Consider the following 72,089-nt stretch of genomic DNA (forward strand, 5'->3'; position numbering starts at 1 on the left):
ATAAATATAGACCAACCAAGGGCACCATGTAGTTAAACCTGGGCCTTTCCCTTAATCATTCAGATGTTGCCATGAACCAAGTTCTCAGTCGGTAGAAGACGTCTCTAGGTCCACATTAGCTGACAAATCAATTGTACTGATCTCCCAAACACTTCATTGTGTGTATGAGCTATACATGGCTTGGGCAATTGTAACCTGGTGTTTTCAGAAGTCATCAATGAGGCATAAAACTTGCTGCTTCACGGTCATTTTATTAAGAATTGATAGAACAACGAGAACAAGAATAGAACAGTGGCAGGAGGTCTTACAACTTAAAGAAGAGAGGATCTAAAGATGGTGCCTAGCATAAAATAGCTACATTTACACCCAAAAAAATAAGAAAATTCAATAGATAAGAGACAACCCATTAGAAAATATTTATTCAATACTGCAGTAAAATCAACCAGTGAGAAAATACTATCCACTTAGTGAAAGAACAAAAAAGCTTCAGAATTATATGGGCACTAGAACGGGGGTTCCCAACTTTTTTTATGCCATGGACCAATACCATTAAGCACAGTGTCCATGAACCCCATGTTGGGATCCCCTGCACTGAAGGCATATTAAACTGTTATGTATATAAAGGCTTCTTAAGGTACTAGCAGATAATTGATTGTTAAACTGTAATGAAAATGACAATTAAAATTAAACAGTCAGATCCAACAATCCCCCTTTTATTCTAAAGCACACATCTAGAATCATTATATCTGAAATTTCAGAGGCAGAAAGACTTGTGGTATCTATGTTATGTATAAAATAATCAAAAAAAGAAACATAAATGATGAAGTGTCCAAGAGTATATTTTCTTCAAAGCATTCATAAGATTATGTCATAGTTAGATTAGTAGACATACTTGTGCAGGTAGAACTACGCTGTTAATGATTACCTTCAGACAAGTAAAGATGTAAATTATCAACAGGAATTCTGCAGATGCTGGAAATTCAAGCAACACACATCAAAGTTGCTGGTGAACGCAGCAGGCCAGGCAGCATCTCCAGGAAGAGGTACAGTCGACGTTTCAGGCCGAGACCCTTCGTCAGGACTAACTGAAGGAAGAGTTAGCAAGAGATTTGAAAGTGGGAGGGGGAGGGGGAGATCTGAAATGATAGGAGAAGACAGGAGGGGGAGGGATGGAGCCAAGAGCTGGACAGGTGATTGGCAAAGGAGATATGAGAGGATCATGGGACAGGAGGTCCGGGAAGAAAGACAAGGGGGGGGGGAAACCCAGAGGATGGGCAAGGGGTGTAGTCAGAGGGACAGAGGGAGAAAAAGGAGAGTGAGAGAAAGAATGTGTGTATAAAAATAAATAACGGATGGGGTACGAGGGGGAGGTGGGGCATTAGTGGAAGTATATTTTCAAAATTTTAATAGTTTGCAGCCCGAATTTTTAACAGAATACCCTGCAAAACTAAACATTGATGGAAGGGACCAACAACAGCTTCAAAATTTATATTGGAATCAAACAGTGGCAGTAAAAATTGATGATAATATAAGCAGTTCGACTAAAATTCAAAGAGGAGATGGGATGTTATACTGAAGTTGTATAAAACACTGGAGAAGCCTATTGTGTGTACTTTTGGTCACCTACCTACAGGAAAGATATAAATAAGGTTGAAAGAGTACAGAGAAAATTTACAAGGATGCTGCTGGGTCTGGAGCACTTGAGTTATAAGGAGAGATTGAAAAAGTTAGGGCTTTTTCCTCGGAATGTAGAAGATTGTTGGGAGGTCTTATAGAGTTATGTAAAACTCTAAGGTGTACAGATAGGGTAAATGCAAGTATGCTTGTTTTGACTGAGATTGCATGAGACTACAACTAGAGGTCTTGGCTTACGAGGGAAAGGTGAAAAGTTTAAGGGGAATAGTGTATAAGAGTAAGGAGGTGTTGATGAGGCTCTATGGGGCATTAGTGAGACCTCATTTGGAATACTGTGTGCAGTTTTGGGCCCCCTATCTTAGAAAGGATGTACTGATGTTGGAGAGAGTTCAGAGAAGATTTACGAGGATGATTCCTGGAATGCAGGGGCTAACATATGAGGAGCGTTTGTCGGCTCTTGGACTGTATTCATTAGGGTATAGAAGAATGAGAGGGGATCTCATAGAAACATTTCAAATGTTGGACAGAGTAGATGTGGAAAGGTTGTTTCCCTTGGTGGGTGAGTCCAGGACAAGAGGCCATAGTCTTAGAATTAGAGGATACCCAGTTAAAACAGAGATGAGGAGAAATTTTTTTAGCCAGAGGGTCGTGGATTTGTGGAATTTGTTGCCACATACAGCTGTGGAGGTCCGATCATTGAGGGTGTTTAAGGAGGAGATTGACAGGTATCTAATTAGTCAGGGTATCAAGGGATGTGGGGAAAAAGCCAGAAATTGGAACTAGATAGGTGAATAGTTTAGCTCATGGGGGAGCTGTGGAGCAGACTCGATGGGCCGAATGGCCTACTTCTGCTCCTTTGTCTTGTGAACATGAGGGTAAGCAGTGGTGGCGGCGTCAGAGATTTTTTCTTGCTGGTGCTGCAGTGGGGCTGAATTATTCAGTGATGGTGTTGAGTGATGTATCCTATGGTAATATGTATTTGCAAGGCCAGACACGTGGTGTTCAAAAGTCAGTTTCAAGCATTATGTGCCTACTATAAATGCCTCTGTTGATTCACAAGCAACAGCAATTGATAATATAGAAGTGAACTGTGACAGTGTCAACAGCATCGGAGACAACCCAGGCTACACAGAGCATAAACAAACAAACCAACAGAGCATCCAACCCACAGCGTACAACGTGAATCACACACCGATCCCACAATTAGTGTCAAATGCGTGCTTTTCAACTGAAAAACACAACACTAACCCACAATGTCCACTGCTATTCACATTACATAGACAGACAATGCCAAAAGATATACCGTTATTAAAGTCAAATAAGGCAAACAACAAATGCAAGGCTTTACCAGGAGTTGGACAAATCGTACTCTGACCCAATACCTCAATTAATTCGGCTACTAAATTTAAAACAAAAATCAACAGAATCACCTCTTGGAAGTCTAAGCAAAACCAGTAGGCTTAATAGCAGTAAATGTAATAGTTTAGAATTTGCAGGAAACATAAGGACTATGGGGTATCCACCACAAAATAATGATAATAATCACCATTAGTCTTGGCCCAAATTCTAAAAAATCAACCGCACCCACCATTGATATTTTCAGAAAAGCACATTCTGTCTGTTGTTGTGATTGGTGGTGAAAGCATGAATAATTTTCCGGATGTCAAGTGCCTTGGTCCTCCGGCTGTTTATGGCCAACAGGGCCAAGTTGCTGTTCCGAGCATCACCGCTGCTATTCCTTTGGTAGTTTTTGAGGTGTCTGAGGCAAGACAAACTCTGTTTGCATGAGGCAGATGTCACAGGTAGAGTCACTGATATGCAGATTAGTTTGTATAAATCTATAAATGCATCGCGGTAGGGTCTCATTGGAGCTAGAAATTCCACTGTGTCATTCACTGTCTGTCCTTGCCAGAGACTCAACCACAGCTCTCATATACTCATGACGCTCTTGGACAATCTTTGCATGTCCTTTGTCAAGCATATTTCCCAATCTTGAACCGTCTTGTTTTAACAATCTGAATTCGGCCCATGCCTCCATAGCAAACTTATGAGCTGCACTTACACGGTGGGCTTTGAAAGCTGTTGTAGCTTTCCACCAGTTGCGGTAACCGGTGACAGTGAAGGTAGACTCAGAATGGAACCCATGTCCTCTACACAGGAAATGCCTGCATGCAAAGCAGAACGTAGTATCTTTCGTGATCGAATATTCCAGTCAGTCAAACCAGTTACGAATAAAACTCCTTTGTTGATTGCCAAACTTGTTGCAAGCTGCGAAGGGTACTTTTTCAATTCTGGCCGACGGGGTCCTTCCTCAGGCTGCTGGCTAACATTGCTAACAGTTTTCCCATTAGCACTAAGAGCAGCTTCATCCACGTTCTCTTCCAAATCCTGCTCCATTTCTTGTTCCTCTACTTCGCCCTCACACTCCTTCGATGAACTGCTGTCGTCCTCATCCCCACTTAATTCTTTCTGCATGTCACTTTCAATTAAGACAGGCTCAGGCTGAGACACCACAGATTCCTCTGGAAGAGATTGTTTTCTCACTAAAAATCTATCGATTCTTCGCGTCGGCCAAAATAATGTATGCGCCAGGCCCACACTAGCTTGTAAAAGCACAATGTATGTGTGTGGTATCCGTTAGTCTCGTGAGACCTTGGATCTGCGCCTGGATATAAACTATTAATCTCTCGCGTGAGTGAGAGTCAGTGACATCACCACCTTAAGTGGCCATAGATCAGTTTAGCTGATCTGAGGACAGCAACAGCAAGACATTGACAATGAACGAATAAGCAGAAGTGTAGAATGGATCTGACAGAGTTTATAACTTTATTGCTGCGTGGGTGCTATGGTAATTGGGGGTGCTGTTTCACTAGATCAACTGGAGAAACAAGCTGTATTCTAAACTATACAGAGAAAGCAAAGCAGCTGCAATTTGTATGTGAAATTTCAGTTAATTTCTTGGTGGTGCTACGCTGGTGCTATTGCAATTTCTGCTGGGGCTATAGCACCAGCTAGCACCACCTTAGCGCCGCCCCTGAGGGTAAGCTTCTTCAATCTGATGGTCCTGAGAGTGTGGAATGAGCTGCCAGCATAAGTGGTGCATGCGAGTTTGATTTCAATGTTTAGGAGAAGCTTAGATAGGTACACAGATGGCAGAGGTATGGAGGTTATGGTCAGGTGCAGGTCAATGGGACTAGGCATTTCAAATTGTTTCGGTATGGACTAGATGGGCTGAAGGGCTTGTTTCTGTGCTGTACTTTTCTATGACTCAGTGTTTTAGATAATCAGTGCATCTGTTTTCTGACTAAGTACAGAATTGCCTTATGGCACTAACATTCTTAATAACACCTTTAAAGGGCCGACAGAAAAACCAGGAAACCTAACAATGAGCAGGAACCTGCTGTTACCCTTGTCTTCCCTATATTTCCACGGTTTCTGAAAGGATCGCCAGGATCCTGAAAAAATACTGGATTAATACCATCCGCAGTCTGGTAAGGAAGCTCAAATCCTAGCTTATGCTGGTCAAAGATGACCTGAGTCTCAGGACGCTGGCACTTACAGGTTTCCATGTGAATGCAGATCAGCGTACAGCGACCATGATGGAAACCCGCATCAAGGAGCGCAGGAGGTGTATCCGTTGGTTTACTCAGAGAAATAGGTGGCAGCTGAACATTGCATTCACTATGGTCATAGGATTGACTTTGACGGCACAAAGCTACTGTGCAACGCTGCAGTCGTTGGGAGAGCAGCTAAGACCATCCAGTGTTGGGAGGACCGTCATCGAAACAGCCATTCCACCCAATCCTATTCATTCTGGTGTCATGCTGAAGGAGCAGATCTCCTGGGGAAAGAATCAGCGAGAGTTGAATGCCTTCATGGACTCTGGGACAGCTTGTAATTTCCTGGACTTGGGGACCACATGCTACTGAAGAAGTTGAGCCAGCCCATGCCCGCTACTGCCCTGGATGGTTGTCTGCTTCCTTCTAGACACATCCTGCAGCAGACATTAATTTTATGTATGAGGATAGAGGAACATGAGGAGGACATTTGTTTCTGTATTATCGATTCTCCTCAAATACCCCTGATCCTTGGGCACCATTGCCTGCCCCAGCATAACCTTTCCGCGAATTGGAAGGATGGGAGGATCATTGCATGGTCCAGATGTTACTAGAGGGAATATTTGTGGCTTGATGTTCCGACCCCAGACTCTCCCAAGACCAGCAGCCAAAGAGGAAGCAGACTTTTGTTCAGGGAAACCTAGAACCTTTGGGAAACCCAGACTGCCTCGAAGGTCCATCATGCCAGTTCCAGTTATAAACAACTTTCTCCTGGATGCTCTCCATAAGTGACCCTTCATCTACTTGGATGATATCCTAACCTTCTCGAAGTCTGTGAAGGAGCTCATTGCTCACATCAGAGATATCTTAAAGAGGCTTCTCGGTTATGGACTTAATGTCAAGCTGGAGAAATCCGAATTTCACCTAACCACCATTTCATTTTTGGGCTTTATCATTTCTAATGACAATCTGAAGATAGCCCCTACTAAGACACAGGCAATCGGAGATTGGCCACAGCTATCCAAGTCCAATGATTGCTGGGATTTGCCATCTTTTACAGAAACTTCATCAGAAACTTCAGCCCAGTGGCAGTTCCTCTAACAGCATGAACTAAGAGATCCACGGGCCCTTTTGTTTGGACTACTGAAACGGTAGAAGCTTTTGCAGAGCTCAAACAATGGTTCACGACAGCTCCTATTTTGGTTTCACCTAACCCAGATCTTCCCTTCATCATGGAGGTCATTGGACGCCGGAGTGGGTGCAGTGTTGTCTCAACGGACACCCTCAGACAATAAACAGCACCCATGTGTGTTCTTCTCCAGGCTGCTATCCCCGGCAGAGGTGCACTATGACATCGGAAGTAGAGATCTGCTCGTGGTCAAGTGGCCTTGGAGGAATGGGTCACTGGCTTGTGTGGGCCAAGAACCTTTTTACTGTGTGGGAAGACCACAAGAACCTGTCTTATATTCAGAAGACCAAAAGACTGAATTCCAAGCAGGCCATGTGGGCTCTTTTTTTGAACCGCTTCAATTTCATCATGACCTATTGACCAGGGTCAAAGAATCAGAATCAGATGTCTTGCTGTCAGTTTGATGAATGTGAAACAAAGATGCAACCTACAACCAATTTGTCACAATCAAAGGTGATAGTGGCAATTCATGGGGGAATCGACACAGTTGTTCGCAAGGCCCAGCTGTAAGGGCAGATTGCCCAGAACAGTCCTCCAGGTCATCTGTTCATCCCAAGTTCCTTCAGGTCTCAGGTACTTCAATGGTGACATGCATCAAGAAGGACCACTTACCCAGGAACCTCGAGTTCATCAAGAGATGACACTGGTGGCCTAGAATGGTGAGAGAGGTCCAACAATATGTGCAGGAATGTGAGGTATATGCCCAGAACAAGGAGTGTTGGACCCAGCCTCAGGGTCTCCTTCACCCTCCACCTGCTCTGGACAGACCAAGGATGCACATTTCCATGGATTTTGTCACGGCCTTCTACCTTCCAACTGAAAGACTGTCATCATGGTAATTGCAGATCATTTTTGAAGGCCTGCAAATTAATTGCCATGGACAGACCACCATCTGTGGCAGAGACAGTTGAAATTTTCCTGCACCAGATGTTCAAGATCCATAGATTTCAGGTGGACATTTTGTCTGATCGCTGTCCTCAAATCGCATCATATTTTTGGAGGGCATTCTGTACGCTGACTGGGGCAACAGTGAGTCTTTCCTCTGGGATTTTCCTGCAGTCCACCAGCCAGATGGAGCAGAGAGCCAGGATATGGACCAAATCCTAAGCTGCCCGGCCACAGCAAAAACAGACAAGTGACGAGACCATATGATGTGGGTAGAGGTCACCCACAAAACTTTACAGCATTCTGTGCATGGGATGTCCCTGTTCTATGCCAATTTGGCTATTCTCCACCACTCTTCCCTGAGCAGGAGGCTGAGGTTGGGGTTCCTGCGGCCAAAGATATCAGCCGACACTGCAAGGAGAAATGGACTAGGGCAAGGGAGATTTTGTTGGCCTTCATCCGGAATGCTGGGATAAAGGCTAACCGCAAGAGAAGACAGGGACCAACTTTGCAACCCGGGCAACAGGTCTGGCTGTCGACTCAGGATTTGCCTCTTCGGGCGAAGTCTCGGAAGTTGGCGCCCAAGTTCATTGGAGCCTTAAAGGTTCTCAAGTAAGTAAACATCGCTGCTCCCCAAGATCCTTAAGATCAATCCCACCTTCCAAATTTTCAAATTAAAACCTGTAAACACCAGTTCTTCAGTCCCACACGATCAGACCCACTGCCACCCATGTTTGTCAATGGGGAACAGTCTTTACCGTGAAAAGAATTCTGGATCCTGGATTCAGGGTGTTTGACAGTTCCTCATGGACTGGGAAGAATTTGGTGCTGGGTTCCTCAAAGGGACATCTTGGATCTAGCCCTCATTCAATACTGCCATCATCATCTCTCTAAGCAGCCCGGGCAGTCAGAAGTTGGCCATAGGGGAGGGGGTCCCATTCCAGCACACAGCTGACCGTGCCGGCCTCAGGTGGTTCAGGCACACTAACTCTCTGGAATATGGATTGCTGGCAAGGCCACCTTAAAGATTCAGACTTTTCTTGCTAATTAGAGGCCATGTTTTGGTGCCAGGATTTTAACATTTAAAGAATACCTGAACTGAGGTTCAACTTTGGATTCTCATCTAGCATCTAAGTCAGAAACATGCCTTCACTTCAGTCACATATCGTGCCTTGATTCTAGTTTCGGATACTCCAGCACTAACCATCTTCGCCTCGGTATCTCGTCACAACATGAGGATGACTAAAGTGAGGGTAGGAATAATCAGGAACAAAAGAAGAAACATGCCTGGAGTCAGAGGAGGTAGGGTGGTCCTAAGTGAATACTTTGCTTCAATATTCACCAGCAAAAAGACCTTGACATTTGTGAAGATAGTGTAAAACGGGCTGACATGTTGATATTAAGCAAGAGGATGTGCTGGAACTTTTGAAAAACATTGGGATAGATAAGTCACACACATCAAAGTTGCTGGTGAACGCAGCAGGCCAGGCAGCATCTCTAGGAAGAGGTACAGTCAATGTTTCGGGCAAAGACCCTTCATCAGGACTAACTGAAGGAAAAGCTAGTAAGAGATTTGAAAGTGGGAGGGGGAGGGGGAAATCCAAAATGATAGGAGAAGACAGGAGGGGGAGGGATGGAGCCAAGGGACAGAGGGAGAAAAAGGAGAGAGAGAAAATCCCTTTGACTATACCCATTGCCCTTCCTCTGGGTTCCCCTCCCCCTTCCCCTTTTCCTTCTCCCTGGGCCTCCTGTCCCATGATCCTCTCATATCCCTTTTGCCAATCACCTGTCCAGCTCTTGGCTCCTTCCTACCCCCTCCTGTCTTCTCTGAGGCTGTGTCCCCTGGTTTTATACTCCCTCACCATAGGAAACATCTTCTGTACATCCATCCTATTGAGACCTTTCAACATTCAATAGGTTTCAATAAGATCACCCCTCATTCTTCTGAATTCCAGTGAGTACAGACCCAGAGTCATCATACGCCTCTCATATGAGCCTTTCAATCCAGGAATCATTATTGTGGACCTCCTTTGAAATCTTCTTGAATGTCAGCACATTCTTTATTAGATAAGGGGCCCAAAACTGCTGACAATATCCCAACTGAGGCCTCACCAGTGCCTTATAAAGCCTCAACATCATTTCCTTGCTTTTATATTCTAATCCTCTCAAAACGTATGCTAACATTGCATTTGCATTCCTCACTCCAACTCAAGCTGCAAATTAACCTTTAGCGAATCTTGCACAAGGACTCCCAAGTTGCCTTTCACCTCAGATTTTTGAATTTTCTCTCCATTGAGAAAGTAGTCTATGCTTTCATTTCTTCTAGCAAAGTGTATTATACACTTCTCGGCATTGTATTCCATCTGCTACTTCTTTGCCCATTCTCCTAATATCTCTAAGTCCTTATGTAGCCTCTCTACTTCCTGAACACTACCTGCTCCTCTATCTTTCACATCATCCACAGCCTGGGCCTCAAAGCCATCAAAGCAGTCATTCAAATCACTGACCTATAATGAAAAAAGAAGCAGTCCCAACATAGACCAAGGTGGAACACTTCTAGTCACTGGCAGCCAAATGGAAAAGTCTCCCTTTATTCCCACTCCTTGCCTCCTGCCAATCAGCTAATACTCTATCCATGCAAGTATCTTTCCTGTAATACCATGGGCGCTTGATCTGCCTCATGTGTGACATCTTATCAAAGGCCTTCTGAAAACATAGCATCCACAAATTTTCCTTTGTCCTGCTTATTAATTTCTCAAAAAACTCCAACAAATTTGTCAGACAAGATTTTCCTTTGAGGAAACCATTCTGAAAACACAGCTTACTTAATCATGTGCTTCCAAGTACCCCGAAACCACATCCTTAAGCATCGACTCAAACATCTTCCCAACCACTGAGGTCAGACTAACTGGCCCATAATTTCTTCCTTCTTGAAGAGTGGAGTGACATTTTCAGCGGGAGGAAAAGATGGCGATGCAACGCAGCGCATGCAGACTCTCCGGTGAAAATGATATCGTCTTTGTTAAATAGGGTACCATGCACAATTCTGATTTGATGGAGACAGCTGTGAGAAGCACGGAGGAACATCTGGAGAAACTTCTGAAATGCCCAGTTCGCTGCCACTGCTACTGTGCGATCAAGAATCTCCGGAGGGAAGGCCCCAAAATCCTCGGCTTTGCCTGCTGCTGGCAGCCGGGGCTGGGATCGAAGCGCTCGGCAGAGATGGTGCTCGGTGCTCGGTGTCGGAGGGCTGGTCGGAGGCTGGAAGTTTTCGGACAACTCAGAGTCAGACTGTGGTCGGGCATGGCAGGGAGAGTTTTCTTCCTTCTCCCATCTACGTGAGGTGTGGGACTTTCGAGAGACTTTGAACCTTTTTTACCGTGCCCATGGCCTGTTCTTCATCAAGTTATGGTATTGCTTGCACTATTGTAACTATATGTTATAATTATGTGGTTTTTGTCAGTTTTTCAGTCTTGGTCTGTCCTGTGTTTCTGTGATATCACACCGGAGGAATGTTGTATCATTTCTTAATGCATGCATTACTGAAGGACAACAAAAGAGGACTGCGTGTCCTCATAATCTAATTTAATCTAATTTGCAATTTTTCAGTCCTCCGTAATCGTGCCAGAATACATTGATTCTTGAAAGATCATTACCAAAGCTTCCACAATCTCTTCAGCCATCTCTTTCAGAACCCCATCTGGTCCAGGTGTCTGATATAACTTTAGACCTTTCACTTTCCCAAGAACCTTCTCCCTAAGAATGGCAACTTCACAGACTTCTGCTCACTGACATTCTCTTTCAAACTTTGGCTCACTGCCAGGGTCTTCTACAGTAAAGATTGATACTTGTTTAATTTTTCTGCCATTTTGTAGTCCCCCATTACTATGTGTCCAGCATCAATTTCCAGTTGTCCAATATCTACTCTCACATCTTTTTTACACTTTGAGCTTTTACATTTGAAGAGCTTTTGATATTCTCTCAAATATTATTGTCTACCTTACCTTCCTATTCCATCTTTTTCTTCTATATGATTTTTGCTGGATGTTAAAGCTTGCCAGTCCTCTAACTTCCCACTAATTTTTGCTCTATTATATGAACTCATATGTTTCTTATGGCTTTTATGTTGTCTTTGACTCCTCTTGTCAGCCACAGTTGTGTCATCTGTGTTTGGAATACTTCTTCCTCTTTGGGAAATACCTATCCTGTTCCTTCTGAATTACTTCTAGAAAGTACAGCCATTGTTGCTCTGCCATGATCCCTGCTAGTGTTCCCTTTCGATCAACTTTGGACAGCTCCACCCTTATGTTCCTTCTTATTTCTATGATTTCAATGTGATTGATGTTTATTTTGTGGATGTGAGCAAACACATTGATAAAGGTAGAGCAGCGGATGTGTGTATCTGGATCTTAGTAAGGCATTTGATAAGTTTCTTAATGTAGGCTATTCAGAAAGTCAGGCAGCATTGGATCCAAGGAAACATGGCTGTATGGAGTCAAAACTGGATTGCCCATAGAAGGCAGAGGGTGTTTGTCGAAGGAGTGTATTCTGCTTGAAATCAGTGACCAGTGGTGTTCCATGGGGATCTATCCTGGGATACCTTCTCTGTGACATTTATAAACGACTTGGATGAAGAAGTGGAAAAGTGGCTTTGTAAGTTTGCAAATGGTAGTAAAGTTGGTGGTGTTGTGGAAGTTTGCTAAGTGATACAGTAGGTCATTGATAGCATACAGAGGTGGTATGAGAAGTGGCACATGGAGTTCAACTGGAAAAGTGTGAATTGATTCTCTTTCAAAGGCAGAACACAGGGTTAATGGCAGGACTCTTTGCAATGTTGTGGAACAGAGAGATTTTGGGCTCCATTTCCATAGTACCCTGAAAGTTGCCACACAAGTTGATAGGGTTGTTGAAAAGGCATATAGTGTGTTGATCTTCATTAGTCAGGGAACTAAGATCAGGAGCCATTAGATAAGATTTCTGTATTCTAAAACCCTGGGTAGATCACACTTGCAATATTGTGTTTAGGGCTGGTCATGAAGGCATCGAGTCATAGAAAAGTACGTCACAGAAACAGGCTGTTCAGCCCATCTAGTTCATGTCTACACCCATTGACCTGCTCCAGAACCATAGCCCTCCACACTCCAACTATCTAAACTTTTCTTAAATGTTGAAATTGAGCTTGCATGCACCACTTGTGCTGGCAGCTTGTTCCACACTGTTGCAATCCTCTGAGTGAAGAATTTTCCCCTCATGTTTCCCTTAAACTTTTTATCTTTCACCCATAACCCATGACCTCTGGTTGCAGTCCCACTCAACCACAGCGGAAAAAGCCAGCTTACATTTATCCTATCAATGCCCTCATAATTTTGTATACCTCTATCAAAACACCTCTCAATCTTTTATACTCCAAGAAATAAAGTCCTAACCCATTCAAATTTTCCTGAAAACTCAGGTCCTCCAGACTCGGCAACATCCTTGTAAATTTTCTCTGTACTTTTTCAAACTTATTTACATCTTTCCTATAAGTAGCTGACCAAAACTGCACACAATACTCCAAATTAGGTTTCACCAATGTTTTATACAACTTCAACATTATATCCCATCTCCTGTACTTAATACTTTGATTTATGGAGGCCAATGTGCCAAGAGCTTTCTTAATGACCCTATTACCTGTGACTCAGCTAAACCTCCAATCTTGGTGTCATCTGCAAATTTGCTGATCCAGTTATCCAATTATCATCCAGATCATTGATATAGATAACAAATGAGAATGGACACAGCACCAGTCCCCGGCCTCCAGTAAGAGATGCAACCATCTATGACCACTCTCTGGCTTCTCCCACAAAGCCAATGTCTAATCCAATTTATTATCTCATCTTGAATGCCAAGCAACTGAACCTTCTTGATTAACCTCCCATGTGGAACCTTGTCAAATGCCTTACTAAAGCCCATGTAGACAGCATCCACTGCCTTGCCTTCATCCACTTTCCTGGTAACTTCCTTGAAAAACTCCATAAGTTTTGTTAAACGTGACCTACCATTCAGTAAGTCATGCTGACTATCCTTCATCAATCCACTACTATCCAAATACTTATCTATCCGGTCCTTCAGAATACCTTCTAATAACTTTACACTCCTGATATCAGGCTCACTGGCCTGTAGATTCCTGTACTTGCCTCTGAGGGAACAGCTTGCCAGGCCATGTGGATTTACCCACCCTAATTTGACTCAGAATAGCAAACACCTCCTCCGTATAGGGTTCATTAAGTTGATATGCTTTACCTCACTTCTATAGACTCAGTGTCAGTCTCCTGAGTAAATACAGGAACAAAACATTTATTGAAGATCTTCCCCAGCTCCATGTATTTCCAATCTGATCTTCCAGTAGACGAATTTTGTCCCTTGCAATCCTTTTGCTCTTAACCTATCTGTAGAATACCTTCGGATTTTCCTTCACCTTGTCTGCTAGGGCAAATTCATGCTTTCTATTAGTCTTCCTGATTTCTTTCTTAAGTGTTCTCTTGTATTTCATTTACTCTATAAGTACCCCATTTGTTCCTACCTGCCTCTACCTGCTCTGCAACCCCTTCTTTTCTTAACCAGGGCCTCAATATCTCTTGAAAACCAAGGTTTCTTCCACTGTTTATCTTTACCTTTTATTCTGACAGGCACATACAAGCTTTGCACTCTCAAAATTTCACTTTTGAAGGCCTCCTACTTACCAAGTACACTTTATCCATAAAACAACCTGTCCCAATGCACATTTGCCAGATCCTTTCTGATATTATCAGAACTGGCCTTTCTCCAGTTTAAAATCTCAACCCACGGACCAGACATATCTATTTGCATATTTACTTTGAAACTAATGGCATTTTTATCACTAGATGTAAAGTGTTCCCCGACACAAACTCGTCATCTGCCCTGTCTCATTCCCTGATAACAGATCAAGTACCGCACTCTCTTGTTGGGACTTCTATGTACGTACCGATTAAGGAAATTTTCCTGAACACATGTGACAAATTCATCCTTCTGATAATGTGGTCACCACATTATAGGATGGTTGTGGAAGCTTTACAAAGATTGCAGAGGAGATTTACCATAGACGTAGCATTATTGGACAGTACAGCACAGAAACCAGCCCTTTGGCCATTTAGTCCATGCCAAACCATTAATTTCCCTAGTCCCAACAACCTGCATACTGACAATACCCCTCAACACCCCCCCCCCATCCCTGTACCTGTCCAAATTTCTTTTAAATGTTGAAATTGACCCCACATCCACCACTTACACTGGCGGCTCATTCCACACTATCACTGTATGACTCCACAATCGTCGTGGTTATCCCTCGAGGTCGAGGATGATGGTCTTCGTTCTGTTTATCAACTTATGGGCTCTCAAGTGGCTTATGAGTCCAACCTTGGCTTTGAAAGTTCTTCCGCATTCAGGACAGGTAGTTCCAGATGGCAGATCGGGCTTTGGTTGTTGCTGCCTCTCTTTTCTTCTAATTCTGCACATCTGTTGGCTTCGAAAGTTGCTGTTCCTTCTCGTACGATGGCTTGCCAGAGTTTCTTGTCCTTGGTATTGGTTTCCCAATTGTTGATGTCGATGTTACATTTCTTCATGTTGGCTTTTAAGACGTCTTTGAATCTCTTCTGTTGTCCGCCTCTTTTACGTTTGCCTTCCTTAAGCTGGGAGTAGTAGATTTGTTTCAACAGATGTTCGGCTTTCATCCGAACAACATGACCGCTCCATCTTAGTTGGTTCTTGATGATGTAGGCTTCAATGCTTGTTGTTTCTGCTTCATTTAGCACGCTGACGTTGGTTCTTCTATCTTCCCAGCTGATCTTAGGACCACACAAGCCTCCCCACCGCAACAAGGTGACAATCTACAGAGAAGGACTCCACAATAAGATGTATATGTATATAAATTTAAAATGAGAGGAAAAGAAATACCAAGGTTGTGTTCATGGGTTCATTGGCCATTTAGAAATCTGATGGCAGAGTGGAAGAGCTGTTCTTGAAACATTGAGTGTGAATCCTCAGGCTCCTGTACCTCTTCCTTGATGGTAGTAATGAGAAGAGGGCATGACTTCACTGATGGATGTCCATAACGATGGGAGCCGCCTTTTTGACAACCACTATTTGAAGGTGTCCTGGATAATGGGCCTGCTAGAGCCTGTGATGGACGTGACTGAGTTTACAATTTTCTACAGCTTTTTCCAATGCTGTGCAGTGACCCCCTCCATAGCAGAGAGTGATACTACCAGTTCCAAGGATCACCACAGTACATCTGTCTGGAAGAAGATTAAGCCTGAGAATTAAGGCTTAACAAAATCATGAGGATATCCGAGAAGCAGGGTCTGTCTGTCTACTTGTGCTAATTAGCAATAAGTCCTGTTAGAAATGAAGAATTGATAACACACAAATGTAGTAAGTCCTGTTAGTAATGAAAAACGAATAAGCACGGATGTTCTGTGTAAGAAGAAACCATTAGCCTTCAAGACTACAGGACTAACGGCTTGGTTTCTTGTAATTAATGGGGAACTGATTGTATGTGGGGACTCGATGTCTAATTTTGTGTAAGGTATGGAAGCATCCTGAACTTGTCGACAAGGTCTAAGCAAGAACTCTTGACCGCTGAAAACTGATGAACTGCGTGTATTTTAAGGTATAAAAGACCATGCTTGTCCTTGTTTTAATAAAGTAATTAAACTGAAAACAGGGTCTGTATCTTTGTTTAAGTCTAACAGTGATAACAAATTTCTCTGACAATCTGTAGTAATTTGTGAGTGGCTTTGGTGTCATACCAATTCTCCTCAACTCCTCATGGGATGTTGACAGTGTTGTGCCTTCTTTGTAAGTTTATCAATATATTGGACCCAGGGTAGATCCTCAGAGATGCTGACACCCAGGAGCTAGAAACTACTTACCCTTTCCACTTCTCATCCCTCGGTGAGGACTGGTGTGTATTCCTTCGACTTTCCCCTTCCTGAAGTCCACAATCAATTCCTTGGTCCGACTGACATTCAGTGCAAGGCTGTTGCTGCAGCACTACTCAAACAGCTGATCTATCTCTCTCCTGCATCCCTCCTCATCACCATCTGAAATTCTGGCAGCAATAGTTGTATCGTCGGCAAATTTATAAATGGTGTTTGATCTGTGCCTACCTACATAACCGTGGGGGTTGAGAGAGTAGAGCAATAGGTAAGCACGCATCCTTGAGGTGTGCCAGTGTTGACTGTCGGCGAGAGGAGATGTTACTTCTGATCCAAACAGACTGTGATCCGCTGGTGTGTAAGTCAAGCATCCAGTTACAGAAGGAGGTACAAAGGCCCAGGATTTGGAGTTTGTTGATTAAAACTGAGGGTATAATTGTGTTAAACACCGAGCTCTAGTCACAAACAGCAGTCTAACACAGGTATTACTATTGTGCAGGTGATTTAACGTCAAGTGGAGAGCCAATAAGATTGCATCCAGTATAGACCTATTTTGGTGAAAGGAAAATTGCAGTGGGTCCAGGTCTTTGCTTGGGCAGGAGTTTGAGAGACCAACCTCTCAAAACACTTCATCACAGTAGATGTGGGTGCCACTGGGTGTCTGCTGCTGAGGCAGCTCACCCTGCTCGTTATAGGTACTCGTATGATTATCACCTTTTTGAAGCAGGTAGGAACCTTGGACTTTAGCAGTTAGAGATTGAAGATGTCCTTGAATACTCCCACCAGTTGGTTGGCACAGGTTTTCAAGCCTTACCAGGTACATAACCAAGGGCTGACATCTTGCTAAGGTTCATACTCTTGAAAGTTGTTCTGACGTTGGCTTCCAAGACAGAGATCTCAAGATCACTGGATGCTGCAGGGATTTGCACTGGTGTTGTTTTACTCTCCCTTTGAAAGTGTGAATAAGAGGCTTTGAGCTCACCTGGGAGTGAAGCATCACAGACATTCATGATCTTAGGTTTCACCTTGTAGGAAATACTCCTCCAGCTCCTGCCTGACATTGGCCTGAGGTGGAATGCACACTACTACCAGGATGATGGTGGTAAACTCCCTCAGCAGATAAATTGGATGACATTTAACCACTCGGTGTTCCAGTTCAGGTGAGCAGGACTGAGACAGAACCACCATGTTTGTGACCAACGATGAGTTAATCATAAAGCATGCTCCACCTCCTCTGCCTTTAAAAGGCTGAGCTGTCCTATCTTTGCAGAGAATGTTGAAACCATCAGGCTGAAGAGCTTTGTTTGAAATTGCCTGCGTGCGCCATGCTTCTGTAAAGCAGAGTACACAGCAGTCCCTGATGTTCCTCTAGTACTGCAGTCTTGCTCTGAGTTCTTCAGCTATATCTTCGAGGTACTGTACATTTGCTAACAGGAGAATCAGGAACAGAAGTCTAAAGCTTCCGCTTTTCAATCATGCCTTTTCCGCGTCTGTTTTCTTAAAGGGGAACAGCACTCACTACCCGAGTCTGCCTTCTGAGGTTTGCCAATCTTGAGTATCAAAAGATTTTTTTAACATCTTCAAACAATGTAGCTTACTGAAGTACCTGTGGTTGTGACTATGGATTTTAAGTGTAGTAGTCCCAAATAGGAATATTTGAAGATTCCCATCGGAGTTGTACATAAAAAGTCATCACCTAATAGCACTATCTTAATGGAAACGAGTGAGCTAGGGTTTTTCTCTTTGGAGAGAATGAGGATTAGAGGTGACTTTATAGAGTTGTGCAAGATGATAAGAGGCTTAGAATGAACTGACATCTGGAGACTTACTTCTCAGGGCAGAAATGGCTAAAACACAGAGGCATAATGGTAATGTGATTGGAAGAAAGTATAGGGGGATGTTGTTTACACAAAGAGTGGTGGACGCATGGAATGTGTTGCCTGTTTATCTGGTAGAGGCAGATACATTAGTGACTTTTAAGATAGGCACATTGATGATAAAAAAATGGAAGGCTATGTGAGAGGAGAGAGGGAAGGGTTAGATTGATCTTTGTCAACAACAGAAAGGAGATAGTTATCAACTTCAAGAGAACTCGTACCTCTTCACCCCTCTTTACATTAGTGACACAGCAGCAGAAACTGTGAGCAGTTTCAAACTCCTGGGAGTGAATATCTTGCACAACCCTCACATCATCCTAGAACACATCCTGCACAATCAAGAAAGCTCACCAATGTCTCTTCTTTCTGAAAAGGCAGAAGAGAGCAGGACTGTGCGAATCAATATTCATGACCTTCTACAGATGTGTCACAGAGAGCATCCTAACAGGCTGCAGAAACTGCACTGCAGCGGACAGGAAGGCTTTACAACTACCCAGCAATTCATCAGCATAAGCCTATCTGCCATCAGGGACATATATACAGAAAGGAGCGAGAGAAAAGGCTAGCAGTATCATGAAGAATCCACCCTTTCTGCTCATACACTGTTTGCCCCACTCCTCTCAGAGAGGGGGTTATGTTGCATCCGTGCCAGGACGACCAGTCTCAACAACAATTATTCTCCTCAGATAGTGAGGCTGATCAATTTCTTCTTTATCTACTTTAAGATTTCCTGTCAGAGTCACCTTTTGTACAGACACTCTTATAGCCAGTGTCACTCAATGTACATATAATCTATATATATATAAACTATAAATATAATGTGTACTTATATTTATTGACGCAAACACGAGGGATTCTGCAGATGCTGGAAATTCAAGCAACACACATCGAAGTTGCTGGTGAACTCAGCAGGTCAGGCAGCATCTCTAGGAAGAGGTACAGTCGACGTTTCAGGCAGAGACCCTTCGTCAGGTCCTGTGTTACCATGTGTTTTATCTTGGTGTGTTTATATATGCTGCATCGGGTCCGGAGTAACAATTATTTCATTCTCCGTTACACTTGTGTACTGGAAATGACATTAAACAATCTTGAATCTGAAGTAGGTTGAAAGGTCAGCACAACATTGTGGGCTGAAGGGCCCGCACTGTGCTGTAATATTCTATCTTCTACTGTACGTTCTCAAATCTGTCCTGGAGTGAAACAAAGGTGCAGAAAAATTTAAAGGAATTACAAGTAGAGTTTGTGCAATTTGTTTTAAGAAAATACTTTGCTGGGGAAAAAAAAACATTGCTTTGCCTTAAATTCGTTGTCAAATCAAATGTGGGACTGAGTGAAGACACCAAGAAAATGTTAAATTATTTAAGAAGGCAATAAGGAAGTAGGTATGCAGATGTTCATTTTGGGGACAACATGATCAGCTGTCTAGAGGTACCAATTTTTATCAGTGCACCACACAGAGCATTCTATCTCAATGCATAACTGTCTGGTAAGGCAACAAGTCTGCACGTTGCCGCAGGAAACTGCAGAGTTGTGGACACAGCTCAGCACACCATGGAAACCAACCTCTCTTCCATGATCTCTGACTGTACTTCTTGCTACCTCAGCATAATCAACGATCCCATCCACACCGGACACTCTTTCTCCTTCTCTCTCCCATTGGACTGAAGATACCAAAGCCTGAAAGCATGGACCACCAGGCCGAAGGACAGCTTCTACCCCATTGGTATAAGACTATCAAACATGTAGTTCCTAGTACAAAATGGTGAAACTCTTTAATGAACAATTTACCTTATAAAGATTTTGCACTTCAATTTTTAACTGCACTGCACTTTTTCAGTAGCTTTTACGTTTTATTCTGCATTGTTATTGTTTTACACTGTTCTACCTCAATGTATTTGTTTGAGCATATGAACAGCATGCAAGACAAGCCTTTCACTGGGACAAGAACAAGCCCAAGGTGTGTTTATGTTTTTTTGAGAGTAGACCCAGAAAGCAAAAGTACACCAGCAAAACATGATAAATGGATTTCTTGAGAAAGATTGTGTTGGAATAAAATTGGATGACAAAGTGGACCCATTATCTCACAGCTCCAGTGATCCAGATTCAATCCTGACCTCCGGTGCTCTCTATGTGTCGTTTGCACACTCTCCCTGTGAATGTGTGGGTTTCCAGTTTCCTATCATATCCCAAAGGCATGTCATTTGGAAGGATGATTGGTTGTTGTAAACTATCCCTGTTGTATGTAGGCAGGTGGTAGCACAATTGAGACTGGAGAAGAGGATAATAAGGATGTAGCGGGAAGGTGGGTAAGCAGAGAACTGGATTGCTCTGAGAGCTGTCATGGACTTGGTAGGCTGAATGGTCTCCTGCTATGTTATGAACTGAGCTGACATTTTAGAAATAATTATCAACATGGGCGATGAATTTGCCCCAGGAGTAAGGATCAGGGAAAGCGTGCAGCTGTTCTGCTGACAGAGGTTCTTCCCCTGAGCTCTCTGGAATGGTACTACTAGTCCAGAGCAAGGAGAAGCAATCAGCCAAATCATAAAAATTCTGCAAATATTTCTAAATACATGCATAAAAGCATAAATATATTCAAAAGAGAATGCTATTAACATGAAGGCCATCTAAGTGGTGTAATTCAAAATTAATTTTGGCCATTTCTCAATCAGCAATGTAAAACACTAATCTCATAAATATCTAATCAGAATTCCATTAATGTGGAATTACTGAAACAAAGGTGAACAGGTTTTGTAACTCTGTCACTTATTTCATCATTTACTCTGGCTAACACATATTTGTGAACCCAGTACATGAAGGGATGAGAAAGTTGATCTGATGCCAATAAACAGTGGTTGTTCATGAATCTGTAGATGTCTCCTTTGCTATTCTCAAGGAAGGGTTAAAATCGCTTTCCTCAGAAACTTGTCTGAACCCTGCTTGGAGAGTAAATGTTAATTATAATTCAAGCAGTTGATGTGAATTTGATGAGACAGATTCAGACTGCATTAACTCCTCAACATGGATGGGAAGACATTCCTTGATGGGTGGCTGTCAGTAAGCATTATGGACCTGCTTCTGATTAATATTCTAACCAGGGCCCTCTCTCTGAAACCTGTCTTGGGAACCACTGATGGTCCTCCCCTGGTGCCCAGCCTGTATCACAGAGACTAATGGAACCAAGCATCCTGAGAGGGGTCAACGGAAGTCTGATATACGTTCCCATGCGCGGCTTTTCCTCCAGCTTTTATTTGAATGAATAAATTTAACAAAACTCTGAGAAGAATACTACATATTTGAAAAGAGACTGAGAAGAGATGTTAAGCTGGGTTAGTTTTCTGACAATAGGCCATTCCTGGAGGCTGAGTTCCCTTTTAATGTCTCTCTAACATCTACACAGCTGTCTGCCTTGCCCTCACCAGACAGAAAAAGTGAAGACTCAAATCAGTAGATCTACTACAAGCTACTTAGTCATCAGCACACCCAGGAAAGTCTGTCTAGTTATTTCCTGTCAGGGCTCTCGGAACATCTGTCCAGCTTTGCCCTGTCAGGACCATGCAACATCTGCCCAGGTTTACCCTGTTTGGACCTAGGAACATCTGCACATCTTTTTCCTCAGGACCCTGTAACATCAATCCCTCTTTACCCTGCACAGTAACATCTGTGCAGCTTTTCCCTCAGGGCCCAAGAACATCTGTCCAGTTTTGCCTCAGAACCTGTGAGTGACCTGACACCATTACTAAACATCAGAAACAAAATGGAGGAGGAGAAGATGGCGTGACAGCAGTGCGTGCGGCCATTTCAGTGGTGACGACTGTTATTTGTCAAGTAGGGGACCATGCACAATTCTGATTTGATGGAGACGGACGTAAGAGTACAGAGGAACATCTGGAAAACTTCTGAAATGCCCACTTCGCTGCCGCTGCTACTGTGTGGTAACCAGAATCTCCAGAGCAGAAGGCCCCAAAATCCTCGGCTTTGCGTGTTTCAGCAGCCGGGGCAAGGTCGAAGGCGCTCAGCAGAGGATGGTCCTCGGGAGGCTGTATCGGAGAGGCTGGTCGGAAGCTCGAAGTTTTCGGACGGATGGACTCAGTGTCGGCTGTGGTTGGCTGCTTCCAAGGCATCGGCAAGTTGACGGTGCCTGGAGGTTTATGGCAGGGAGTTTCTCCCTTTTGCCGCCTGCTTTCAGGGACTCAGGAGTCGATCGACTTGGGGACTTTTGAGACTTTATTTACCATGCCCATGGTTTGTTCTTCATCAAATTGTGGTATTGTTTTGCACTGCTGTAATTATATGTTATAATTATGTGGTTCTGTCAGTATTACTCTTTGGTTTGTCCTGTTTTCTGTGATATCACTCTGGAGAAACATTATATCATTTCTTAATGCGTGCATGCATTTCTAAATGACAATAGAAAAGGACTGAGTGTTCTCATAATTAAAAAAAAATGCAAATGCTGGGAATCAGAAATAAATACAGAAAATGCTGGAAACACTTCTGATAGCTAATTGACCTGAGATACTATCTCTGTTTCTCTCTCTACAGATGCTGCCTGACCTGATGAGACTCGCTAGAATTTTCTGTTTCACTTCAGTGGCAGGTAGGCACAACTACTGTTTAGTCCATCAGTTCAGAGGCAATATCACAATGAACACTTATGCAGACCTGAGCTGGTTTGGCCTATGCCTCTTGAGATTGATATTAACCTTGGTTTGTGCTGTAGGACAAACAACTATGTCCAGTACTATGTAGAAATAAAATGCAAGATATTCCAAGTGCCACTTGTTCGTTGAAACCAACAAAAGCATGCTGAGGTACTGCCAGCAAACAAAAAGTGGGCGGTGAAGGTGACTTCAGATGGTTCAATAGGGAGTGGGAACAGTCTGAATTAGTGTAAGTAATGATTCCAATTCGCTCTGCTCCTCTAGCTGTTACAAGGTGTCTCCAAGCGTACACCCACCATAACACTTCACCAAAGCAGCCTTAAAAACACTTGTACAAATGACTTTTTGACATATTTCTTTAATTTTCCTATTCTCAATGATCCCATGAAAGAAAGGTTCAGGTTTTGCCGGCAATTTTTGGCTGTTCCATGTAGAACCATTAACAATCAACTGATAATCTTGGTAGTTCTGTGCAGGTGTGTGAAAAGGCAAATGTCCTGAGCTTGTGGATTTTCTCTGTGACTCCCTGATGGGCATCTCCTGGACTTCAGAACTGGACCAGCAATTCATCAACTTTAAGATCTCCCAGAACAATATTTATTCAATTGAATCTGGAACAGGAATAACATAGAAACATAGAAACATAGAAAATAGGTGCAGGAGTAGGCCATTCGGCCCTTCGAGCCTGCACCACCATTTATTATGATCATGGCTGATCATCCAACTCAGAACCCCGCCCCAGCCTTCCCTCCATACCCCCTGATCCCTGTAGCCACAAGGGCCATATCTAACTCCCTCTTAAATATAGCCAATGAACTAGCCTCAACTGTTTCCTGTGGCAGAGAATTCCACAGATTCACCACTCTCTGTGTGAAGAAGTTTTTCCTCATCTCGGTCCTAAAAGGCTTCCCCTTTATCCTCAAACTGTGACCCCTTGTTCTGGACTTCCCCAACATCGGGAACAATCTTCCTGCATCTAGCCTGTCCAATCCCTTTAGGATTTTATACGTTTCAATCAGATCCCCCCTCAATCTTCTAAATTCCAACGAGTACAAGCCCAGTTCATCCAGCCTTCCTCCATATGAAAGTCCTGCCATCCCAGGAATCAATCTGGTGAACCTTCTTTGTACTCCCTCTATGGCAAGGATGTCTTTCCTCAGATTAGGGGACCAAAACTGCACACAATACTCCAGGTGTGGTCTCACCAAGTATTCATCATCATCAGTATTCAGTTCACCAAAGATCAATGGTTGGTGGAGGTGAAGGAAATTCTTCACCAGTTTAGAGAAATGTTACCTATGTGAGATTCTCTAATGCCTAAATTATTTTAGTTTCCAATTTTTAAGCCATTAATACTTTTTAAATTTTCAAAGTTTAGTTATTTTAATAGGCTTTGAATTATTTAGCAACATTTAAAGTTTTAGAAAGCGTTTTGTCTTTGAGGTGTTTGTACCATCTGTCTATGTTTATTTTCATTTGCTTCATAGCCAGGCTTCTGGTCGAAGAGCAGTTCTTCACACACAAAGCATGATAGCTCAATCTAGAATATTCCCACTTGGGTAGGCACAGGAGTTAAATATAGATCTACTGCCAATGTCTAGAGTCAGCTCAAATGACTCAACATTGAATCAGGATTAATTTTTGCATCATTCCTCACTGTGGAAGACACTAGCAGCATGGTGGAAGTTCCAGCTGTCAGGGGTCAGGAAGTGTGTGAAGTTACCATAAATAGTGAGAAGGGTCTTGGGAAACTGAAAGTTCTGAAGGTAGATAAGTCACCTGGACCAGGTGGTGTACACCCCAGGATTCTGAAATAGGTGGTTGAAGAGATCATGGAGGCATTAGTAATGATCTTTCAAGAATCACTAGAAAATTGCAAATGTCACTCCACTCTTCAAAAAAGGACAGAGGCAGAAGAAAGGAAATTATAGGCCAGTTAGTCTGACGTCAGTGGTTGGGAAAATGTTAGAGTTGACTGTTAAGGATGTGGTTTCAGTACTTGGAGGCACATGATAAAATAGGTTGTAGTCAGCATGCCTTTCTCAAGGAAAAATCTTGCCACACAAATCTGTTAGAAACCTTTGAAGAAATAACAAGCAGTATAAACATTGGAGAATTGGTTGATGTTGTGCACTAGGATTTTCAGAAGGCCTTTGACAAGGTGCCACACGTGAAGCTGTTTAACGAGCTACAAGCCCATGGTATTACAGGAAAGATTCGAGCATGGATAAAGCAGTTGCTGATTGGCATGAAGCAAAGAGTGGGAATAAAGGGAGACTTTTCTGGTTGGCTGCCAGTGACTAGTGATGCTCCACGCAGGTATGTGTTGGGACCAATTCTCTTTACGTTACATGTCAATGATTTGGATGATGGATTTGATGGCTTTGTTACAAAGTTTGCAGATGATATAAAGATAGGTGGAAGAGCAGGTAGTTTTCAGGAAGTAGAGATGCTACAGAGGACTTAGACATATTAGGAGAATGGGCAAAGAAGTGGCAGATGGAATATAACGTCAGGAAGTGTATATTTTAGGCAGAGGTTAATAGATTCTTGATTACATTAGATTAGATTAGATTATGAGGACACACAGTCCTCTTTTATTGCCATTTAGTAATGCATGCATTAGGAAATGATACAATGTTTTTCCAGAATGATATCACAGAAACACATGACAAACTGACTTAAAAACTAACAAAAAACACATAATTATAACATATTGTTACAGCAGTGCAAAGCAATACCGTAATTTGATAAGAACAGGCCAAGGCACGGTAAAAGTCTCAAAGTCTCTCGAACATCCCATCATCTGACGCAGACGGTAAACCTCCAGCGCCGCAAACTTGCCGATGCAGCATACTGGAAGCATCCAACCACAGTCCGACTCCGAGTCCATCTGAAAACTCCGAGCCTCCCACCAGCTCTCCGACACCAAGTACCGAGCACCATCTCTGCCGAGCGCTTCGACCCCGGCCCCGGCAACAGGCAATAGGCAAAGCCGAGGATTTGGGGCCTTCCTCTCTGGAGATTCTCGATCGCACAGTAGCAGCGGCAGCGAAGTGGGCATTTCAGAAGTTTCGCCAGGTGCTCCTCCGTGCTTCTCACGGCTGTCTCCATCAAATCCGGATTGTGCACAGCCCCCTAGTTAACACATATGATATTCATTCAGAATGGCTGCGCGCGCTGTGTCGCGCTGCCATCTTCTCCTCCCTCCTCCACGTGATTGGTCAGGGCATGAAGGATATAGAGAGAAAGCAGGAGATTGTGGTTGAGAGGAAAAATGGATCAGCCATGATGAAATAGTAGAGCAGGCTCAATGGGCCAAATGGCCTAATATGTACTTGTATCTTATGGTCTTAATGAAGAGGTTTGTGAACGAGCCAGGTTTACTATTGGAACAGGAAGATACACAGAACAACTATGAACAATGATGTTCTTAGACCTACTCTGCATATACACTCACCAAGAAGAATCACTAGAAAGTGTTTACTGGAAGATTATCTCCTGAACCTTCCCTTTTCAATATTGGGCACTCCTGATTTGCTGCCTTGTGCAGAGTTTGAGTACAGAATGAAAATCTAATGGTAAGTTATGGATTAGTTAGTGATATGTAGCTAGAAAGCTGAGGGATCCACCATCTGCATAATGTAGTAGCAATGGTGAAAGTATCATGACCAGGAAGGAAGAACAGGTAGGAGATGAAGCTGCCACAGACTTTGATCTGAAGGCTTCGACGGATTGGGTTCTCAGAACTCAGAAGGAATGTTTTTGTGCCTCTGATACTTTTTCTGTAAATCAGAATAAGGGGGGCCTTTTCTGGATCGTTGCCAGTGAAGTGGTATTCCGCAAGGGTTGGTGTTTGGACTGATTCCCTTCATGTTATATATCAATGACTTGGTTGTCAGAATAGATGGCCTTGTGGCCAAGTGTGCGGACGATACAAAGGTAGATGGAGGACAGGTAGTGCTGAGGAAACAGGGAGTCTGAAGAAGGACAGACAGATTGGGGGAAGGGGAAAAGAAGTAGCAGGTGGAATATCTTAAAGGGAAATGTATGGTCATGCACTTTGGCAGAAGGAATAAAGGCATAGACTAATTTCTAAATTGGGAGAAAATTCAAACATCAGAGGTGCAAAGAAACTTGGAAGTCTTCGTACAAGATTCCCTAAAGGATAACTTGCAAGCTGAGTAAGTGTTAAGGAAGGCAAACACAATTGTTAGCATTCATTTCAAGTGTACTAGAATAGAAGAGCAAGGATGTAATGTTGAGGTTTTACAAGGCATTGTTCTGACTGCACTTGGAGCATTGTGAGCAGTTTTGCGCCCCTAATCTGAAATATGCTGACATTGTAGAGGATCAGAGTAGATGGATGCCCATTTAGAACAGAGATGAGGTGGAATTTCTTTAGCCAGAATTCATTGGAATTCATTTTCTCTGGAATTCATTGTTACAGATGGCTGTGGAGTCGTTTAGTATATTTAAAGCAGAGCTTGATAGGCTTTTGATTAGTCAGGGCATCAAAGGTTATGGGCACATGGCCAAGTGGTTAAGGTATTGGACTAGCCACCTGAAGGTCGTGAGTTCAAGCCCCAGCTGAGGCAGCGTGTTGTGTCCTTGAGCAAGGCACTTAATCACACATTGCTCTGCAACGACACTGGTGCCAAGCTGTATGGGTACTAATGCCCTTCCCTTGGACAACATCGGTGTCATGGAGAGGGGAGACTTGCAGCATGGGCAGCTGCTGGTCTTCCATACAACCTTGCCCAGGCCTGCGCCCTGGAGAGTGAAGACTTTCCAGGTGCAGATCCATGGTCTCGCAAGACTAACGGATGCCTTTACTTCAAAGGTTATGGAGACAAGTCAGGAGAATGGGGCTGAGGAGGGAAATAAATCAGGGAAATAAATCAGCCATGATGCAATGGTGCTGTAGACTCAATGGGTTGAATGGACCAATTATGCTCCTCTGTCTTATGGGATAGCTTGGTATGAATATCTCCGACAGATAACACCATCAGATCTATAAATTGGTGCTTTCAGAATCGGCTTGGTCGAGGGAGTTGTCCAAAGACGACTCAGCAAGATCACTGAGGAAAGTCTGAGATGAGGTTTGTGAAATGTCTTAACTATTTTGCCTTATTAAAGTGGTATTTGCAGCACATGATTGTGATAGGCTAATTAATGGGCTGAGGTAGGATGGTTGGAAGCACTAGCCAATTGCATGAATCGGGTTAAGTTTGTACACAAGAGTATCGGGCAATCAGATGAGGCTGATCTTTCTTGTTAGCCAGGAAAAGACTAGGCTGCTCATTGACTCTAATCTATCTCCCTGTTACCCCCTCTTACAAATCAATCCAATTATCATGCTCTCATAGTTATATTTGATCCATTAGAATTGCTCTATTTCTTATCCCACTGGTTAACTCTCACTTATGGGAGAAGTATACATAGATCATCTTGATAGGACCATACACTTGATCCAGTTGAGTCTTTGCTGAAACTAGACTCGGAATATCAATTTACTTGATTGATTCAAGGATGGAGGAGTGATAAGTAGGATGGGCCTAGAGACAGAAGAATAGACTGATCTTATTAAAGCATACTTGATGCTGGGCATTGACAGGGTAGACATTAATAAGTTGTTTCCCCTGACTGGAAAGTAAAATTTCGGAACACATTTCCAGATTGAGGTTTGGCCACAGATGACAAAATGAAGGGAAACTACTTTCTCCAAAGGCTTGTGAAATTTTGGCATATTCTAACCTTGGAGCTTGAGGAAAAATGTCTGTCACCAAGGCAATCAAGATAATCATTTCAACTTGAAGTGCAATGTGACAGGCAGTGCAGTTACCATGAATTTATCCACTGTTTTAGTTGAGCTTCTTGTTGGTGACTCTCAGGATGTTGAATGTGGGAGACTGGGTGTTGCTAATTTACTCAATGCCTTCCTTTTGGAAATGGGTACTACCCTGGAATTTTTGGTACCTTCCAACTTAACCACCCTGAGATATTGCGGAACACATTATCTTACAAATTAATGATGGAGCTAATAGTGTGTAATCATCAACTAATGTCCCCACCTCACTTCATGATTGAGGAAAAGGTCAGTGATGAAGTCACTTACACTTAGGAGCATTGGTGTAAAGCCAATAAATTAAAATTTAATAAAAGGCAAAAAGTACTCCCCAACTAAAGTTTAGCACAGATTAATTACAGTCTTCATTTGAAAAAAAATGTTTTAATTACTCTCATTATGAGAATTAAATGCTTTAAACATTCTCATTATGGGAATAAATGAAATCATTAGCTCTGGCATGTGATAATAGCTTTAATTCTTAAAAGCACAAAATTGTCCTCACATACATTAGTGGAATGGTTTTCCACTTTGCAGTGAAGTGTGTTTCCAACCTGATTTTCTACACTTCTTAGAAGATAAATTAGATTTGCTTAAACTTATGGAAATAAAACTACTCCCAGAATATTACTGGCTCAAATTTGATAGGGAAATTACAGACACATTATATACTCCCATGGGGGAGTCAGGAACATGAGTCATGACCTTAAAATTTGAGCTATACCATTCAGCAGAGTTGACATCCAAAGTGTTGCAAATCTTTCCTGTTAATAAGATGAGAATGCATCAACAGGAATTTCTGAGGCATAACAGGTGCCTAAGCTGATGAGTTTCTGTCCAAACTTTAGTACCTTTCAGCCTATTGGTATTTGTACTGAGTCATGTATTCTGCTGATAGCACTTGGATAGAAAAAGTGAGGAAACCAACAGAGAAATCTTTGTTCAAACAGAGTTGATGGGCTCCATCTATTCCCGTACTCCTCACTATACAGACTGAAAGTTCATCTATCAACACACCAAATAGCTATCGTACTGTGTATAAAGGCATCCTGCATTAACATTGGTACCTGTAAATAATTAAAAGTACCTTGCATAAATCATATCCCAGAGAGGTACTGTGATATTTATTTATTAATTTATTGAGATACAGCTCAGAGAAGGCCCTCCCGGTCCATCGAGAAATCCTCCAATTCAATTCTAGCCTGTTCATGGGACAATTTACAATAACCAATTAACCTACCAACCGTTACAGCTTTGGACTGAGGGAGGAAACCAGAGCACCCGGAGGAAACCCACTTGGTCACGGGGAAAACATACAAACCCTTTACAGGCAATGGCGGAGATTCTTTGATTCTCATTTATTTTATGGTATATGTAGTTCACTTTCAAGGCAGTAAACACTGAAAAAATAGGATTTTCCCTCAGACAACTTTACACTATTTGAATATTTAAGAAGTGTTATTGCTGCTCTAACGTAGAAAGCTTGACATACAATGTGGTCTCATCAATAGTGTTCCAGATGCAAGTTCTTGATGCAAAAGCTCAACGGTCCATTTCCCTCTACAGATATTATCTGACCTGCTGAGTTCCCCCTGCAGTTTGTTCTTTTCTCATCAAAAGCAATGCAATTTGACTAGAGTCTGTTTTATTTTTGGCAACTTTGGTTCAGTGATAAACCCAATATAACTTTTCCGGTGCTTTCTAAATAATGCCAGAAGTCACTTACATCCATCTCAATCAGCAGATCAACAATTCATCTAAAATGACATTGAGCATTCATGATTTCTAGTCTTAGAGCATACAAATGTCCAAACCAGAGGCAGGAGTTCAGCATACTGAGTCCTGGTTGAGAGACAGAGTAATCAGAAAGACAGGAAGTGGGATAGGAGATAGAGTCAGATTATATTATGACAAAGCACTTAACCATTGATTCTCACTAAGTATCATGAATATTGTGATTGAACAGTTTTATCAAACGTTCAAAAACCTTAATGATATGTAACTTTAATTCAGATTATTTTGGAATGACAAATCACAGAGGAACATCCACAGTCAATGGTAGGGTTCTGGGGTGTATTGTAGAATGCGGGGGGTGGGTTTCCAGGAGTAGAAGTACATGGTTCCCTTAAAGTGGTGTTTTAAGTTGACTTGTGGTAAAGAGGGCCCTTTACTATTGCCTTTATCAGTCAGAGCACTAAGTACAGAGGTTGGGATGTGATATTGCAGTTGTACAGAACACGGCAAAGCTGCCTTTGGAATATTGTGTTCAGTTTTCATCACCCTGATATTGCAAACATATCATTAAACTGTAATGAGTGCAGAGGAGATTTCCAAGGATGCTTCTGTGAATCAAGGGACTGTGTTATGGAGCGAGACTGAGCAGGTTGGAACTGTTTTCAATTGGATATAAGAGAATGAGGGGCAATCTTTTAGAAGTGCATAAATTCATAAGGTGGATAGTTAGAGTTAAATTCAAAGTTGTCAAATCTGAGTTTATTGTTATATGCAAAGAAAAAAACTACTTCAGCAGACAAGTAGCATCATATAACTAACAATCACAAGAAAAAATATAAATTAAACAAATAATGCACAATTTACGTTGGTTGGTTCAAGAAGTGAGTATTATAGTAGGTGATTTTAACTTTCCAGATATTGACCAGGAATCCCACACTGTAAAAGGACTAGATAGGATAGAGTTCATCAAATGTGTTCAAGAAAGTTTCCTTCATCAGTTTGTCGAAGTCCCAATGAGAGAGCATGCAATACTGGATCTGATATCAGGGAATGAGACAGGGCAGGTGACAGGAGGCTGTATAAGGGAACTCTAGTGACCACAATGCTATTACTTTCAAAGTAAATGTGCAAATAGATAGGTGTGGTCTGTGGATTGTGGTCTGTGGTCTGTGATTCAAAATTGGAGTAAGGCCAAGTTCGATGGTATCAAAAATAATTTGGCAAGTGTGGATTGAGACAGGCTGTTTTCTGACAAAGGTGTACTTGTTAAATGGGAGGGAGGCCTTCAGTAGTGAAATTCTGAGAGTACAAAACTTGCATGTGCCTATCAGAATGAAAGGTAAAGATAATAGAAACATAGAAACATAGAAAATAGGTGCAGGAGTAGGCCATTCGGCCCTTCGAGCCTGCACCGCCATTTATTATGATCATGGCTGATCATCCAACTCAGAACCCAGCCTTCCCTCCATACCCCCTGACCCCTGTAGCCACAAGGGCCATATCTAACTTCCTTTTAAACATAGCTAATGAACTGGCCTCAACAGTTTGCTGTGGCAGAGAATTCCACAGATTCACCACTCTCTGTGTGAAGAAGTTTTTCCTAACCTCGGTCCTAAAAGGCTTCCCCTCTATCCTCAAACTGTGACCCCTCGTTCTAGACCTCCCCAACATCGGGAACAATCTTCCTGCATCTAGCCTGTCCAATCCCTTTAGGATCTTATACGTTTCAATCAGATCCCCCCTCAATCTTCTAAATTCCAACGAGTACAAGCCCAGTTCATCCAGTCTTTCTTCATATGAAAGACCTGCCATCCCAGGAATCAATCTGGTGAACCTTCTTTGTACTCCCTCTATGGCAAAGATGTCTTTCCTCAGATTAGGGGACCAAAACTGCACACAATACTCCAGGTGTGGTCTCACCAAGGCCTTGTACAACTGCAGTAGTACCTCCCTGCTCCTGTACTCGAATCCTCTCGCTATAAATGCCAGCATACCGTTCGCCTTTTTCACCGCCTGCTGTACCTGCATGCCCACTTTCAATGACTGGTGTATAATGACACCCAGGTCTCGTTGCACCTCCCCTTTTCCTAATCGGCCACCATTCAGATAATAATCTGTTTTCCTATTTTTGCCACCAAAGTGGCTAACTTCACATTTATCCACATTAAATTGCATCTGCCATGAGTTTGCCCACTCACCCAACCTATCCAAGTCACCCTGCATCCTCTTAGCATCCTCCTCACTGCTAACACTGCCACCCAGCTTCGTGTCATCCGCAAACTTGGAGATGCTGCATTTAATTCCCTCATCCAAGTCATTAATATATATTGTAAACAACTGGGGTCCCAGCACTGAGCCTTGCGGTACCCCACTAGTCACCGCCTGCCATTCTGAAAAGGTCCCGTTTATTTCCACTCTTTGCTTCCTGTCTGCTAACCAATTCTCCACCCACACCAATACCTTACCCCCAATACCGTGTGCTTTAAGTTTGCACACTAATCTCCTATGTGGGACCTTGTCAAAAGCCTTTTGAAAATCCAAATATACCACATCCACTGGTTCTCCCCTATCCACTCTACTAGTTACATCCTCAAAAAATTCTATGAGATTCGTCAGACATGATTTTCCTTTCACAAATCCATGCTGACTTTGTCCGATCATTTCACCGCTTTCCAAATGTGCTGTTATCACATCCTTGATAACTGACTCCAGCAGTTTCCCCACCACCGACGTTAGGCTAACCGGCCTATAATTCCCCGGTTTCTCTCTCCCTCCTTTTTTAAAAAGTGGGGTTACATTAGCCACCCTCCAATCCTCAGGAACTAGTCCAGAATCTAACGAGTTTTGAAAAATTATCACTAATGCATCCACTATTTCTTGGGCCACTTCCTTAAGCACTCTGGGATGCAGACCATCTGGCCCTGGGGATTTATCTGCCTTCAATCCCTTCAATTTACCTAACACCACTTCCCTACTAACATGTATTTCGCTCAGTTCCTCCATCTCACTGGACCCTCTGTCCCTTACTATTTCTGGAAGATTATTTATGTCCTCCTTAGTGAAGACAGAACCAAAGTAATTATTCAATTGGTCTGCCATGTCCTTGCTCCCCATAATCAATTCACCTGTTTCTGTTTGCAGGGGACCTACATTTGTCTTTATCAGTCTTTTCCTTTTTACATATCTATAAAAGCTTTTACAGTCCGTTTTTATGTTCTCTGCCAGTTTTCTCTCATAATCTTTTTTCCCCTTCCTAATTAAGCCCTTTGTCCTCCTCTGCTGAACTCTGAATTTCTCCCAGTCCTCAGGTGAGCCACTTTCTCTGGCTAATTTGTATGCTACTTCTTTGGAATTGATACTATCCCTAATTTCTCTTGTCAGCCACGGGTGCACTACCTTCCTTGATTTATTCTTTTGCCAAACTGGGATGAACAATTGTTGTAGTTCATCCATGCAACCTTTAAATGCCTGCCATTGCATATCCACCGTCAATCCTTGAAGTGTCATTTGCCAGTCTATCTTAGCTAATTCATGTCTCATACCTTCAAAGTTACCCCTCTTTAAGTTCAGAACCTTTGTTTCTGAATTAACTACGTCACTCTCCATGTTAATGAAGAATTCCACCATATTATGGTCACTCTTACCCAAGGGGCCTCTCACGACAAGATCGCTAATTAACCCTTCCTCATTGCTCAAAACCCAGTCCAGAATAGCCTGCTCTCTAGTCGGTTCCTCGACATGTTGGTTCAAAAAACCATCCCGCATACATTCCAAGAAATCCTCTTCCTCAGCACCTTTACCAATTTGGTTCACCCAGTCTACATGTAGATTGAAGTCACCCATTATAACTGCTGTTCCTTTATTGCACACATTTCTAATTTCCTGTTTAATACCATCTCCGACCTCACTACTACTGTTAGGTGGCCTGTACACAACTCCCACCAGCGTCTTCTGCCCCTTAGTGTTACGCAGCTCTACCCATATCGATTCCACATCTTCCCGGCTTATGTCCTTCCTTTCTATTGCGTTAATCTCTTTTTTAACCAGCAACGCTACCCCACCTCCCCTTCCTTCGTGTCTATCCCTCCTGAATATTGAATATCCCTGAACGTTGAGCTCCCATCCCTGGTCACCCTGGAGCCATGTCTCTGTGATCCCAACTATATCATAATCATTAATAACAATCTGCACTTTCAATTCATCCACCTTATTACGAATGCTCCTTGCATTGACACATAAAGCCTTCAGGCACTCTTTTACAACTCTCTTAGCCCTTTTTAATGCTTGCCCTGGATTTGTCGGCCTGCCACTTTTACTTTTCCCCTTTGTACTTTTTGCTTCTACGCTCACTTTACACCCCTCTGTCTCTCTGCACTGGTTCCCATCCCTCTGTTGTAATGAGTGTAGGGAAGCTTGCTTTTCAATTGAAATGACTTTGTTTCTTACATCCTTCACATACATGAGGAGTAAAAATATTTACATTACGTCTCCAACTAAATGTGCAAAGTGCAATTATAGTAATTTATAATCATTTATAATAAATAGAACAGTCAATGTAATATAGAGTACACTCAAGTCAGCATGAGTTTATCAGTCTGATGGCCTGGTGGAAGAAGCTGTCCCGGAGCCTATTGGTCCTGCCTTTTATGCTGCGGTACCACTTCCCGGATGGCAGCAGCTGGAATAGATTGTGGTTGGGATGACTTGGGTCCCCAATGATCCTATGGGCCCTTTCTACACACCTGTCCTTGTAAATGTCCTGAATAGTGGGAAGTTCACAACTACAGATGTGCTGGGCTGTCCGCACCACTCTCTACAGAGTCCTGCAATTAAGGGAGGCACAGTTCCCATACCAGGCAGTGATGCAGCCAGTCAGGATACTCTCAATTGTGCCCCTGTAGAAAGTTCTTAGGATTTGGGGGCCCATGCCACACTTGCTCAAACGTCTGATGTGAAAGAGGCGCTGTTGTGCCTTTTTCACCACACAGCTGGTGTGTACAGACCACGTGAGGTCTTCGGTGTTGTGGGTGACGAGGAACTGGATGCTGTTTACCCTCTCAACCCCAGATCCATTGATGTCAATAGGAGTTAGTCCATCTCCATTCCTCCTGTAATCCACAACCAGCTCCCTTGTTTTTGCAACATTACGGGAGAGGTTGTTTTCTTGACACCACTGTGTTAGAGAGATAAATTCTTCCATGTAGGTCACCTCATTGTTTGAGATAAGGCCAACCAATGTAGTGTCGTCAGCAAATTTAATTAGCAGATTGGAGCTGTGGGTGGCCATACAGTCATGGGTATACAGGGAGTAAAGGAGGGGACTCAGTACACGGCCCTGAGGAGCTCCTGTATTGAGAGTCAGAGGGTTAGAGGTGAGGGAGCCCACTCTTACAACCTGCTGACGATCTGACAAGAAGTCCAGGATCCAGCTACACAAGGCAAGGTCAAGGCCAAGGTCTCTGAGCTTCTTGTCGAGCTGGAATGGAACTATGGTGTTGAATGCTGAACTGTAATCCAAGAACAGCATTCTCACATTAGTATCCTTCTTCTACAGATGTGTAAGGACAACATGTAGAACAGTGCCTATTGCCTAAGGGGTTCTACAGATATGTTAAGAGCAAAAGGATTACATGGGACAAAATTGGTCCTCTGGAAGACCAGAATGGTAATCCATGTGTGGAGCCAAAAGAGATGGCGAAGATCTTAAATAAACTTTTTGCATCTGTGTTTACCCAGGAGCCAGATACAGAGTCTATCGAAGTGACATCACCTTCATGGATCCACCCCCCCCCCCCCCGACCCACCCAAGGTTTGGGAAGCAAGAATGAGAGAGCATTTGTTCAAAGTGACAGGAGAGATGTTTAATAAGAACCTGACAGATATTATTTTCTCCCCCCTCCCCCCAAAATCGAGAAGGGTGGGTGGAGGAGGGAGTGCCAGATTTGGGATGAGCTGCCCGCTGAAGCAGATACATTAAACAACATTTCATGGATAGGAGAGATAAGGGTCAAATGGAGTTGGCTTGGATGGGAATCTTGGTGGCCATGGACTAATTGGAATGAAGGGCTCTAGTTCCATGCTATGATGTTAAGATGCTATGACAGGGCCTGATCATGGGGAAAGAAAGAGCAGGTTTCAAGAAAACTATCAACTTCGAGGAACATATGTTACTCTTAAAATAAATTAAGAAAATTTTTCAATACATTTAAATGAAACTTCATTTTGGAAAGCACCCAGAGCTGATGTCCACTTTTGTTTCCAACGTTGTTTATGTACATCAAATAATATTTTAGAATTTAAATTAGAGTCAAAAGAGTCATACAAAAATAAAGCCTGCAGATGCTGGGAATCTGGAATAACATCAGAATATTGAACCTATAAAACTACTGGTAACTCTCAGCATGTCAAGTAGCATCAGAGGAGAGAAACAATGCTTTAGGTCATGGAATCTTTGTCAGAATTGGAAGAGAGAGAAAGCAAAGTTCCAAAAAAAACTTCAAAAGTTCAAAGTGAATTTATCATTAAAGTGCACATACGTCACGATATACTATGTACCTTGAAAATCGTTTTCTTGCAATTATTCACAGAACAAAATGCAGTAGAATCAATGAAAAAAACTACACTAAGAATGACAACCAGTATACAAAAGACAAACTGCAAACAAATAATAATAAAAATTAAGTAAATACATAAATACTGAGAACATGAGCTGTAGAGTCCTTGAAGGTGGGTCAATGGGTTGTAGAATCATTTCAGAGTTGAGGCGAGTTAATTTTACGGCCAAAAAGGTCAGGAAGGAAAGGATTGAAGACAGGCTGTGACCAAATGACCAAATGTGGCAGTTAGAATATGATTATGCTTCTTTGTCTGACAACCGTGTCCATAGCAACAATAAGCAGCAAACCTTACAAATCCCATTTACCAGCACCAACCCACAGACTCTATGCCTTGGTAGTTCAAGTGCTTTTCCAGACACTTGAGAGTGTCAGGTTTGTCTGGGCTTGAAACACACCCCACTCCCCAGAATTCAGCATGGCAGGCCAGAACTCAACCACTGTGCCTGAGGGGCTGAGTGGAAAATGAACCCAGGTGCAGAGATCACAGAGGAAGCCAGAATGAATATTCAGACAGCTATTTCACTGGATATTTTGCCTTTCGAGAACAGTTCAAAAACAAAGACAATAATACAAATCAGGACACTAGTCAGTGTCTCAATATAACAAAAACAGGAGTCTGAAAGGAGCAGGCAAGCAATTCCAAAAATACAACAGACTGACTCCAAAGTTCTAAAATAAAACAAGTCCAAACTACAAAAATAGCAAGGCAAAAATTTTTTTAAAGGACTACAGCACTGGATTATTAGGCAGTCACACTATCAAATGCCAGCTCAAAGATCAAGCAAAGAACAGCACAATTCACACCATTTAAATACACAGAATAATGAGGTGCAGGTGTAGTCAATTACCATACAAGTATCACAGCAAGACGAGGATGTTTTGAAACCAAAAGCCCACTGAGGGCTTCTAGTGGCCAACTAAGGGATTGACCCTGAAGTTCTGACACCTAAGAGCATCTGCTTTCAATACATTATAGAATCTGAATAACAGGTTCAAATGGTTATAGTGCCATTTGTATGCATTAGGCCTATATGCCCTTCTCCTTTCCTATCCGATTACCTGTCCAATACCCTTTCAAAAATGATAATTGTACGTTCAGCACCTCCTCTGGCAGCTCATTCTAGGCATTAAAACCTCTGTGAAAATCTCATCACTCAGATCTCCTCATCAGGCAGTGTGTTCCAGATTATAACCACCATTTGGATGAAGGAAATTCTCTGCAGGTCTCTCCTTAACCTCTTACCCTGTGATTGTTAAACCTATGACCCCCTAGTTTAGCCACTAATGCTAAAGGAAAAGGCTTCCTACTTTCTTCCCTGTCCAATATTCCTTGTAATTTTGTACATTGCTATCTGCCACCTCTCAGCCATCTCTCCTCTGAGGAAAGCCAGTCCACAATAATTCCTCATCACAGATACAATCCACTCAAGGCAACATCCTGGTGAATCACTACACCTCCTCCAGTACAATCACATCCTTCCGATAGTGTGGTGACCCCTAAAACCACACTGTCTTTTAATAAATTTATTCTTTATATTCCATGCATTGACCAACATATGCAAGTATCTGTTTTGCCTTCTTTACCACCTTATCTAATATGTATGCTGCTGTGTTAATTTTTTTGTTCTTGTATCACCAAGGCTCCTGTCTTTCTCTGTGCTCTCTACAGCCCTATCATTATGCGTACTCTTCCCTTGTTAGTCCCTCCAAAGCGCATAACCTTTATCAGGATCAAATTCCATCTCCCAGTGCTCTGCCCATTTTACCAGCTGATCTAGCTTCCTCACTATGCACAATGTCACTGGAGTTTCCTGTAATCTCCCTTACAGATCATACCTCCACTATTCATATTCAAGTGGTTAACACGTTTAACAAGCAACAAGGCTCCCAGCGACAATCTCAGTGTTATACCACTGGTTACAGGCTTCCAATTGCAAAAAATCACATCCCGTTCACATTAACAACCAAATTAGAATGCATTTGTCAACTTCTCAAGGGTGCTAACCTTTTGGATCCTTTCCGAAGTTGAAACTTGTTGAAAGCCTTACTGAAATCTTTGACATCAATCACACTGCCTTCATCCATGCATTTTGTTACCTTTCGAAAAAATCCACAAAATTTGTCAGAGATTATCGCCATTTCATAAGTCCATGCTGACAATCTTTGCAAGTGGACAGGTCCAGTAGGACAGATTGTACACATACACAAGTCTCAAAGAGAAAGGAGTTTAAAAAACCAATCACTATGGTTTTCTTTACTATGGGTTAGATCTGTGCTGAAAACTTTGGTTCACATTTTCTGGTTGAGCCTGTCACACTTTGCTTGTCAGTTCCCTCCTCACTATCCTGAAGCTCCTCTCTCATTTCCTCTGATTTATTAAACATCTTGTTCTTGGAAACCTCCTCCCTCCTAGTCAGTTCAAAGCCATGTCCACAACCCTGGTTAGGTGCTTTGCTGGGATATTGGTCCTAGCATGATTTAGGCAGAGTCTGTCCCAAGGGATCAGCTCTTCTCTTCAGTGCTGGATTCTTCACCAATGAATTGCAATCCATTTTTTCTATACCACACCTTTAGCCAATGCAGGAGCATCTGGAGTCGTATCTATCTTTTGCCAATTTGCACATGGCTCAGGTAATAATCCAGAGATATCACACTTGTAGATCTGCTTCTTGATTCTGCACTGAGTTCCAATGGAGCAAAGGAAGATGAGAGGTGACTTGAGAGGGGTGTACATGCTTATAAGAGGCTTAAAACGAGTGGATAGCCAGAAACCTCTTCACAGGGTGGAAATGGCTAATACATGGGGCATAACTTTAAGGTATTGGGAGGAAAGTGTAGTAGACAATAGACAATAGACAATAGGTGCAGAAGTAGACCATTCAGCCCTTCGAGCCTGCACTGCCATTCTGAGATCATGGCTGATCATCTACTATCAATACCCGGTTCCTGCCTTGTCCCCATAACCCTTGATTCCCCTATCCATAAGATACCTATCTAGCTCCTTCTTGAAAGCATCCAGAGAATTGGCCTCCACTGCCTTCTGAGGCAGCACGTTCCACACCTCCACAACTCTCTGGGAGAAGAAGTTCCTCCTCAACTCTGTCCTAAATGACCTACCCCTTATTCTTAAACCATGCCCTCTGGTACTGGACTCTCCCAGCATCTGTAACATATTTCCTGCCTCTATCTTGTCCAATCCCTTAATAATCTTATATGTCTCAATCCGATCCCCCCTCAATCTCCTTAATTCCAGCATGTATAAGCCCAGTCTCTCTAACCTCTCTGCATAAGACAGTCCGGACATCCCAGGAATTAACCTAGTGAACCTACACTGCACCTCCTCCACAGCCAGGATGTCCTTCCTTAACCCTGGAGACCAAAACTGCACACAATACTCCAGGTGTGGTCTCACCGGGGCCCTGTACAAATGCAAAAGGATTTCTTTGCTCTTGTACTCAATTCCCTTTGTAATAAAGGCCAACATTCCATTAGCCTTCTTCACTGCCTGCTGCACTTGCTCATTCACCTTCAGAGACTGATGAACAAGTACTCCTAGATCTCTTTGTATTTCTCCCTTACCTAACTCCACACCATTCAGATAATAATCTGCCTTCCTGTTCTTGCTCCCAAAGTGAATAACCTCACACTTATTCACATTAAACGCCATCTGCCAAGTTTCTGCCCACTCACCCAGTCTATCTAAGTCACCTTGAATTCTCCTAAAAGCCTCATCACAAGTCACACTGCCACCCAGCTTAGTATCATCAGCAAACTTGCTTCTGTCATTCACAATGCCTTCCTCTAAATTATTGACATAAATCATAAACAGCTGTGGTCCCAATACCAAGCCCTGTGGCACCCCACTAGTCACCACTTGCCATTCCGAGAAACACTGCTACCCTTTGCTTTCTATCTGCCAACCAGTTTTCTATCCATGTCAATATCCTCCCCGCAATGCCATGAGCTCTGATTTTACCTACCAATCTCCTATGTGGTACCTTATCAAATGCCTTCTGAAAGTCAAGGTACACCACATCTACTGGATCTCCCGCGTCTATCTTCCTGGTTACATCCTCAAAAAACTCCAATAGATTAGTCAAGCATGATTTGCCCTTGGTAAATCCATGCTGGCTCTGCCCAATCCTATCATTACTATCAAGATATGCCGCTATTTCATCTTTAATAATGGACTCTAGCATCTTCCCCACTACTGATGTTAGGCTAACAGGGCGATAGTTCTCTGTTTTCTCCCTCCCTCCTTTCTTAAAAAGTGGGATAACATTAGACATTCGCCAATCCTCAGGAACTGATCCTGAATCTAAGGAACATTGGAAAATGATCACCAATGCATCCGCAATTTCCAGAGCCACCTCCTTTAGTACCCTAGGATGCAGGCCATCTAGACCTGGGGATTTGTTAGCCTTCAGTCCCATCAGTCTACTCACCACCATTTCCTTCCTAATGTCAATCTGTTTCAGTTCCTCTGTTACCCTACGTCCTTGGCCCATCCATACATCTGGGAGATAGCTTGTGTTTTCCCTAGTGAAGACAGATCCAAAGTACTTATTAAATTCGTCTGCCATTTCTCTGTTTCCCATGACAATTTCTCCCAATTCATTCTTCAGGGGCCCAACATTGTTCTTAACTATCTTCCTTCTCTTCACATACCTAAAAAAACTTTTACTCTTCTCCTTTATATTCCTAGCTAGCTTGCTCATTTTTGCTCCCCGTATTGCCTTTTTAGTTAAGTTCTGTTGCTCCTTAAAAATTTCCCAATCATCCGTCTTCCCACTCACCTTAGCTCTGTTATACTTCTTTTTTAATGCTATGCTATCTCTGACTTCCTTTGTCAACCACTGTGGCCACTTTCCCCCCTTTGAATCCTTCCTTCTCCAGGGGATGAGCTGATTTTGCACCTTGTGCATTATTCCCAAGAATACCTGCCATTGCTGTTCCACTGTCTTTTCTGCTAGGATATCCGACCAGTCAACTTTGGCCAGCTCCTCCCTCATGGCTCCATAGTCTCCTTTGTTCAACTGCAATACTGACACTTCTGATCTGCCCTTATCCCTCTCAACTTGCAGATAAAAACTTATCATATTATGGTCACCACCTCCTAATGGCTCCTTTACTTCAAGATCACTTATCGAATCCTGTTCATTGCACAACACTAAATCCAGAATAGCCTTATCCCTGGTCGGCTCTCGTACAAGCTGCTCCAAAAATGCATCCCATAGGCACTCTACAAACTCCCTATCCTGGGGTCCAGTACCAACCTGATTTTCCCAGTTCACCTGCATGTTGAAATCCCCCATAACTACTACGACATTTCCTTTGCCACATGCCATTGTTAACTCCCTATTCAACTTGCACCCAATATCCATGCTACTGTTTGGGGGCCTGTAGATAACACCTATTAGGGTCTTTTTGCCCTTACTGTTCCTCAGTTCTACCCACAATAACTCTACTTCTCCTGATTCTATGTCCCCCTTTGCAAGGGACTGAATCTCATTCCTCACCAACAGGGCCACCCCAGCCCCTCTGCCCACCTTTCTGTCCCTTCGATAGCACGTATACCCTTGTACATTCAATTCCCAGGTCTGATCCCCCTGCAGCCATGTCTCCGATATCCCAACAACATCATAGTTACCCATTTGCACCTGAACTTCAAGCTCATCTGCCTTATTTCTGACACTTCGTGCATTCAGATATAGAATTTTTAACCTATTTCTCCTCTCTCTGTTTAAATCACTGCCTATTGTGCATAACCCAGCTCCCCAAACTCTCACTGGGCTATACGCCCCTTGAATTTTGTTGTCCTTCTTAAATTTACTTACTCTTTCTGCACATTTAACTCCATGCTCCATCAGACCATCCCTCTGCACATGTATCCTCCTTATCACTCGTTCCGCCTCACCTTTCTCTACTTCACACTTAATATTCCGGAACCGTGTAATCCCCACCTGTCCTTCATACTTCATCTCGCTATCCTCTCTCACATTCTGGATCCCTGCCCCCTGCAAATTTAGTTTAAACCCCGCCCCCCCAAGCAGCACTAGCAAACTTTCCTGCAAGAATGTTAGTACCCCTCCAGTTCAGGTGTAAACCGTCCCGTCGGAACAGATCCCACCTTCCCTGGAACAAAGCCCAATTATCTAAAAACCTGAAGCCCTCCCTCCTGCACCATCCTCTCAGCCACGTATTGATCTGTATAATCCTTCTGTTCCTCGCCTCACTCGCACGTAGCACAGGTAGCAATCCTGAGATTGTTACCCTGGAGGTCCTGCCCTTCAGCTTCGCACCTAACTCCCTGAACTCACTATGCAGGACCCCCTCTCTCTTCCTACCCACGTCGTTGGTCCCTACATGGACCACAACATCTGGATTCTTGCCCTCCCTCTCGAGAATAACCTGCACCCGGTCTGAGATGTCCCGGACCCCGGCACCAGGGAGGCAACATACCATCCGAGACTCCCGATCTCCCCCACAAAACCTCCTATCTGCCCCCCTGACTATAGAATCCCCTATCACTACCGCTGTCCTCTCTTCCCTCCTCCCCTTCTGAGTCGAGGGTCCAACCTCAGTGCCAGAGACAGGACCACTGCAACTTGTTCCTGGTAGGTCATCCCCACCAACAGTATCCAAAACGGTATACTTATTGTTGATGGGAATGGCAACAGGGGTGCTCTGCTCTCTCTGCCTGCTCCCCCTCCATCTTCTGACAGTCACCCAGTTGCCTGCCTCCCATCTTTTCGGTGTGACTACCTCCCAATAACTCTTATCTACCTCTGTCTCTGCCTCCTGAATGATCTGTAGTTCTTCCAGCTCCAGCTCCAATTCCCTAACTCGCTCTGATAGGAGCTGCAGCTGGATGCACCTTCTGCAGGTGGTGGTCATCAGGGACAACTGCGTTGACCCTGACCTCCCACATACTGCATACGGAGCACACCACTGCTCTAACTATCTCTCCCATTACCTGATCCCAGATTAATCAGAATAAATGAAAAAGTACCTACTGACCTTACCTTTTTTTCTCAGCAAGCACATACTCAGGCTCACTGATTACCTCTCACCGAAGACCCCCTTACGCCGAAGCCCACTGAGCCAAAGCCCAGCACTCTGCTCCAGCGCACTCGGCTGCCCGCACCTGAAAGTGGGCCTCTTTTTAAACTCCGCGCTCGCGGCTGACGTCACCCGTGCCTGCACAGTTTTACCTTCCTCCTCAGGTAATGCCTAGGTAGTCCCGATCTTCCTCAGCCTACCTACAACGGCTTATCCTCCGATCCTCCGATCTCCAGTCGTCTGTCGGCCTCGAGCACTCTTTGCTCCCGCTCCGACGGTAGTGGGGAATGGAAGAAGCAGATTCTTTACACAGAGGGTGGTATGTGCAAGGAATGGAATGGTGGTAGAGGCTTATGCATTAGGGTTATTTAATAGACTCTTAGGCAAATGGATGAAAGAAAAATGGAGAGCTATGTGGGAAGGAAGGACTAAATTAACCTTGGAGAAGTTATAAGGTTGGCACAAATTGTAGGACGAAGGGCCTGTACAGTGCTGAACCATTCTATATTCCATTTTTTGTATTTTATAATGGTCTCTAACTATTCCATCCTCTTTGATTACTACAGCTATCTTTTCTCTCTCCTCTTGAATATTAAGTATATTTCACGATCTTACACAATAAAATTTCTTTTTCCACTTTCTGATGAAAACGGGTTTGACAACATAAAATTTGTAATGATTTGTCTGAAGATATTAGAACTGGCTTATTTATACTGTTTTTAATTGAAGAAATTATTGATTCACTCTGCCAAATTCCAAGGAAGCAAAGGATGTGAAGCGGAGAAGAACTGTTAGTTCATTTAAGATGGAATAGCTTAACAAAACAGAAGAAACTGCTGTACAGAAAGCTCGTGAGGTCAGAAATGTGCTGCTATGAGAAACATTTATGTACAACACAGAAACTGGTGCTACCTGCATGTATTGTGACGATGCCAAAAGTTGCTGGAGAATTTGCAAGTGGGATCAAGTTGCATGACCATTTCAAACAACTTTAATAACATGTAAAAAGATTGATATTATTTCATGCCGTCATTTAGTACATGAGAAATAAGACTCATTGACGTGTATTATTTTATTTCTTTTAAACAATGAATAGCGAACTGAACTTGGTGGTTTATTATCCTTAGAATATCTTCAGGTTTGCTTCCACTTAAAAGTTCAGTGCCCACATGTTGTTGTCACTGGACAAAAAATTGCACAGCACAAGATTTTTTGGGCACACGGGTCATTGCAAATTAGAGGGGACATTGCATGTGGAGACAAATGAGATTAATTTAGTTTAGTATCAAGGTTGGTTCAGAAATCATTACTCAAAGAGCCTATTCTGGCACTGTGCTATTCCATGATTTATGTTTAGGAACAGTTATTACCATACAACCATACAACCGGCTCCTGAACCAGTGAGGATAAGTTCATTCACCACTACTTTGAACAGATTCTATAACTTACAGACTCACTTTCAAGGACTCTTTACACCTCATGCTCTCAGTATTATTTTTATTTGTATAGTCTGTCCCCTTTTACACTATTAGCTGTTTGTAAATCTTTGTCTATTGATATATAGATTTTTCATAAATTTCCTTTGTATTTCTTTTTTCCTGTAAATGCTTGCAAGAAAATGAACTGAAGGTAGTATATGATAACATATACATACTTTACTAATAAACTTACCTTGAACTTTGAACTTTAAACATTTAACTTCTATGTGAAACAAGTAAAAGGGTAGAATTGGAGGATAGGGTGTTCTTGGAGAGTTGTGAACTGGGGGATTACGGTGGTAGGGAGGAGTGAGAAATATCTGCAGATATTTAACAGCGTCTTTGCTTTTGTGAATTCATTTTACCATCAATAATACATATTCCGATCTCAATGAGCTCCTAGTTGCATCTTACATGACAAGAATTTTCCAAATTTAACTGGTGTATAATAGACTTCATCTGAATAGATACGATTTTAACGTGAGTTCACAGTTTATTTAAGATCACTTCCTCTTCCTCTTTCAGTTGGTCTATCACTACTGGGGTATGGCCGTAAGAAAGAGGTTTAGAGTAAATTATACATCCCTGCCTCATTCACTGGCAATTAGATCACACCAGAACATGCCACAGAAGAAATTGGATACAGAATTACAAAGTATGAAGTGTTTATAAAATCATTTGACAGACAAATTAGATTTTCAATTTACTGCACTATCCTATGGTAGAGTCTGCCTCAACAGTAGGGACACTGGTGGGTTAGATTCTTAATGCCTGGCATTACTTCAAATCGCTAATTTGAGGTTAATGAAATATCCCATAAATATTTATCAGTTTCTTAATTTGTCAGTGAAATAAAGTAGTATAAACAGCTATGATTAATGGGATTTATACATTGTTAATTATAACTAGCAACTGCAGATAGTAACCTTAAAAATTCACAAGAGTAGACTATTCACAGTGGTTGTCCCTGTGTCTCACTGGAAGTCTAGCAGGCATGGGGGAAAACATGAGGTTAATTCATATTTCCATGGATATTGTCAGTTACTTCAAGAAACTGAATCCAGCAAAGGGAGCATCCTGCAATGCTTTCTTTTGGTGTCTTGCAAACACAAAGATTTTGTCCTCAAGTTCAGGATACCCAAACACTTTTAAAATTGGTCAGATAGATGGCAACATATTGAGTTACAAAATAACAGAAAAAGCTGGAGACCTTCAGCTGAACAAGAAACATTTGTGTAAAAAGAAATATAATTAACATTTCAAGGGTCTTTGATTTAAAAGTTAACACGTTCTCTCTCCACGGATGCTTCTTGATTTGGTGAGTGCTTCCAAAATCTATTGTCCAGCGTCTGCACCTCCCTTGATTTTCATCCAGTTGGATAAACTGGCCATACTCACCAAATTTTTAGGATTTCCTACCCTTTTCGATTTCCCTGAAGTTTCCTAAATTAAAATTTAATCTCCAGTATACAGCTGAAAAGAGAAAATTAATTAGGTTGAACAAAACAGTACTTTTTACTTATCTTCTTTTGAACATTTGACCATAGTATGGTGTCTACAGCAGTTCACATGTTATTACAGACAAAAGGATTAAGTTACTGTAGTAATCCTTAAACGAACCTTTGGCAGTACAGCACATTACACCAACACAACCTGCCCAGGTAGCAAACTGACACCAGGCTCTAAACAATTAAGAAATGAGCATCAATCCAGACTAATGATTAACATTTAGAAACATTGGGCAGGAGAGGACAGGAAAGATACGATTTTGTAGCATGGTTACAATGTAGAACTTCGTACTGCAACAAATGGTCATTAATGAAATGCAATGAATAAAAGCTTCAAAAATGACTTTTGTTATCCAGATTTCAATTAGAATGCAGAACTCGCTGCCACTGAACATTACTGAGCCAAGATACATGGATATTATACCAGACACCTAGATAAACATACAAGGTAGAAAGCATTTAAAAGTATTGAAAGATGAAGTGGAGATTGAAGGCCCTATAGGAGAGAAAAACACTCTAGCTGTTATGTGCATTCTATACCACTCATCTCTCACTGAGTATCTTTCCAAATTCAGTTTTTTGTTCCAAGCTGTTTGAAGAATTTTGGCACTTAGGGGTTAAAATAATCTTGAGGGAAAAAAATGCAAATTTCAAGTGCAAATCAGTCAGTGACTTCGTGAAGTTGTACATGCACAAGAGGGGAAAATGTGGAATTACATAAAATGCTGCAAACCGTAGAGGCTGAGCTCAAAGACGGCTGATATATATGATAAGGAGCTCATTATTATTCATGCTGTATTAAAAATGTATTTGCTGTCCTTTTTGATAATAGAAACAATGATCTCTAATCCACTACATTGAAATGATTTGGCAGAAATCGACAGCGATTGGGTGTCTGAGGCTGGTGGTTAAAACCTGATGTGGAAACAGCTATTCTGAGCTCATTGAGAATTCCAAATTTCTACAAAAGTTTGAAATAAATCTTCAACAAGTTGTGCACTTCTTTTGCAGTTATTTGATCCTCCTTTTGTTCAGTCACCAAAATTGGTGCATACTCAACATCAAGGCTTGATATCATGTACTTCCTCAGGAATCTGCAGAGATTCAGCATGTCATCAAAAACCTCGGCAAACCTCTATAGATGTGCGGTGGAAAGTGTGCTGACTGGCTGCATTACAGCCTGGTATGGGAACATCAATGCTTTTGAGTGGAAAATCATACAAAATAGACAATAGACAATAGACAATAGGTGCAGAAGTAGACCATTCGGCCCTTCGAGCCTGCACCACCATTCTGAGATCATGGCTGATCATCTACTATCAATACCCGGTTCCTGCCTTGTCCCTATAACCCTTGATTCCCCTATCCATAAGATACCCATCTAGCTCCTTCTTGAAAGCATCCAGAGAATTGGCTTCCACTGCCTTCTGAGGCGCAGCACGTTCCACACCTCCACAACTCTCCGGGAGAAGAAGTTCCTCCTCAACTCTGTCCTAAATGATCTACCCCTTATTCTTAAACCATGCCCTCTGGTACTGGATTCTCCCAGCATCTGGAACATATTTCCTGCCTCTATCTTGTCCAATCCCTTAATAATCTTATATGTCTCAATCAGATCCCCCCTCAATCTCCTTAATTCCAGCGTGTACAAGCCCAGTCTCTCTAACCTCTCTGCGTAAGACAGTCCGGACATCCCAGGAATTAACCTAGTGAACCTACGCTGCACCTCCTCCACAGGCAGGATGTCCTTCCTTAACCCTGGAGACCAAAACTGCACACAATACTCCAGGTGTGGTCTCACCAGGGTCATGTACAAATGCAAAAGGATTTCCTTGCTCTTGTACTCCATTCCTTTTGTAATAAAGGCCAACACTCCATTAGCCTTCGGCCCATAGTGGATTCGGCCCACTACATCACAGGTAAAACCCTCCCAACCACTGAGCATATCTACATGAATTATTGCTGTAGGAAAGCAGGATCCTTTATCAAAGATCTTCATCACCCAGACCATGCTCTTTTCTTGCTACTCCCATCAAGTGCCTCCAGAATCTCACTACCAGTTTCAAGAACAGTTACTACCCCTCAAACATCAGGCTGTTAAAAAAAAGTGAAAAGCTGCACTCATTAAAGGACTCTGTTATCTTATTACTTCATGCTCATTATTTATTGCTATTCATTTATATCTGCATTTGCACAGTTTTTTATCTATTGATCCTGTTTACAGTTATTGTTCTATGCATGCCAGCAAAAAAAGAATCCCAGGGCTGTATTATGTAGTCTGATAATAAATTTTAATTTGACTTTGACTGAAGGTCTTCAAACTCTTAGCAAAGCTTTGCAGCACCAAGAGTTTAAACACAGGTTCTCATAAATCAGAAGAGACAATGCCAGTACTGTAATTCATTGAAAATCAAACCTGGTCAGATCTCACAAACTGTTGTTGCTTCACTTCAGTTGTAAAGGGAAATTGAATTAAATAATACAGTGGCCTTCATTTTCACAGCTTCATTGTATTTTCCAAAATGATGTGTGGAGCACTTAACTGAAGCTCATGCATTGCTGAATAGTGACTGAGTCTCAAAGGAGTGTTCAGATGACAGTAGGTGGCTTCCATAGCTACTCCCTCCAGGGAGAAATGATGCATCTGTAAAAGCGTAGTCAGGATCAGAAAAACTGCAGATTGCTTTTGAGATCTGTTACATTCACAATATCAATGTTCATAATCATAGAGAGAAATGGTATAGACTAGTGGATTTATGGGAGCATTCCATTGACAGGAAATTGACATGCTTCAGGACTCACGTTATTTCTTACAGTTTGACTGTAATGGAGTTCTTAAATGTAGTTAGGAATATCAGTCTGGGAAATAATATAAGAAATGATTACCAGCTAACCAAACATGGATGGAATGATGCACATAGGTACAGCAGAGTTCTGTTCCTGTCAACTGCCCATAACTTAGATAGCTTGCAGATGAGAAATATAGCTTAGTTGTACAAAATACCATAAGATGTTAAGAGATCCCGCCAGTGCTTTGTGCTTCTGTGTTAACTTGTAACCCAGACCTTGATCAGACCCCACTTGGAGCATTGTGTTCAGTGCTGGTCACCTCACTACAGGAAGGATATGGATACTATAGAATGAGTGCAGAGAATGACATTGCCTGGATTGGAGAGTGTGCCTGATGAGAATAGGTTGGGTGAACTTGGCCTTTTCTCCTTGGCGCAGCGGAGGGTGAGAGGTGACCTGATAGAGGTGTATAAGATGATGAGAGGCATTCATCATGTGGATAACCAGAGGCTCTTTCTCAGGGCTGAAGTCGCTAACACAAGGGGGCATAGTTTTAAGGTGCTTGCAAGTAGGTACACAGGGGATGACAGGGACAAGTTTTTCACACAGGGAGTGGTGGGTGTATGGAATGCACTGCTGGCACCATTGGTGGAGGCAGATACAATAAGGTCTTTTAAGAGACTCTTAGATAGGTACATGGAGCTTAGAAAAATAGTGTGCTATATGGTAGGGAAATTCAAGGCAGTTTCTGGAGTAGGTTGCATGGTTGGCACAACATTGTGGGCCAAAGGGCCTGTAATTTGCTGTAGATTTCTATGTTTCTATGTATGTTTCTATAAAAGCAGAATTAGGCCGTTCAGCCCGTCAAATTTCACTATGCCATTCAACCAGAGCTGACTTATTTTCCCTCTTAACCCTGTCCTCATGACTTCTCCAAATAACCTTTAATATGCTTATCATTCAAAAACCCATCAACTTCCTCTTTAAAAATACCCAAAGATTTGGCCTCAACAGCCATTTGTGACAAAGAGTTCCACTGATTCACAACTCTCTGACTAAAGGAATTCCTCCTCATATGTGTTCTAGAGGGACATCCTTGTATGCTGAGTCTGTGCCCTCTAGTACTAGACTCTCCTGGTACTGAAAACATCCTCTCCATGTCCTCTGTATCTTTGTTTTCCAATAATTGGTAGGTTTCAATGAGATTGCCTCTCATTCTTCTAAACCCCAGTGATTACAGGCCCAGAGCCATCAAATGCTCCTCATTTTTAAACCTCATATACATCTCATATACATCCTCTTGACCCTCTCCAAAATCATTGCAGACTTTCCTAGATAAGAGGCCTAAAACAGCAGATAATATTCTACTTGTGGTAAAACCAATGCTTTGTAAAGTCTCATCATTAAATCCTTGTTTTTTATGTTCTAGTTCTTTCAAAATGAATGCTAACGTTGCATTTGCCTTCCAAACTACTAACTTAACGTACAAGTTAACCTTCAGGGAATCCTGCAATATGACTCCAAAATCCCTCTGCAATTTCCGAATTCACTCCACATTTTGTAATAGTCTATGCCTTTATTCCTTCTATATAAGACCATGAGACCATAAGATATAGGAGCAGAAGTAGGCCATTCGGCCCATTGAGTTTGCTCGCAATTCAATCATGGGCTGATCCAATTCTACCAGTCATCCCCACTCCCCTGCCTTCACCCCATACCCTTTGATGCCCTGGCTAATCAAGAACCTATGTATCTCTGCCTTAAATACACCCAATGACTTGGCCTCCACAGCCACTCATGGCAACAAAGTGTCATACCACTTTCTATCAAAGTGTCATACCAAAGTTTCATACTACTTTCTGTCAAAGTGTCGTACCAAAGTTTCATACCACTTTCTATCAAAGTGTCATACCAAAGTTTCATACCACTTTCTACCTAAGTGTATGGCCATACACTCCCCTACTCTGTGTTCCATCTGCAATTCTTTGTCCATTCCTGTAATCTGTTTAAATCCTTTAGCAGATGATTTGCTTTCTCAACATTACTTGCACCTCCACCTCTCTGCAATCGTGGTCACAAAGCCATCAGTTTCATATCTGAATCATTAACAGGTCTTGCTGTTTTAGTCTCAAACCAAATGAGCAGGTCTTGCTGTTTTTTCAAACCAAATGTCCCTCTCTTAGAGTGAGATTGCCGGTTGAATGGTCTGTGGAGAAGAGAAGGTAACTTCACAAGCAATTTAATGTACCAGACATTAAAGGAAGGTCACAAGCATTCACAGTTGTTGATAGATGTCCATAAATTCAATATATCTCTATATACGCGGCATAGAACTTTTGCTGAGGTCAGCATGGGAACCCTTCATTTTTTATTGAAAATCCTCTTAACTTTTACCAATGAAGTATGATATTAAAGGATAAAATGCTGCAGAAGTCAACAGGTCAGGCAACATCAATAGAAGCAGAAAATGTTAACTTTTCATCAGAGATAAGGAAGGAAGTGAGTTTTAAAGTGCAGGGTGGAAGGGTGCAGGGACTGGAGAGACTGTGTAGAAACAAAGCTTGGGAGTGTTCTGCAAGAGAGGTTGATATAAGTTTGTTAGAGAGCCATGGTGTAATTGTTAATCACAGTTCTCTCTGTGTGACCTTCAACAGACAAGTCTGCTATGATATCATGCATTTATTGGCTTCTCCTAACTAGATAGTACCATTAGCTGCTTGACCTGCTCAATTTCCATTATTTTTTGTTATTTTTAATTTTAGATTTCCAGCATTTGTAGATTTTAGGTTTAATAAGTTGCAGTTTAAGTATGGGTGATGGACATGAAAATGAAATTGAGGGGTGGATTACAAATACAAATTAATTGCATTCTCAAGATTATTCTTCATAATTAGCACAGCAGTGCAGCATATATCTCCTTAAAGAGTGAGCCATCTGACATTGTATTTTAACTATATTGTCATAAATACATCAACGGTTTCACTTTACAAGGTTCTGAATTACCATCATTCACTACTCTATTAGGAAGAAGGACTACAATAATGAAATTAAAGGAGATAGTAATTAACAGTAAATGGATTTCGATGGGTACTTATTGAGTTACAATATCAGGGAGTATTAATTAGTAGACAAAGAGGTGCATTTGAGAATCCCCACACCCCAGACTCATCTTCCATTCTTTCCACATATTAGAGATTCTGAAACTCCTTCAAATAAGTGTAACTTTCTCACTTTCCTGGTGTCTTCTGCACTTTTTTGTGGGTTAATATTTAACTCAAAGCCAATCACTGGGAAGGAAATGATACAGATGGAAGCTAAGCCTCATTCAAGCACATGGAGCTGTATCAGCTGACTGGAAGCATGTGCACCATGTAAATACAACATAACAATAATTTTCAGACAAACAGCCTAGCCAACTATCCTTGGCTGTGCACAACAGTAATGTCCCTGAGCACCTCCATAGCATGCGTCCAGCTAGTATACTCTGGGGCTTCAAGAACTGGTCAGAGTCTGGACATCCTGATGTCACCAACTTTAAACCCTGTTAGATATGCAGTGAAAGGCTCTTAGTCATAGCCATAGAGGGATTCATAAAGTCATGTGGACGTCAGCATTTTATCCAACCAGTCCATGCAAATTACGATGCTCATACAGCTTGGTCCAAAATCTTGCATTTGGCCCATTTCCATAAGCCCATAAGAGCATAAGAATAAAGATCAGAATTAGGCCATTATTCACATTGAATCTGCTCCACTATTCCTTTGTGGCGGATTTATTATTCCTCTCAATCCCATTCTCCTACCTTCTCCCTGTAATATTTGACACCCTGACTAATCAAGAACCTATTAACCTCTGCTTTAAACATACTCAATGGTTTGGCATCCACAGCTATCTGTGGCAATGAATTCCACAGATTCATTGCCCTCGGGCTAAAGAAATTTCACCTAATCTGTGTTCTAAAAGGACATCCCTGTATTCTGAAGCTGTGCCCTTTGGTGCTAAACTCACCCATAAAAGGAAACATCCTCCCCACATCCACTCTATCTAGGCCTTTCAATATTCAATAGGTTTCAGTGAGATCTACACTCATTCTTATAAACTCTATCAAGTACAGGTCCAGAGCCATCAAACGATCCCCATGTGTTAACCCTTTCATTCCGGGAATCATATTTATGAACCCCCTTTGGATCCTCACCAACGCCAACACATCTTTTCTCAGATAAGGGGCCCAAAACTGCTCACAATACTCCACAGCGTGACTTGACAAATACTTTATGTCACAACCACGGTGTTGGCAACTAGTTTTCCATTTATTAGCCCTATTTGGCCCAGTGCTTATTCTTTTCCTTTTCCTTAAAACCCTGTTCACATTAAAGTCTGTGAAATATTGACCCACTTCTGTGTCCTTCTCTCCACACTTGGGCCATATCTGAACATACTGACCCCTATTAAGTCTCAGCATTTCATTCTTGCTTTTGTATTCTAGTCCTCTTGAAATGAATGTGAACATTGAATTTGCTTCCTTACCACTGACCTAACCTGCAAGTTAGTCCTGCACAAGGATTCCCAAGTCCACTTTTGATTTTGAAATTTCTCCCTGTTTAGAAAATAGTTGATGCTTTTATTTCTTCTACCAAAATACCAAAATTTCCCTACACTATATTCCATCTGCTACTTGCCCATTTTCCTATTCTGTCCGAGTCCTTCTGCAGCCTCCCTGCTTCCTGAACACTACCTGTCCCTCCACCTGTCCTCATATCATTCACAAACTTGTCAACAAAATCAATGCAGTCATCCAAACTAAAGAAATTTGACCTGTCCTCTAAAACCCTCACTAATTTTTATAGATGCACTGCAGAAAGCACTCTTCTAGGGTGCATCACAACCTGGTACGGAAGTTGTCCTGTCCAAGACCAAAAGAAGCTGCAGAAGATTGTGAACACTGCACAGCACATCACACAAACCAACCTTCTGTCCGTGGACTCACTTTACACCGCACGCTGTCGAAGCAGTGCTGCCAGGATAATCAAGGACACGGTCCACCCAGCCAACACACTTTCATCCCTCTTCCCTCCAGGGAGAAGGTTCAGGAGCTTGAAGATTCGTACGGCCAGATTTGGGAACAGCTTCTTTCCAACTGTGATAAGACTGCTGAACGGATCCTGACCCGGATCTGGGCCGTACCCTCCAAATATCCAGACCTGCCTCTCGATTTTTTTTGCACACCTTACTTCCTATTTTTTAATTTTATATTTATGATTTATAATTTAAATTTTTAATATTTACTAATTTTAACTATTTTTAATATTTAATATTTGTAATCAGTGAGTGTGAAGTGCAGAATAAAATATGGCTGTGATGATTGTTTGGCGACAATAAAGTATAAAGTATAAATCACTGAGATGTAACATGAAAAGAAGTGTTAACTCTAAGGCCCACACCTCCATTTACCTATCCAAGTGCTTCCTAAATGATACTATTGTATCTGACTCAACCACTTTCAGTGGTAGCTCATTCTATAAACTTATCACCCTCTGTGTGAAAAAGTTATCTAATAGTTCTGTTCTAAGATTTTCCCCCCTTACTCTTTATCTATGACCCATAGTTTTTGAACCCCATATCCTGGGGAAAAGATGATTACCACTTCATCTGTACCTTGAACAATTACAAACAAATCCGTAAGGTCACCCCTGATTCTCCTGCATTTCAAGGAATAAAGACTTAGCCTGAGCAACCTATAATTCAAGCTCTCTAATTCCGGCAGCCTCCTCATAAATCCAAGTTCAGTCTCAGCGACAGCTTAACACTGCATCTTAATATCGCAACTCTCATACTAAGTAGCACCAGCATGCTAAATTTCTTTTCACCACCCTGTCCACCTGTGACACTATTTTTATTGAATGATGCACTTAGGAACTGTGCTCTCCTAGGTTCCTCTGGTCCACTGCACTCCCCATTACCCTGGAATATATAGTGTAAGTCCTAAGCTGGTTTGACTTTCCAGAATCCATCACCTCACACCTGCTGTATCTGTATTGAAGTTCACTTGCTATTCATCGGTCCACTTGGCTAACTGAGGTCCCTCTGCAATCTGCGATTACCCTCTTCACTATCAACAACATTTAATTCCGTGTCATCTGAAAACCTACTATCAAGCCTTGTCTATTCACATTCAAGTTATTTATATCAATAATGAATACTAAGGGTCCCAGACCCATAAGATGCACTTGGCCCACTTCGTGTTTCGTGGCTCTATGTCTGCAACAACAGCTTACTGATTTTTTAAAAGTGCAGACAACAGCGTGAATGGGGTCGATTCTAATCAACAGAACAACACCTCGCTCGGTAGGGGTAGTCATGTGCTGCAGGTGACATCAGACAGTCATCCAGAGACTGTAAGCAATAGGGAAAGGCTAAGGGTAGCAACATGGATCATCTGTACACTTTACCAGAAAGGAAAGTAAGACAACACATTAAATGGAGTAAAAAGGTTGGAAGCTGGTATCTTAGGCTTGTCAGAAATTAGATCGACTGACAGTGGCAAATTCACTAAGAATAGTTCTCTGATAATGTATTCTGGAGGTCAACAGCATATGTATGGAGTTGGAATTATTTTAAACAAACAAGTATCAAAATGTCTTATGGGATTTTGGGCGATATCCAACTGGCTGCTTTTAGTTAAATTAAGGGGTAACCCTTTTAACATTAGCATAATCCAAGCCTATGCACCAGCAAATGATGCGGATGAAGAGGATATCAACAAGTTTTATGAAGATTTCATCAGTGCTTATGAGCAATGTAAATCTCAGGATATAAAACTAGTTATGGGAGATCTTAACTCCAACGTTGGGCAGGAAAGGGTTGATAACATTATAGGACCTTTTGGATTAGGGGATAAAAATGAAAATGGAGAAAGGTTTACTGATTGGTGTGTCAGAAACAACCAAGTGATCACCAATACTTGGTATAAAAACCATCCACATAGATTGTGTATTTGGATTAGCCCTGGAAATAGAACAAGGAACCCTCAGGTAGATTTCATTACCTTCAATGAATGCTTTAGAAATAATACCACAAGTTCTAAAGCCTACCCAGGAGCAGACTATGGTTCAGATCACCATCCAGTAATAGCTACCATCAAGACAAAATTAAAGAAACTGAAACGTGGAAAAAAGGAAAGAAGTATATGTTGAGAGAACTTAAAAATGATAGCATACTTAAGCAACAATTCAAGGCAGCTGTGGAAGAACACCTCAATGAAAACAAAACAATACCTATTTGGGACAGATTTAAATATGCTATACAGCAATCAGCAGAGGAGATTCCCAGTACAAGAAATCCAACACTCCAACAAGGGGTGGATAACCCAGGAAATTCTAGATCTGATGGAACAAAGAAGGTTAGTGAAGAACAATGAAGTGCAATACAGAAAGCTAAACAGACAAATCAGATAATTGTGCAATATTGCAAAGGAAGAATGGCTGAATCAAAAATGCAGTGAAGTAGAAGGCCATATTAACAACAGCAAAGAAATGCACAAGAAAATTAAGGAAATTACTGGAATTAAGAAGACCTCCTCTGCAGGATGCATAAGATCAGTAGATGGATCCATACTAACAGATCCAGATAAAGTATGTGACAGGTGGATTCAGTATATAGAGCAGCAGTTTGAGGATAATAGAGGGGAACCCCCAGATATTAAACACCCTAATTCTGGCCCACTTTTTACCAAAGAAGAAATAACTAAAGCAACGAAAAGCATGAAACGTGGTAAAGCCACTGGACCTGATGAAATTTCAGTGGAAATGATACAAGTCCTAGAAGATCTGGGCATAGATATTCTTTTTGAACTGTTTAATGGCATATATGAGTCCGGGGTATTGCCTGACAATCTCTTGAAATCAGTATTTATAACTCTACCAAAAATTCCTAGAATAATTGACTACAAAAATTATAGAACTATCAGTCTTCTGAGTCACATAGATTTTGTTGAGAATTGTTCTGAGTTGAATTAAAAACAAGTTAAGGCCAGAAACTTCTAAACTGCAACACAGGTATATTGAGGATAGAGGAACTAGGAATGCAATTTTCATATTACGAATGCTTTCAGAAAGAGCAATTGAATATCAAGATGATTTCTTTTTATGTTTTATTGATTTCACTAAAGCATTTGACAAAGTGCAACATGAAAAATTATTTCAAATTCTCGCTAAACTAAACATTGACAGAAGGGACCAACAACTGCTTCGAAATTTATATCGCAATCAAATGGCAGCAGTAAAAATTGATGATAATATAACCAGTTGGACTAAAATTCAAAGAGGAGTTAGACAGGGATGCACTGCCTCACCGGAATTATTTAATATCTATTGCGAAATGATTCTCAGAGAAATAGAAGACCTAGATGGGATAAAAATTGGAGGTATTAACATCAACAATATACGATATGCAGACGATACCACCCTAATAGCAAGTGCTGCAGAAGACCTACAAATCCTCCCAGACAAAGTAGTACAAACAAGTGCAGATTTTGGTCTAACCATCAACTGTAAAAAAACAAATGTATGGTAATATCAAAATAGCAGGATACTCCCAACTGCCAATGGTACATCGGTAACCAAGAGATTGAACAAAAGACCAGCTTTTATTACCTTGGTAGCTTTATATCACAAGATGCTAGAAGTAAAATAAAAATAAAAAGAAGAATTGCCATTGCCAAAACCAACTTCCAAAAACTGAAACCCATTTCTACCAACAGAAACACTTCTATGACAACAGGACTTAGGCTACTAAAATGTCACATCTCGTCAATCTTGCTGTATGCTTCCGAAACATGGACTATAACACCAGAACTCCAAAGAAACTTAGAAGCAACAGAAATGTGGTTTCTTAAAAAAATGCTGAAAATATTATATAGAGATAGGGTAATTAATAAGGCAATACTCCAACGTGCCCATACAAAAAGAATATTAAGTGAGAGGAAACTTAAATTCCTGGGCCATGTCATCAGAAAGGAAGAAATAGAATGCCTTACATTACAAGGCCGTATGCCTGGGAAACACAAAGAGGAAGGCAAAGAAGAAAATATATGGACACTGTGAAAGAACTAACAGATCTAAGTGTGCGAGATATCATTGACGCTGCGAGGGATCGTTCGATGTGGACAGCCATGATCGCCCAAGTGTGGAACGCGCAAGACACATGAAGTAGAAGAACTGGCAATGGAGGCCAGGTTATTGGATGTACTTAAGGCAGAGTTGATAGTTCTTTGATTAGTCATGGTGTGAAAGATTATGGGGAGAAGACAAAAGAAAGGGGTTGAGAGGGAAATCAATCAACCATGATGAAATGGCAGAACTGACTCAATGGGCCAAATAGCCTAACTCTTTTCCTATATCTTGTGGTCTTATGGTTGAATGGCCAAATTCTGCTCCTATGTCTTATGGTCTTATGCACGTTGTTAATGTGTTGATTCAATTTTGATTATACATTTTTGCTATTTACCAGAAGAAAATGTATTGGAAAAAGAGCTGCATTTTTTCTAACAGGGAACATGATGGAAAAAGAAACCAAACTTACTTCAATCTCTTTGGAGAAGGAAATCTGACTGGATTGAATAAGCAAACGCTGGTGTTAGGAGATACTTCTCCCTTTGCAAAGGCAAAGGTTGCTAAATTTGGAACAATGAAACAAATGTGTCCGTTTACAAGATTTTTGGATAAATAATTCATTTTCATGAGGAACTCCGCAAGATCTACAAACAAATCATGTAATCATCATCACGATCTTCACTGAAAATTGCCACAGTCTTGGCATTTACTTGCAGTTCAAGAGTTTTAGTTAATGGCCTTGTTGGCCTAGTGTTTATTGATTTCCTTTCCCTTAAAGTTCTGCAAAGTTTGCATTAAAGTCTGTGAACTGTTGTCTCACATTAGAGTCTCTCTCTCTGCACTTGAGCCATATCCAAGCACCCTGAGAGCAAGTCTCGAACAAGATAGACCCAGCAGAGAGAGAAAAGCTGAACTTGACCTTGAGATTCATTGACCAAGTAGAGGACAAGTTACAGGCGATCGAACCTGTTCTGGGTAAAGTTGCCAAAGCAATGTGGCAGATCTTCTCGTGCCGAGACGCCCAGTCTCATCTGGAGGAACAGGTATCATCCCTCGCAGCGACTGTTCAGCAGTTCATTGGAGTCAGATGTCCGCAATTACCACTGCCATGGCTGCCATCCGCAAACTTACAGCATCAACTGACAGCTGTTAGCATTCTCGCCAACATAATTCAGCAGCCTCTGGCTGTGTCAAACCCACTCCCAGCATCTCACAGGTTCTCCTTTTCTGCAGACTCGACAACCTTTGCCACTAATGTTTTCACTTCCACATCTGGACCAGAAGTGACTGTCATGTTCGACACGTCAGTCCGTGGCCTCCTATTCTGCCGTGATGAGGCCACAATCAGATTGGAGGAGCTACACCTGGATGAGATACTTATCCAAGATGTCATTCGCCGGGATCCAAGAATGTTCCTCAGGACCATACACTTCCCAATCCACGAGGTACTGGACTTTGCCTTGTACCAGCAAAGTCAAAGTTGCCAGGAGGCGCCACTCCATATAGACCAGCAAACCATCCACCAAGTGGGGAGGAGAGGTAGGTGGGATGATTGGTGCCAGGGGAGAGATGGTTACTGGCTTGATCTGGAAAACATGGAACACTGAGTAGAGCTTCACAGTGATATTGTTTAGGGGCCAATAATCAATGCAGGGATGGAGCTTGCCATCCTATTGTCACAAGAAAGAAGCCTGCTCCTGCTGGTGAGGTTGATGGATGGATAAACCCCATAGCCAATTCCCCCTTGATTCAACGGTAACCATTTCAAGACGAGAGGGAAAAGAATTGGTCCCAGGAAGGACTAGTACCAGGAAAGAAGCCTATGATGCAGTCGTATGGCTGGTGTGGAGGCAGGGAGGTGGCCTGCTTTTTACTAAAGACCTCAAGAAAGTCAGCATATTCAGCCAGAATCCGAGACAGGTCCACATCCTTAACTGACACAGGAGGTTATTCAGGGAGTGGAGCTTGAGCTGGGCCCGGAGAGGTAGACAGGCATCACTTGGAGGGCTTTAAGAGACCAATCTGTGGGTTATGTTGGAATAACCAAGGCAGACCAAGCAGCAGTGGCACTTCAGGCGAATCAACTAGATAGAAGGAGAGTTCTTCACTATGGTTGCCTTCCAGCACAAGCTGGAGGGGTTCAGTGGAAAGGTGGATCTGCCCGGTGTCCAGAGGTCGACTGAAAAGGGATCTGATGTTGATCTTTTCTCGAAATTCCTGAGTCGAATCCCCATCTTTGAGCCAGAGTGATGCCCATGAGATTCCCAGAGTCAATAAGTGCTTTAAGTTCATGGGTCCTGATGTTTCTCCAGAAGGTCCAGAGGAAAGTGAAGAACTAGAGAAATCATGTCTGCTGTTGATCTGTTGAAGTAATAAGCAAAATTACCTGTTGCTTGAAATTGAAAGAATAAGCAGATCCAGGTCATCTTTGAGCCAGGAGTTGAAATGTATTATGATCAATCCCTTGAAACACTTTATGAAAGCTGATATAAGTGCCACTGAACAAATAGAGACTGGGTTCACCATGTCTATAAAATTGATCCCAGGAATGAAAAGCTTAGCTTATGAGGAGTGTCCAATATCTCTGGACCTGTACCTGATGAAGGCAAGAGGAGGAGTGGAATCTCAATGAAACTTACTGACATTGAAAAGCCTGGATACAGTGGACATGGAGAGAATACTTCTATTCGTAGGAGAGTCCAAAATCCAAGGGCACAGAAAAATCTGAGCAAAATCAGGTAAGTGTGAGTAGAATAACTTAGCAAAATGTTTCTCAGCATATGGGTGTTTCAGTGGTGCCAGTCTATGCCCTTCTCCTTTTGCTCAACTCTGTGCAATAACTCCAATGTGGCAAAATGATAAAGACCATGTTGTATGTCCTCTGAGTGAAGGGAAACTTTAAATGCAATGAAAATTAAAATGGGGAATTATAGCCTGGTTTCAAGCACCTGGCACAAGCTATTCTTTTGTATGAGGGGAGCAGCAGGACCACCAAGGATATACAGTAGCTCACTGACCAACAGTTAGTGGCCAAGACCCCCTTTCTACTTAAGTCAAGGAAGGCTCCATCCTTGCATGGGCAAAATAAAAATAATTGTGTCAATTCTGTTCTTAATCTAACATTCAACAATAACATGGCACTGTGTCAATGAATGCTAATGAATAAACCATTTACTGTGGAGTTGCTTTGTTAGGTGCCTGAATATATCAATCCAAAAGTAGTCGAAGCTGTCAGCTGCTAGGTAAAAACCGCAAAGTCAACTTTTGGTGTCAATGATAGCAGAGCATCTGTGCCTCAATATGCTGCTTCTAAAGTGTGTGCTCAGGGAAAAGCTTGACATTTTTTAATCAATCTGCTACATATACTGCTGCCAAGCCTATCAGCAATGCAGCCACTGTTGATACAGCTAAATAAACACCCTCTGTATCATAGGCACCGTGTGCTTGTCAGGCTTTTATGCAGACTAACAATCAACTTGGTAAGTAAAACATTTTGGAGACTTAATTTACAAACTGGGGCATCTTACAGACAATCTGGTCAATGGTATTTGTCTGCAGACAGGTACAATGTGGGAATGGGTTGACATCTCTGTAATAGTAAATTCCCAGGATTTCTGTATCTTTGATTCACCAATGTAAATCTATTCTTTTTGTGAAATAAGGTACTGATACCGTAAGTCACATCTGAACCTTTGGAGAGAATATAAAAGAAGATTATTATAATGAAAAATAAGAAGGGAGAGAGGAATCATTCTGATCAAAACAGGGAAGCTAAAAGACATCTCCTTTAAATGATAATGGTACAACAGCACTTGGGTTCCTCGTTTTCTAGATGGAAGGCTGACATTTCAAGCAGGACAAGATAAGGTTGCAGCAGTTAATAAAAATCAAATATTCAAAATTAAAAACAGAAAATGCTGGAAACACTCAACAGGTCAGACAGACTCTGTGGGGAGAGAAGTAGAATTAATGTTTCAAGGTCAGAAAGATTGCAACATATATTTTGAAATCACAAGATGAGATCACCAGTGGAGAAAACAAAATGCTTGATTTGCTACAATAGAAAGTTCAAATTCAGTTTGAAGAAATTCATGAGCAATGACACCAAAGTTGTGACATTAGATATGACAAGGATGTCTTGTTCTGACCTTGTATTGTGTTCTGTCATTGGCAATAAGTTTTCTAATAATTCACTTCAATGGAAATTGAATTTTTAAAAAATCATAGAACATAGAACAGTAGACCACAGTACAGGCCTTTTGACTCACAATGTTGTGCTGACCCTTTAACTTACTCCAAGATTAATCTAGCACTTCCCTCATGCATAGCCCTCCATTTTTCTTTCATCCATGTGCCTATCAAAGAGTCTCTTAAATATCCATAAAGAATCTGCCTCTACCACCACCTATAGCAGTGCATTCCATGCACCCACCACACTCTGTGTAAAAAGCCTACCTCTCACATTTCCCCTCTACTTTCCTCCAAACACCTTTAATTTATGCCCTCTCATATTAGCAATTTCTGCCCTAGGAAAAAAGATGCTGGCTGTCTACTTGATCTATGCCTCCTATCATCTTATACACCTTCTTCAAGTCACCGCTCATCATCCTTCACTCCAAAGAGAAAACTCCGGCCCATTTAACCTATCCTCATAAGACATGCACTCTAATCTAGGTAGCAGCCTGGTAAATCTCTTCTGCCCAGTCTTTAAAGATTCCACATCCTTGCTATAATGAGGTGACCAGAACCGAACACAATATTCCAAATGTGGTCTAACCAGGGTTTTATAGAGCTGCATCATTGCATCACGGCTCTTGAAATAAATCACCCATCTAATGAAGGTCAACACACCATATGATTCTTATCTACTCTATCAACTTTCATGGCAACTTTGAGAGATTAATGGATGTGGACCACATTCTCTCTGTTCCTCCATACTGCTAAAAATTCTGTCATTGACCCTGTACTCAGCCTTCAAGTCCAACCTTCCAGAATGTACAACTTCACACTTTTGTTGGATTGAACTCCATCTGCCACTTCTCAACCCAGCTCTGCATCCTGCTATTGACCAGTCGCAACCTACAGTAAACTTTTGCACGAATCATAATACCCATAATCTTTATCTCATCTGTAGACGTACTAACACACCCTTCCACTTCACATCCATGTCATTTGCAAAAGTCACAAAGAGCAGAGGTCCCAGAAAAGATCACTTTTCAACACCAGTTGCCTCCAGCTTCTAGAGAGAATATGTTCTATTTACCATATCCTTTGCTTTCCGTGAGCAAGCCAGGTCCCTGGATACTATGCACCCTAACTTCCTGAATGAGCCTACCATAGAGAAACTTATCAAACGCCTTACTAAAATCTAGATACACCACATTCACAGCTCTAAATTCATCAATGTACATGGACACAGCTGTTATGTTTTGGTACTTCAAAACACTAAACTAACTCAAACAAGCACAATGGAATCAAAAAATATGGTGTAGTTCGAGTTTACTTTAAGTGAGGTGTGCACACATACGTACTATATAGAAACATAGAAAATAGGTGCAGGAGTAGGCCATTCGGCCCTTCGAGCCTGCACCGCCATTTATTATAATCATGGCTGATCATCCAACTCAGAACCCAGCCTTCCCTCCATACCCCCTGACCCCTGTAGCCACAAGGGCCATATCTAACTCCCTCTTAAACATAGCCAATGAACTGGCCTCAACAGTTTGCTGTGGCAGAGAATTCCACAGATTCACCACTCTCTGTGTGAAGAAGTTTTTCCTAATCTCGGTCCTAAAAGGCTTCCCCTCTATCCTCAAACTGTGACCCCTCGTTCTGGACCTCCCCAACATCGGGAACAATCTTCCCGCATCTAGCCTGTCCAATCCCTTTAGGATCTTATACGTTTCAATCAGATCCCCCCTCAATCTTCTAAATTCCAACGAGTACAAGCCCAGTTCATCCAGTCTTTCTTCATATGAAAGACCTGCCATCCCAGGAATCAATCTGGTGAACCTTCTTTGTACTCCCTCTATGGCGAGGATGTCTTTCCTCAGATTAGGGGACCAAAACTGCACACAATACTCCAGGTGTGGTCTCACTATATGATAGTGTGATGCAATTAACTATTTTTACATATAACCCAAAATGAATTATTCAATTCAAATGTGCAAGGGCATAAAAAGTTGCAAGTAGTAAGCATAGCACAATAATTCATGGGCACATCCCTCTCCACCATTGGTAGTTCCTCAAGAAAGTGCCTCATATGAGGTACTGCCTCAAGAAAGAAACACCTGTCATCAAAGACTCCATCATCCGGGCCATGCTATATTCTCAGCTACCATCAAGCCTGAAGTCCCACACCAAAGGTTCTAAAGCAGCAATTTCTCATCAAGTGTTCAATTCTTGAAGTAACCTGTGTAACCATAATCGCTACCTCAGTACAGCAAAACTATAACTATGCACTTATAACTATGTACAAACTATAACTATAACTTTGCACTTCAATAGACCTCAAAAGTTTTTATTTCAATTGAGTTCTTCCTTTTTTAAATAGTTTATGTTTAGTTTTTTTTTGAGAGTGCTGCTATGAGCCTGTGGTAAATTGGTTTAGTATTGTCACATAGGGTGAAAAACTTATGTTGCATATTGTCTAATGACAAACAAGAGAAAATTTGCAGATGCTGGAAATCCGAGCAAAACACAAAATGCTGCAGGAACTCAGTAGGCCAGGCAGCATCTATGGGAAAGAGTACAGTCAACACTTTGGGCCAAAACCTTTTGGCAGTCCAGCATTTTGTGTTGTTGCTTGCATATTGTCCATACAGCTCAATTCATTATAACAGTACGTTAAGGAATTACAAGTGAAAAGCAATAACAGAAAGTAGACGATGATTTACTATTCCAGAGAAAGAGCAGTACAGGAAAATAATAAGATGCAAGGTCATGACGAGGTAGATTGTGAGGTCAAGAGTCCATCTTATCCTTCGAGCGAAACATTCTTTAGTCTTACAACAGCAAGGTAGAAGTTGTTCTTGGTGAACCTACTGGTGCATGCTTTTGGGCTTTTATATCATCTGCCAATGGGAAAGGGGAGAAAAGAGAGCATTCAGTCTGGATGGAGTCTTTGACAATGCTGGCTGCTTTACTGAGGCAGTGACAAGTACAGACAGAGTCCAAGGAGGGCAGGCTGGTCTCTGTGATGTGATGATCTGTGACAACAACTCTTTGTAGTGTGCTGTGGCATTAGGCAGAGCAGTTGCCATACTGCTACTGCACGTCAATTTTCATTGTACCTATAAATACATGTATTTGCAAACATGTGAATAAACTTACGTTTGAGTTTGATAATGTTGGATGCTTTCTCTGGAAGTTACAGATATACTCCCAAATACAGACAGTGATCCTGGTGATCCAGTGATGAGCATTTCCGGGCAGCAGCCAGGTCATCTGTTATGACAGCAATGCCTTTGAAGCTGAGGGTTTTACTTTTAAACCAAAGTTTTGTTACCATTAACAGATATCTCCAGCAAATGACTGGGCCCTAATCCATCCCAGAATCGCCAACACATATATATCTCTTTACAAGTGGCAGAACATTCATCAAGTCATTGAATTGTACAAACAGTTGGCCCTTCAGCCCAACTTATCTATGCTGACTAATGTCCTACCTGAGCTAGTCCCATCTGTCTGTATTTAACCCTTACCCCTATAAACTTTTCCTATTCATGTTAGGTCCTCATTGAGATAGCAATAAACAATTTGATGGAGAAATGTAGTGGGTCGAACAGCATCTGTGGATGAAAATGAACTGTTGACGCTTCAGCTCGAATCATTACATAACTCCTGATTCAGGGTTTTGTTCCAAAATGTTAATAACTCCTTTCTCCCTGTAGATGCTGCTCAATCCATTGTGTTCTCCCAGCAAATTATTTGTTGCTCTAAATTCCAGCATCTGCAGTTAAGAAAAAGTTTGTTAATGACAACATTTTAGTTACTAGATTTGGATCACTATTTCTAAGAAGGTGAGAGTTCCCACTCTGGTGATATTAGCACAATATTCAGACATCTTTTTGCTACTATATTGACCAAGAGCTGCATTATTCTAGCTGCCATCTTTTGGGTGGGTGAGATAGTAAACGCAAATTCTCTCTGCCATCTCAGGTGAATTATAGAAGACAGGCTTTTCCTAGTAAAAATATACAAGCAACCCCCACAGGCTCCTTATTTAGTGACTGATTAATAAATATGGGGATCATGGGAAACAGTAAACAGAGCTGTAAAGTGCTAAGGAGAGGAAGTGATGCTTAGACCATAACCAGAATATTTTCCCAAATCTGGTCACCTTACTTTTGGAAGGTTTACAAGATCCTGGAAAGTGTGCAGACTTACTAAAGTGGTTTTAGGGATGAGATAATCAACTCCTAGGTCAAAATAGAAAACCTGATGTTCTTGGCTTTGAAGCACAAAACTTGAAAGATCCTTCATTGTAGTGTAGAAGATCTTTCACCTGAACCTTTACAAGTTCAAGTTCAAATTTATTATCATTTTACTGTACATATACATTGCTATATTTGAATGTGCACAGTACACAGAATAAGGTAGATGAACTTGTAGCCCAGATACAGATTGGCAAGTATGATGTTGTAGGCATCACTGAATCATGGCTGAAAGAAGATTATAGTTGGGACTTTAATGTCCAAGGATACACATTGTTTGAAAAGGACAGGAAAGTAGGCAGACAGGGTGGCACTGCTCTGTTTGTAAAAATTGAAATCAAATCATTAGAAAGAGGTGACATTGGGTTGGAAGGTATTGAATCATCATGGATGGAGCTAAGGAACAGCAAGGGTAAAAAGACCCTGATGGGAGTTTTATATAGACCCCCAAAACAGTAGTAAGGATGTGGTCTACAAATTACAAGGATGAGGGAGAACCTGATTGAAACCTATTGAATGATGAAAGGCCTTGATAGAACGTATGTGGAGAGGATGTTTCCTATGGTGGGAGAGTCTAAGACTAGAATAGAGAGGCGTCCTTTTTGAAAGGATTTGAGGAGGAATTTCTTTAGCCAGGGAGTGGTGAATCTGTGGAATTCGTTGCCACAGGCAGCTGGGAAGACCAAGTCTTTATGTGTATTTAATGCAGAGGCTGATTTATTCTTAATTGGTCAAGTCACAAAGGGATGTACGAAGAAGGCAGGACATTGGGGCTGAGAGGAAAACTGGATCAACCACGGTGAAATGGCTGAGCAGACTTGGGCCAAATGGCCTAACACTGCTCCTATCTCTTAATGTCTTATGGTCTTATGTACAACCAAACACAACAATGTTCCTCTGGACCATGATGATGCACCACAAAACATATCACACACGGCACATAAAACAAAATGTTACCACTAGTAAATAGTAAGATAACTTACTGTAGTGCACAGGACAGGTAAACAGCAAACCGTAAAATTAACAGTAAACATCTGGCTGTCCTAGTGGTGCAGTCTCAGTGGTGGTAGTGCATTCACTAGTCTCACATCCTGAGGGAGGAAGCTGTTACCCAGTCTGGCAATCTTAGTCCTCATTCCTGAAAGTAATGGTTCAAAGAGCTCATGGGGGGTGGACGAAAGGCATCCTCAACAATGTTTCAATCCCAGTGAAGGTGACAAATATGGAAAGAGAGAGACCCCAGTAATCCTCCCAGCAGTTTTTACTATCCTCAGTAGCTTTTGTGTCACAGATGATGCAGCCAGACAGCACACTCTCAGTGGTGCTCCTGTAGACTTTCACTAGATGGGGCCGGGGAACCTTGCACACCTCACTATCCTGAGAATGTTTAGACCCTGCTGTGCTGTTTTGACTAATGAGGAGGCATTGGAGTTCCAGGTTAGACCATCCAACACGTGTGCACCAAGGAATTTTGTGCTCCTCACTCACTGTGCGGAAGAGCCGTTGATGTGCAATGGAGAGTGGCCGCCTGCACTTTCCTGAAGTCTCCAGTCACCTCTTTTGTCTTGTCCATGTTGAGACTCAGGTTGTTGTTCTCACACCACTTGACAAGCCCCTTTACCTCCTCTCTGAATGCTGACTTATCATTGCTGATGAGGCCAGCACCGTCGTGTGACCAGTGAATGGTGATTCAGTTTGAGCTGGAGCTAGCAGTGCAGTCATGAGTCATTATCAGCATCAGGATAAGCACACAGCCTTAGGGGAGGGGTGGACATCAGTGCTCAGCATGATGGAGCTTGAGATGCCAATCAGACTGACTGGGTCTTTTCATCAAGAAGTACAAGATCCACTTACAGGGAAGGGTGTTGGGTCTCAGCAAGTACAGTTTGCTCGCCAGCCTCTGAGGAAGAATCATGTTAATAGCCAAGCTGAAGTCAATGAACAGTAACGTGGCATATGAGCCATTGTTTTCTAGGTGGGACAGGATGGAGTGGAGGGCTGAGGTTCTGGCATCATCTGTGCACCAGTTTGAGTGGCAAGTGAACTGGAGAAGGTCCAATGAAGCTGGAAAGTAGGATTTAATATGAGCCATTCAGAGCCCTTCATGATTGTTGAGGTTAGGGCCATTGGGTGGTAATCAATTAGATGAGTTACCATCACTCATTTGGGCACCAGAAGGATTATGGCTGCCTTGAAGCCTGCAGGGACAATGGACTGCTGCAAAAGGATATTGAAGATGTCCTTTAAGGCCTCTGTTAGGTGGGCCACATAATCCCTCAGCACCTAGCTGGATATATTGTCTAGCCCCACAGAATTGCCTGGCAAGAATGCTCCTCACCTTGGCCGTGGGCAGACAGGGTGTCTGTTCCTCAGGAGGGAGGGAGTTTTCCTCAATGTCATATCATTCATTGAGTCAAATCATGCATAGAAGGCATTCTGCCCAACAGGAAGGGAGTTGGCACTGTTTTTCACATGTAGGATGGACTTGTAATCTGTTATGGTTTGTATACCTTCCCACATGTAACATGTGTCCCTGGTATCCCTGGTATGAATTTTCTGTGAGTACTCTCGTTTTGCCTTCCTGTTGACACGGGAGAGCGCAGTTGACCTTAGAGTCATCACGTGTCCCCCGTCTGAAGGCATGTCCCATTCCCTGAGCAGTACCAAACCTCTGCAGTCAGCCATGGTCTCTGGTTTGCCCTGGCACTACTGTTTAGTCATGGTGATGTCCTCAATGTATTTTCCTCCATGGCCAGTCACCAATTCTGTATGTTAATCGATGTTGATGTCGTGGCATCACCTCTCAAAATATGCTCCAGTCCATGCTTTTGAAACAGCCCTGCAGTACTGAGGTAGCATCTTCAGGCCAGGTCCTGATCTCCCTGTAAGCTGGTTTGACTTGTTTAACCAGTAGCCTGTAAACAAGCATGAGCAAAATGAATATGTGGTCTGAGTATCTGAGATGAAGGCAGCCTTGTAGGCTCCACAAACATTGGTACAGACCAGGTCTAATATATGTTCTCCTCTGGTTGCAAGGTTGACATGCTGGTAGAACTTTGGCAGGGCTGTTTTTAAGTTGGCTTGATTGAAGTCACCAGCAACAATGAAGAAACCATCAAAGCAAGTGTCATTGATGCCATGGATCTCCTGCAGTGCTTCCCGAGCACTAGACACAAGGTGGAGTGTGGTGATGTAAGCAGCAACAACCACAATGGCAGTGAAATCCCTTGGTAAGAAGGGCTTGCACTTCACTATTAAAATCTCTGTCTGCAATGAACAGTGGACCATTCCTAGCCATTCACATATCAGTTCTTTTTGATGTAGACACATAGACTTCCTCCAAGGACCTTATCTGAGATCACAGCATTTCTTGCACCCGAAAGGAGATTAGGATTTCTAGCTGAATGGCTAGAGTATAGAGTGGTGTCCTGGAGCCATGTTTCTGTCAGGATGAGTGTACAACAGTTTCTCATTTCCCACTGGTTCAGACATAGACACAAGTAATCCAGTTATCTTCTAGTGATTGGATGTTAGTGAGTAGAATCAACGGGAACGTGAGCTTTGCAGCAGTTTGCATTCCAGCCTTAGAGATCCAGAGACCTAGGTTTAATCAGACTCATAGTACTGTCTGTGCAGAGCTTGCATGTTTGCCATGTGGTCATTGGGTGGTCCGGTTTCCTCCAAAATGTACAGGTTGGAAGATTAATTGAAAGGTGATTGAGCATGAGAGAACCATTGAGAGGAAAAATGGAATTAATATAAATGGATGATTAATGGTTGGGTTATAGAAACTTCTTTCGTGTCATATGATTATGTGACTCTATGTCTGGAGAAAGAAAGATTCTCAATTTACCAGGACAGGTTAGAGTGGAGAAATGGAGTGATCCTTTTTCTCATTTGAGCAAATTATATTCTGGCCAATAGATACAAAGGTAGGTGAGGAAAAACTTCCAAACAGAAGTAGTTGTGATTTGGAACTCATGTCCTGTAGAAGGGTGGAAAATGGAACAATTATCGTAGTTCAGAAGAAATTGGACTGACGATGGAAAATAATTTGTTAGACTACTTGGAAAATTGTAGGAAATGAGTAACTTGCATATTTTTACCAGGAACCACATAGAGTGCACAAGAAAAACTTTGTTTTTGATAGTTAACCTGAGCTGGCAAAGAGGACTTTGGTTTACTATCTCACCCAAAAGATAGCAACTCCAGCACTACAGCTCTTGGTCAATAGAGTAGCAAGCCTATGCCTGCAATATGTGTCAAGGTCACTATAGCAGGAACTCTCAAGATCTTGACTCTTCTGTAAAATGAAATGTTGCTGGTAACAAACAGTTTGATAATTACAAGTTCCCACAAACAATCCAATTGCAATGGAGAACAAATGGACATATAAGTGAAGAGATTGCTCTGGTCAGGAGTCCAGTCAGGTTTCAAACAATAAGGCAAGCTCAATGTCATACTGAAGGTAAATTTTCATGTTACATGAAGTTTAGTTTTGAGACAAGTTGCCTGTATTCATTGCAAGCTGGAGTCCGTATCTAAGTCCATTAATTAGATCAGAGCCTCCTGGATTAGTGAAATGTCAAGTTTCTCAGTATTCATTGCAGGTCCTGGAGATTGAGTATTGAAGATAATTAAAAGGGATAACTTGGAAATCTCAGGAGTGGTGTAACAGAACTTGCCTTGCTGAAAGACAATAATGAGGACAGCATCCATCATTAAGATAATGAGGCGATATCTTGTGGAGCACTTGAGCATAGC

Source organism: Mobula hypostoma, chromosome 2, assembly GCF_963921235.1.
Source record: "Mobula hypostoma chromosome 2, sMobHyp1.1, whole genome shotgun sequence".
Taxonomy (NCBI): Eukaryota; Metazoa; Chordata; class Chondrichthyes; order Myliobatiformes; family Myliobatidae; genus Mobula; species Mobula hypostoma.